General features: G+C 43.0%; 3 protein-coding genes across 6 annotated transcripts; 2 read left to right on the top strand and 1 right to left on the bottom strand.

Moving 5' to 3' along the window:
• Window positions 1–2,490: 2,490 nt before the first annotated feature.
• Window positions 2,491–13,085, bottom strand: LOC311490097 (uncharacterized protein). Its single transcript, XM_084547455.1, has 5 exons — window positions 12,219–13,085; window positions 10,837–10,932; window positions 10,635–10,740; window positions 6,972–7,073; window positions 2,491–5,198 (listed from the first exon to the last, which is right to left on the bottom strand). Exons 1-4 carry the CDS (start codon window positions 12,787–12,789, stop codon window positions 7,016–7,018), a joined length of 831 nt encoding a protein of 276 aa, XP_084403581.1. The 5' UTR covers window positions 12,790–13,085; the 3' UTR covers window positions 2,491–5,198; window positions 6,972–7,015.
• Window positions 13,086–13,337: 252 nt separating this feature from the next.
• tep1 (telomerase-associated protein 1) lies at window positions 13,338–42,649 on the top strand. 3 transcript variants are annotated; one of them, XM_084546835.1, is made up of 56 exons: window positions 13,338–13,476; window positions 14,071–14,591; window positions 14,704–14,907; window positions 15,068–15,217; window positions 16,863–17,027; window positions 17,120–17,257; window positions 17,445–17,516; window positions 17,830–17,954; window positions 19,049–19,206; window positions 19,523–19,632; window positions 19,736–19,814; window positions 20,010–20,202; window positions 21,613–21,892; window positions 21,989–22,141; window positions 22,265–22,333; window positions 22,783–22,904; window positions 22,988–23,062; window positions 23,191–23,334; window positions 23,468–23,759; window positions 24,739–24,860; window positions 25,069–25,182; window positions 26,588–26,705; window positions 26,788–26,976; window positions 27,380–27,567; window positions 27,639–27,780; window positions 27,928–28,107; window positions 28,211–28,303; window positions 28,388–28,523; window positions 29,404–29,563; window positions 29,954–30,087; window positions 30,172–30,260; window positions 30,512–30,626; window positions 30,728–30,754; window positions 30,845–31,055; window positions 31,455–31,575; window positions 31,814–31,938; window positions 32,025–32,124; window positions 32,834–32,989; window positions 33,341–33,553; window positions 33,691–33,747; window positions 34,236–34,371; window positions 34,970–35,221; window positions 35,309–35,460; window positions 35,620–35,727; window positions 36,072–36,176; window positions 36,592–36,721; window positions 36,809–36,894; window positions 37,013–37,139; window positions 37,758–37,888; window positions 37,983–38,107; window positions 38,611–38,751; window positions 39,396–39,495; window positions 40,855–40,963; window positions 41,166–41,248; window positions 41,893–41,997; window positions 42,303–42,649. In XM_084546835.1, the coding sequence occupies exons 2-56, from the start codon at window positions 14,073–14,075 to the stop codon at window positions 42,420–42,422; spliced, it is 7,848 nt and encodes a 2,615-aa protein (XP_084402961.1). In that variant the 5' UTR covers window positions 13,338–13,476; window positions 14,071–14,072; the 3' UTR covers window positions 42,423–42,649. The 3 variants fall into 3 exon arrangements, with proteins under 3 accessions (XP_084402961.1, XP_084402960.1, XP_084402959.1); XM_084546834.1 differs by having other exon boundaries at window positions 13,354–13,495; XM_084546833.1 differs by lacking the exon at window positions 13,338–13,476 and having other exon boundaries at window positions 13,765–14,591.
• Window positions 42,650–44,370: 1,721 nt separating this feature from the next.
• On the top strand, window positions 44,371–60,418 carry apol1 (apolipoprotein L, 1). 2 transcript variants are annotated; one of them, XM_084546188.1, is made up of 33 exons: window positions 44,371–44,649; window positions 44,817–44,864; window positions 46,002–46,073; window positions 46,261–46,329; window positions 46,447–46,515; window positions 47,076–47,147; window positions 47,223–47,294; window positions 47,384–47,428; window positions 48,219–48,287; window positions 48,375–48,443; window positions 48,590–48,661; window positions 48,745–48,801; window positions 48,909–48,968; window positions 49,928–49,993; window positions 50,094–50,144; window positions 50,613–50,687; window positions 50,793–50,840; window positions 50,983–51,051; window positions 51,139–51,192; window positions 51,307–51,378; window positions 52,036–52,089; window positions 52,334–52,399; window positions 52,673–52,750; window positions 52,835–52,894; window positions 53,341–53,412; window positions 54,182–54,238; window positions 54,338–54,427; window positions 54,588–54,638; window positions 55,992–56,027; window positions 56,791–56,868; window positions 56,955–56,994; window positions 57,607–57,658; window positions 58,053–60,418. In XM_084546188.1, the coding sequence occupies exons 1-33, from the start codon at window positions 44,647–44,649 to the stop codon at window positions 59,008–59,010; spliced, it is 2,904 nt and encodes a 967-aa protein (XP_084402314.1). In that variant the 5' UTR covers window positions 44,371–44,646; the 3' UTR covers window positions 59,011–60,418. The 2 variants fall into 2 exon arrangements, with proteins under 2 accessions (XP_084402314.1, XP_084402315.1); XM_084546189.1 differs by lacking the exon at window positions 52,036–52,089.
• The last annotated feature ends 323 nt before the right edge of the window (window positions 60,419–60,741 follow it).

The following is a 60,741-nucleotide window of genomic DNA, read 5'->3' as shown; positions in this document are numbered from 1 at the left end:
TTACCCATACCCATGTTGGCTTCCTCTGAGTATTTTCCGTGTTTAAAAGAACTGGGGCACCAACAATCGTCATTAACAGTTGTCTTTCTGAATTCTTGTCTAAAGACTAAGATATCCACTTTAATGTTGAACACTGTGGAGTTAAAGGGGGACTACTGTTTTTCACAACCTGGACCTTATTTCTAGCATAAAATACGATCGTTTACTCACCCATATAACTTTTGTGTCATTTGCACTTGTTCAGGAGATATTTAGATCTGTGTATATCCACATAGTGGGAGTGATTGGGGCACGAGACACAGCCTCTAAATAATGCATTATCTGCCCCGAAACTTGTTCATTTCGCCAATATTTTGTTATGATATGCAAGTGTTATTTCACGTTGAGTCCAGAGTTACCTGTTATCATCATTCGGGGTCTGTAGGTCAATCTACACCGGATCTGGACGATGTCATCTCTGAGCGCCACACGCACCCTCGACGGTCGCCTTGTTTACCTGTAATCTGCTACAGCTAGTTTTTTGCAACATGGCTGAATATTTTTTCCGATTTTGAGGCTGTGGACGAACCACAGCATATTAAGGTGATGACACAAAAGTTATATTGGTGAGTAAACAATCATATTTTATGCTAGAAATAAGGTCCAGGTTGTAAAAAACAGTAGTTCCCCTTTAATGGCTGACGGAGATCATGATATATCTTCAGTACAGTTTACAGCTACTGAGAGGACGTTGAATGAACGTTTAGAATAAATAACATCATGACCACCTGTCTGATATTGTAGCTCCCCCTTTGGCCGCCAAAACAGCCCTGACCCGTCCTCTAGACCTCTGAAGGTGTGCTGTCATATCTGGCAACAGGAGTTCAAAGGCCAAGTCAACACCTTGAACCCCTTGTTGTGATTCTCAGACCATTGCCGGACTGCTTTTGCTTTGTGGCAGGGAGCATTATCCTGCTAAAAGAGGCCACAGCTGTCAGGGAATACCTTTTAGTTGTGAGGGTGTACAAGGTCTGCAGCAACGTTTAGGTTTAGGTAGGTGGTATGTGACAGGGATTTCATGATTCGTCAGAGCAGACCACCTTCTTCCATTGCTCTCCAGGGTCCAGTTGTGACGCTCTTGTGTCCGGTCTGCAGCTACATAGCCACATACAAAACAAACTGTGATCTACTCTGTGTTCTGACACCTTTCGACCAGAACAACCTGGACCTTATTTTTGGTATAAAATATGATCGTTTGCTCATTTGGAGTCATTCGGATGATACTTAGAGCCGCGTATATCCATATAGTGGCAGTGAATGGGGCATCGAAAGGCAGCCTCTAAATAACACATTATCTGCTGAGAAACTTGTTCATTTCACCAATATTTTTGTTATGATACACTAGTGCTACTCCCCGTTGAGTCCGGAGTTACCTGTTATCTATTCGCAGACGTGCAGCGGCTTGTTGTTCTTTGGCCAGCTGTTCCTCTCTCTGCCTCCACATCCTCCTTTCAACAAGTTCCTCATCCGTATACTCTGGCTCAAAAAGGGTAAGGACGTCCATCATAAACAAAGTTGTTGTCCACAACCTCAGAATCAGAAAAATATTCAGCCATGTTGCAAAAAACTAGCAGTAGCGAATTACAGGTAAACAAGCTCAGAGATGACATCATCCAGTAGGTCGATCTACAGACCCCGGATGATGATAACAGGTAACTCTGGACTCAACGGGGAATAGCACTAGCGTATCATAACAAAATATTGGTGAAATGAAGGAGTTTCGTGGCAGATAATGCGTTATTTAGAGGCTATGTTTCGGTGCCCCAGTCACTCCCACTATATGGAGATACGTGGCGTTCTGCTGGATCTAAATATCTTACGACGACTCCAAATGACACCAAAGTTATATGGGTGAGTAAAAGATTGTATTTTATGCCAGAAATAATGTCCAGGTTGTAAAAAAAACGGTAGTTTCCCTTTAATTTTTCCAGCTATTTGAGCTACGCTAACACGTCCGTTCAATTAGACCACAGTAAACCCAGGCCATCCATGACCCTGTACCCAGTTTACCGCTTTTCCTTCCTTGGACCACTTTTTGACAGAAACACCCTGCAAGATCTGCAGTTTTGTTGATGCACTGACCCATCACAATTTGTCCTCGACCTTATTGGGGTCACTCAAGCTCATCCACTCGTGCATTTGCCCAACATATCCCACCTACTGGCAGGTACCGAGATAATTTAGATAATCGGTGTTATCTGCTTCAACTGTCAGTGGTCATGTTGTTATGGCTGATCAGTTTAGATGGCTGTATATCAACTTTTTAATTAAATTTAAGAACTATGTATATTTTGGGTAAACAAATGCAAATGAGCAACTTGTTGCTATAAAAGAAAGAAGCAAATCCTCTCATTGGAGAAGCTGAAATCTCATTGCCCATCGTTCAACTCGTTTCTTGTTATCAGAACTTATTCAGAGTTAATCGCACACAAACAGGACACCGACAAAACATCTGTCACACATATTTATTGTAAAAAATACATATAAAAACAATTTCTGAGACATACAAAAGATCGGAGCTTAGAAACAGTATATCGAACAGACAAGGACGAGCCGTCGTTTGTTTTTTTTTCCTCCTGTCTTAAATTGCATTACATATTTACAATTTAATAATAAATAAAATTCAATTTCGTCTTTATACCAGAGTAAAAGGCAGATTGTCCGTTTCTTGTGGATGCAGATACCGCTGTGGTGACTCTTTGAAAAACATTCTTGTCTAAACGGCCTCGAATTGGCGGTTGGGGTGGGGGGCGCGCGGACGCAGCGGCGATTCGAGGCCCGAGGATTTGGGGGCATTTATACAAAACGCCGTCCTTTTGTTTGGGGAGGAGCTAGTTTATACACACACACACACACACACACACACACACACACACACACACACACACAGAGCGTTTAGCTAGCATTGGTAGAAATTGAGGTATTGCACCGCACAGCTTAGAGAGGGGGGGTAAGAAAGTAAAAGAGAGTAATGTGGGGTTTTAGATTGTCTTGTCATCTTTAGCGACAACCCAACCTCCACCGCCTCCCCTCGGAAACACACAAAACACCCCCACCCCTCCCAGCCAAAGTATACAACATCATAACTTATCACCACAGCAAATGTAACACCTAGTGATCGATGCACCCCCTAATCCCACCCTGCCCCGGCCCGATGCACAGGCAAGACTTGAGGCGCCTTTTTTTTTTGTCCTATTCTCCAAATACAAAATATGAGGAAACATGCACAGGGCTGCCCTCTAGTGGCGGGGCAAGGCGTAGCACCTCAGGCTGCAGAACACCATAGGACCAGAGGAGTAAAGAGACCCAGAGGCTGGGGGCAGAGGGGGGGGAAAGGGAGCCTGCATGTGCAACGGGCTCACCTCGCGGCCCGACCTCTAAACCGATCCACGCCGAGTTAAATCGCACGGAACAGATTGACCTTTTTTGAGGCAGGCGGCAAAAGCAATCATTTCATGTTTTTGTTCTTTCCACTGGAGTTTTCCACTGGCCTGTGTGCAACCTGTTTTTCAGACAGCATCTGTCGAGCAGCCTTGTTGGGCCGCCACCACCACCGCCACCACCACCACCTCGAGCTCAGCCCTAAAAAAAAACAAAAAAAACAACCACAACCCCCGTCACCAGGCAAAGGCAATCGTTACACGCAAAAGAAAGGCAAAAGAAAGCCGCTTAACACATTTAGCGATAATCATGAGCAACGTCGTAATATAATAGCAGAAATCCTATTTTGTTTTTTTGTTTTTAAAAAAAAAAGTGGGAGAACGAGGAGAGGAAGATGGGTCGGGGGCTACTTATGTAATAATTAACCATCAGCTGTCCATAGCCTCCAGTGTTGTGGAGAGAGGCGGGCGCCACATGGTGTAAACATGCCCCCCAAAAATACATCCCTCCATCCGTTCGTCCCTTTATCCCCTCCCATGATCCGGCATTAACGGAGCCAGATGGCGAAACTGTCGCTCGGGAGCTGGTCCAAAGAATCCGGACTGCACCCCCTGAGAGAGTTTGGGAATGAGGAGGGAGGAGGGAGGAAGGAGGAGGGGGACAAAAAAATAATAATTAAAAAAAAAACTGGACCATGTCGAGTACCAAAATGCCACGTGTGACTGGACGTCAGCCAGCGACAAACGTAGTTTAAAAAAAAAACAAAAAAACCAAGCAGACCTCTGGGCAATTTACAGTAAACACACACACACACACACACACACACACACACATTTGAATACACTGTCATGCTCAGGACATATCTTGTCCCTGGTCGTCATCTGAACACACACACACACACATATACAAACACACTCACGCAATCTTATCCCAGACCTTATGGAGAAAAAAATAAAGAAAGAAAAATAATAATCAGCCTCGACGGACAAAAGTGCTCAAATCGGTGCCAACGCCGGCGCTACTACCGCCCAATGAAATACCTTCAACCTTCCTAAATGCTCACCAAGTAGCAGCACAGTAAAACTCAGCGCTAACCTACAAGAAACTGACCTGGGGTGGGGAAAAAATAAAGAAAAAGAAAAAAGAAAAGAAGAAGAATGAGCCCCCCCAACACTTCCTCTGAAATGTTCGCTGGGGACAGAAAACATCTATTAACAGCAGCCTCCTCCCCCTTTCACCAAAAACAAGCCCTCAACCTCCAGCTGCTTCAAAAGTAAAGCAACGTTTGTGTGTTCACGCTTTCGGTGTGAGGTCGGATCATTTGGGGCGAGCCGAGGAAAGAAAACATTCATCCGATGCGTGACATGGAACAATACTCTATTTTTTTTTTTTTTTTTTTCCTTTTTCTTTTTTGCAAAATACTTGATAAAATAAAAAGATCCCGTTGGGGAGGGAGATAAAAATACACAGGAGAGGATCCAGAGTAACAGTTAAGGTGATTTTCTTTTTCTTCCTTCCACGGAATAAACGACCGCCGCTCCCGTTCCCGGCGAGGACGTCGAGCGCGAATCTAAATGGTGCGGCGGCCGTCGCAGAGTTTGGCGCGAAAAGGTCGAATGGGACCGATCCGAGAGGAGAGCGTCGCTGACTGCAGCGCTCCTCTTAGGGCTTGACGGGCTCTCCGCTGAAATACTGACGTCTGGGAGGGATGGCGAGCTTTTGTTTGTTCAATTACACATTTTTTTTATTGGGATTTTATTGGGATTCAGTGTAGTCTCCTGTAAGGGCAGAGAGAGAAAGAGAAAGAGGGAAAGAAAAGAGTGGACGTTAGACGAATGAAAGCATGGTACAGTTTCACTTTTAACCTTTCAAAATAATACACTGCCTGGCCAAGGTAAAAAAGTCGACACCTGGATTTAACTAAGCAAATAGATACGAGCCTCCTATCGGATAATTGCTGCATGGGTGATTATCTTTCAGCTGACAACAAGTTATTTAACCCCAACTGATGCAATGAGTAGCTTCTCATTTTCTAAACAACCATGTCTAAAGACACATCCTGTGGTCGTGGAAAAGATGTTAGTCTGTTTGAGAAGGAAACATCTAAGGAGATTGTAGAAACTACTAAAACTGGGTTAAGAACTGTCCAACGCATTATTAAAAACTGGAAGGATAGTGGGGAACCATGGCATCAGGGTAAGAAGAGAGGCAGTAGAAGTGATGCACCCATCATGCCTAGTGTCTACTGTACAAGCCTGTGGGGGCAGTGCTATGATCTGGGGTTGCTGCAGTTGCTCAGGTCTAGGTTCAGCAACATTATGTTGCCCAAAGAATGAGGTCAGCTGACTACCTGAATATACTGAATGACCAGGTTATTCCATCAATGGATCATATTCCAAGATGACAATGCCAGGATTCATGGGGCTCAGATTGTGAAAGAGTGGTTCAGGGAGCATGAGACATCATTGTCACACATGGATTGGCCACCACAGAGTCCAGACCTTAACCCCATTGAGAATCTTTGGGATGTGCTGGAGAAGGCTTTGCTCAGTGGTCAGACTCTCCCATCATCAATACAAGATCTTGGTGAAAAAATGAATGCAACACTGGATGTAAATAAGTCTGGTGACATTGGAGAAGCTTATTGAGACAACGCCACAGAGAATGTGTGCTGTGATCAAAAGTTTTGGCCAGGCAGTGTATGTCTAAAAAACTAAACTAATGTTGAATGGTAGGTCTGACAAAGCAAACACTTAACCTTCACAGAACATTTAAAGTAGATTGATGGATGCTTTTTTAATCCCAAACTGGAAGGTTAACTGTTGTAGCATCAATGTATGTCATAGCAACGACTACAACTGGTTCATGTGTTCTGTGCCGGCATGAAAGGTAATAACTCTCCAATCCAGCAGGTGGCAGTAGCTTGGTACGTCAATAAATTCATTCATGAACCTTTTTTTTTGTCAATTCAGATAGTTGCTGATAAATATACAGAAAATACAGTCAATTGTGATGAGTTGATTATTTTCTTATGTTTATCTGTTGGGTTTCGTTTGACTATAACAAAGTATTTGGAGATATTTGAAGTGCCAATTTTGCCCCAATTTAAAAGACAAAAGGATGAATTAATCACTTAATCAACCACCTCATCAGTCAATAATGGGATTAATTACAAGTTGCCACTCTTGCTTCTTACGTGGACACACCCCCACATGGGTGTTGAGCCTCAACATTTCTTTGGGAGTGTGTAATCACCGTTGAAACAATAACATTTCACGCTTTAACAGTCAGATATTCTGTTCAGAAGAACCTAATTTAACATCTGGGCTCAATGCAGTTCACGTCTGAGGGTTTACACTGCATGTACAAGGGTGTTCCAGTTAAAGACCCACGCTCGTCTATGAAATCCCCCAAAATTATTAAATAGATAATAAATATAGTTAAATTTGTTTACACTTTTATTATGCTGTGGACGTTAGTGGCCACAATAAACTCCAACCACTCATTCATCACGACACATCCTGGCCATTCGCTCGGGTCCAAACACGTACCTGAGTCGGGTTGGTCACTGTGCAGAATACGTGTGTCCCGTGAGTCAATCGAAGGGGTGTTCGGGGCAGCAGGGCTTCACCTTGGACCAGGAGTCGATGCAGCTGCGGGGAGACAGCGAGACGTTCTGATCAGCTCATGTTAATGCGGCAGAGCGTTTAAAGCGCAGAGCCTCCCACGGGTCCCTAATCCACTCACCGGGAGCGTTAAACCAGATTAAATGTAATCACTTTCACCGCGGCCGGGCTGTGAGTACCTTTAAAAAGTTTCGCCGGCTTGTTTGAGGGAGCAGAGATGAGACGTCTGAAGCGACTACTTACATTCATTTACTTTAATCACTGAAGCTGAAACAACGAGCTGACGCTTGATTGACACTGAGCAGATTTAGAGTGACGCCCTGTTTTCACTCTTCTTTTTATTTTTTAATAAATGGAGCAAACGTCAATTTAACCAATTAATCAATACGACAAACGACAAGTTAATCCATAGTTACAAGGATAATTAATCTTTGTCCCACACCCGCTTGCCAGTTCATCGGGTACATTAGGAAAACAAATGCCTCCAAAGCACAGCCTCCAGTTTATTTAACTGGAGGCTGTGCTTTGTGACACAAGTTTCTATTATTTTGACAGCTAAATAACAAAAACACTTCAGAGTTTAACTGAATCCAGTTTAACAGCACCACAAACTACATTAATCCAGTTGAATCACCACCTTTCTGACGCCGTTTCAGCGTAAACTGAACATTGTAACCTTCATGAAGCTCAGATTTAGAGCAGGACCGCTGCATTGGAACGAATTTGCTTTCTCAATAGTACACTCAACGTTTTGGCAAGTGAGTGTCTTTTAATTATTTTTATCCCTTGTCACAGCTCGCAGTGGTTTCTCAAATCTCTCCACAGGGTGGATTAGTGTCAATTACACAGCCACACCTTCAAACTGCCGTGCAGAACCGAAAGTCAAAGCGCTCTGTGAGAAGAATCTGAGACGGACAGGTTGTGCGCTTCATTGGAAATAAACCAACGCCGCAGGTTACGTTGCCGTCGCGTTGGACATGAAAGGCGGGTTCCTAAATCCGTCTGCACTTAACATCTACTTTTAACACGCATTCATGTCCCAGCTCCGACTTATAAATAAAGCGAGCGAACGAGCGGGAGCTTCAAGGCGATACATGGCCTAAACTTGCCGTCTCCTATACTGGAGCTGAAGTGAGAGGAAACTAAAGGCTCCCTGGAAGTTGGTGTGGAAAAAAACAAAACAAAACAAAACAAAAAAAAATAACAAGCATGCTTTGAAACTGAGATTTAGCAAATGAGCTGAAACATGCAAAAACACTGGTGGCCCTTCCACAGCTTCACGGCAATTTATTTTTCCGAGAAGTTTCGAAACGCTCACAAAACTCTTGGCGAACAGATTTAAAATGTAATGAGTCGATTTAACCGGGGGTAAGAGTTGTTAGACTGCACAAACACTCGTTTCGCTCAGTGATGGGAACTTGTCCCATTTTAAAATGTAATGATTCTGAATGACGGCGCCTGCCAGGATAACTTTAGAGCGTCATATCGTGGGAAAGGACACTGGGTTCCCGTCTGTGCAGTAGGAGTAGTAGAGCGCAACTTTTGATTCCTTGTTTTTTTTAAAAGCCTGGCTACCACACTTTCTCAGTTGCAGAAACAACAAAAACAAAAAGGGACCAGAGAGAAGATCTGAGATGTGATTCGTCAGGAACAGGCCGATCAAACCGGCTGCAGGTGCCGACCGTGTCCGGACCAAAAAGTTGCACGTGAACACACCACAAAGCTAAAGGCAGTTACATACTACGGAGTTTGGGAGTTCTCGCAGCTTGTTCTCGACGCATCAACCGGGAAGAACTAACTATTCTGTGATTGGCCTAGAAATTGGAAGTGGGCGTGGTTAATGCGGAAAAGCAGAAATGTGAGCTTCCATCTCTCCTGGGCAGAGATCGGCTATGATTCATCCACAACCTCAGAATCGGAAAAATATTCAGCCATGTTGCAAAAAAAAAACTAGCAGTAGAAAATTACAGGTAAACAAGACGACTCAGAGATGACATCATCCAGGTCAGAGGTTTGTAGGTCAATCTACAGACCCAGGATGATGATAACAGGTAAATCCGGACTCAACGGGGGAATAACACTAGTGTATCATAACAAAATATTGGTGAAATATAAAACAAGTTTCACGGCAGATAATGCGTTATTTAGAGGCTGTGTCTCGGTGCCCCATTCACTCCCACTATATGGATACACGCTGATCTAATTATCTCCTGAACGAGTGCAAATGACACAAAAGTTATATGGGTGAGTAAACGATCGTATTTTATGCTAGAAATAAGGTCCAGGATGTTTAAAAAAAAAAAAAAAAAAAAAAAAAACGGTAGTTCCCCTTTAACAGAAAGCTGGCACATATGTTCTGTATTCTTCACTGACATTGGGGAAATAAAAAGAGCTGATATTAAACGGGAAGCTAGGAAGAGACACAATATGCATTCTTGTGAAAAGTGAAAAGTCAAGACCAAGTACGGTTCAAATACACAGATGTGTTCTTGCCCAGCCTGTTTCATCAGGGACGCTTCCATAGGTAACTTGCGCAGACTTGGAACAGAACGCATTTCGCAGATATCAAGTACACAGCTGCATGAGATTTCGAGTCGAACTTGTCAGCCAGTGCCGATAAATGTCCCTGGCCTCTCCTGAATCACGCCGATCACTTTGTCATGTTTTTATCTATGTTTGTACTGTCTGTCTATATGTTTTTATGTAACATGTTGTGAACCATGATCTACAGTTTGTTTTATTTGTTTTATACTGTATGTTTCATGGTTTGTGTGATGTATGTCATGTGGTGGTCTATAAGTGTAAAGGATGTCCTGCCTCTTAGACTGTAAACCTAGTTTACCTATGGGTACCAATAAAGTAACCTAACCTAACCTAACCTAACCTTGTCTGCAGTTTATTCTTTCTAGATGTTTGTGCTGTCGTTAAAAATATCCGAATGTTCAGATGGGATAAGGGCGAAAAAACAGAAGGGCATTTTGTGTTTTGCCCTTTGTTATTTTGTTTGCTTCCCTTTCTCTCTGTAAGCCAAAGCAGCCAATCACAGCGATCTCTACGACGGACTTGATCCAACGCCAATTAAAGATGCTGAGTTGGTTGAAAGAAAAAAAAAAAATAATAAAAATAACCCAGACAGAAGTGTGACTAGTGCCAACGGTAGGGCTCGGTTTTAAAATAAGTCTATTTTTCAAGTGAACTCATAAAATCCTCAGATCGTTTATATTTATCTTACATACACAACATTTCCTACTTCCCTTTGTTTGAAATCTTGCTCAACAAATCTCGCAACGCCGCGCAGCGAGAAGGAGATTCAAAACACAACAGCCCTGATAGCAACATCGATCCCAAGAGCTGATTGGATTTAAAAAAAAAGTATGACGACAAGCCACATGTGAAACCAGGGGCAAAGAATTGTGGAAACTCCCCAAATCTCTGGAACCAGTGACAAAACTAGTTTTAGTTTTAAAGTAACTGACAGGTTTCTAAATGAACCGAAATACCCGGCATGAGCCAACCGCCTTTCACCGATGGTCAGATGACGGCAAATGGCCGATTAGCAGATGATTTGTAAACACTGAGCTTGGTTACCTCTTATGGTAGACGCAGAGGCAGGCCAGTCTGGCGATGGTCTCCCCCTGAACCAGATCCTCCAAACAGATGGAGCACTCTCCGCTGTCTTTACTGAGCACATCCGCTGTAAATAAACACACACAAAGCAACAATAAGATGCCTTTAAAAAGACACACACACACACACAGCTGCTGGGGCGATTCTGTGACGGGACACTTACTGTTGTACGGTAGGGGAGGTGACGTGAGGCAGCTCAACAGGTGATCCTCAATCCGACCCCCGGGGAAAGGCTTCGAGCAGAAAGGACATCGGATATCTGCAGAGGGCAGAGACACGACAGAGCTGAGATTAACACGCCGTGTCGTGGCGAGATATAAAAGATAGATGATGTGCGCATGAATAACAGCGACATGTCTGTTTGGATACCGCAAAACCATAGAGAGGAGTGGGCCTGTAAATGCTGTGTGCTCTCCTTTTAGAGATGGTGCGAATGATGTTACCGTGAATATAACCGGCCTCTAATGGCTTTATTTGACTGCATGTGCCATTTGAAAACAGTGACTCAGGCCTGAGGGATCCAGAGCCATGCGTGGACGGGGCTGGCATTCGGAAACGGGTGCCTTGCTGCCCTACATCCCCCCCCCCCCCCCCCCTCTCCTCCTCCTCCTCCATCCAAGAGAGCGGGGGCATGCGAAGTTGTGACCCATTTCCCTACACTTGCTAGAGGGCCGGCCCCGGGAGAGCCGCCACGCCGCTGTGTTTTGGCTCAAAATGTCACTTTCGCCGCCACATCGCCACCATCTCTTCTAAACTAATGCAAGGAGAGAGAGTGTGTGTGTGTGTGTATACGTGTGTGTGTGTGTGTGCTTCCTCTGCAAACTCATGTTCTCATTTTAATGCAGCGTTACGACCAAGCGCAGTCGGGCTTGCAGGATATTTCGCACCGACAGCCACTGTCAACAGGCCTTGTGACATGAAAGAGCTCGCATGTCACCACACACACACACACACAAGTTTTTTTTACGCCACAGCTCTGCCTCGCACAATGGGTTCTCTGAAGATTTTTAGTCAGCATGCGAGCACGGGAAAGGAGATTATCTGCGAAGGAATGTAAATGCCTGATATAAGCCATTTTGATTTCAGGCTGGGTTGACTCAGGGTCACACTTGGAGACATTTTAATGCAGCAACATGCCTACCTACCTTCCTTCGCCTTAAAAGGATGATCTTATCCTTTTCTAACTGATATATTTAAGTCATCCATGAATACATATTTCCCCTCAAGGGGTCTGTATTACTATCACTTCCCTCCTACCTCCAGTTTAATATCATTTCTTGTGAAAGCCTCAACAGTCATAACTTAAATGTCGTCATACTGTTTGATCCGATAGTGAGTCATTTCCTAAACTATCAAGCCCCAACACATCCATGACCAGCTTCTAAGGAAAATGACTTCTTGTATGTGAGCTGTCCTGACATTTTCAAACACGTTGCACCACAATTGCTGATGAATATGAGCCAATTTTGGGGGGAAAAATGCACAAATAATGAAAAATATATAGTTATTCAGTACTGATTTACAGTTTAATATGTGTGAACTTACTGCCGTGGCGGTTGTTGACACGGTAAAGGCCGATCCAAGCCTCCGAGACCGGCCGCTGGTGAGTGCCCCGGACCCGGACGGATCGTGCGCCGACGCTGCGGGAGGAAGAGTGGCGGTTCCCGGGCAGCCGCTCGGAAAAAGTGCGGTGGGGCGTGGGGCCTGTCTCCGCTCCGGGCTGGTGCTCAGCCTCGGCCGGAGCCCCCGGGCTTATGGTGCCGTCCTCCTCGGGCCTCCCCTCGCTGGTGTTGTCATCCGCGGGCGACGCCTGGCCGATGCTGGAGGGGATGCTGCCGCTGCTGCTGCTGCTGCTGTGGTGATGGTGGTGGTGGTGGTGGTGGTGGTCGGCGGGGCTGCCGTCGGCGCTCGCCCCGTGCTGCCCCAAGTCCGAGTCGCTGCCTTCCTCCGACCGGCTCCGGTTGGCCTCGGTCTCCTCGAAGCTCACGGAGAAATCGACGACGAGGCTGGTGGGCCTGGTGCAGCGGGTCCGCCGATACGAATCTCTCTTCGTGCCATCTTTTCCGAAAGGAGAGGGAAGCGGGTCTTCCTGTATGCGACTGGCTCTCGTCCCCATCTCTAGCGGGCTAGCTAATTCCGCTGGCTAGCTTCCTCAAAGCCGAAGATCGAGCGGACGGGTTCACCTCGAAACGACCCCTTTAACCGTCAAAAGTGTTCGCCCGGGAGCTTTGAACGACAACCGCTGCCTGGCAACCGAGCTCGGCGAAGAGGGTGGCTGTGGTTCGGCGTTGTCCTTCTCCGGCCTCAGTTTGTCCTCACTGTCCACATTTTCCCTTTCTTTTTTGACGTGCCCGTTTCTCGTTGCTGCTGCAGCGGAAATAAAGCATTCTCGCTTCCTCTTTGAGCCGCGCACAAGTGATTACGGTAACGTCACCGCGTTTATTAAACGAGTGTGTGGTTTTAACATTAAACACATAAAAAGTGTTTATAATATTGTTTTTATTTATCTACTATTATATATTTTCTACCAAACAAATATTGGCTTTTATTTTACTTGATAGATGATTATTTTCTGGTAGGCCCCATTATATGTGGTATTACGGTAAAAACGTACACAGTAAAACTGACCAATCAGCGCTCTGTAAGCCTCTGTAGCCTCTGTAGCCCGGAAGTCTGCAGCAGCACTTAAACGGTTAGCTTTTCCAGGCAACGCACACACGTAATGACACCGGGTTAAACTCAAACTAAACCCTGAAGACGCTGCTGTTCGTTGTCAGCGGGTTTCCTGTGGAGTTTAAACTGTGTGGGTTGTTTTTTTTGCGGTGAGTTTTCTGCGTCTTACGTGGGTACCCGCAGCTAACCACCATCACCACCACGCCTATGCAAACTTGAGTCATTCTGAAGAAATAGTCTGCTTGGAAACGTCGTCCTAATGTCAATTTATAGGATTTTACTTCCGTTGCTAATGTATGTTTTTAGTTTAAAAGTCTTGTTTACTTCCCCCATAACTGTATTTTAAATATAAGCTTTACCAAAGCTGTAAAACTTCTTTATTTATTACTTTCTTTCCAGTTTAAATCGTTTTATTTTGGTGTCTAGCTGAGTTTGTAATGCACAGAAATCTCACCTTTTCTACATTTTATTAAATTATAATGTCCCAATAAGACCGTCTTCTCTGTTTTAAATTTTTGCTGACCAGGTTCAGACTTTGCGCCCCATGATATGACTTCCCTGAGCAATACACCCTTAAGTACAATAGTACAATGGTTGTTTAAACAGTCGGAGGAATGCTGCTGAGCTGCTTATCTCCACTCTTGATGCTCTCTGGGATTATAAACCTTGGGAGGAGCAGCTTGTGTTGGCCGTTGACTTTCTGGATTGATGTGTTTTTCTGCAGAAATGAAGGCGCTGACTTTGCAGCAAGCAAATGTGGCCCCAGGCGAGCAGCAGCGGCAGGTCACATACGGGAGAAGCTTGACTTCCAACTACTCTCCTGTCAGCCTGGAGAATAAGTTCTTAGCTCAGACCTCCACGGTGATGCCTCAGCAAACCTGCTCTCCGCTCATAAACCTGGCAGCTTCCTCTTCCCCCTCTCTCCAGCCCTCCAGGCTGTCTTCCACGTCGTCCTCCCTTCTCTCCGCCTCTTCCTTAGCTGCATCCCTCTCCTCACCCCTCCTCAGCACCCAGAACAAGCTCCTAACTACTGAGTCACCTCGCCTCTCCTTTTCCCTGACCTCCACTGTCCTTACTGACTCCTTGCTCCCCGCGTCCAGCGCTCCTCTGCTGAGTCACTTTTCCCAACCGTCTTCATTCGTCCATCGTGCTCTGGGCGGAGAACAGGAAAGAGGTGGTGGAGGAGATGTTGACCAAGATGAAATATCTGAAGAGATGGAAGCCTGTTTTGAAGAAACAAGTGGGGTATGAAGTAGTCCTCATTTATCTAAACTAAAAATGCGTTGTTATTTAAACAGCTTGAAGCACCCAGCGTGTCTGTATTACTGTTTTAATGTGGCTAATTTATCATTTGCAGTGTTCAGATGAAGACGATGATGTGTTGTCTGAAAGGGAGGAGGAAGTGGAGGGGGCAGATGCAGGGAGAAGCATGGAGTTGCCTGTGGTTGAAACTGAGCTGGGGAACCAGGAACTTGAAGAAACTATTGTTGTCAAACAGGAGGAATTTGCAGAGTTGGAAAGTGGAAATGAAGAAGCAGAAGAGGAGCTGACAGATAAAAAGGTACAAGAAGATATTTCACACTGCGTATACATAGACTGTCCTCAGAATGACACGTCAAGTTTAGCATTTAAGTGTATTTGTGCTACCAGATTATACCCCTGAGTGCTGATTTAATAAAACTCTAACCTCCTGTCTGTCTGTCTTTCTGTCTTCCCTTCAGTATCACCTGTTGAACATTGTGTGTTGCTCACTGGTTAACAAGAGCACACCTCCAGGTCAGAAGGACTGGGACTCAGAGACCAGCGTTTGGACCAAGATTATAAATCTAGCGAAAGACATTTCTGTCCATGACCCACAGTTTCTTCTCAAGGTGTGTTTTCATGTTTACTTTAACTTTAAACTAAATAATGCTCCAACTCTTTATCATCAACTAATCTCTTTATTTGTGGGAAATTCGGTGTCCACTAGCTTCATCTCATAGAAACAGATACAGAGATATTTAAGGTATATAATATATACAGTATTGGCAGCAGTGACCAAAGTCCAGTTGTTTCCTCACAGGGAGGCGTTGCGTAGTCTTATTGCCTATAGGGACCAGTTGCTGAAATCAATATCAATAGATTTTAAAAAGCTTTATATTAGCCAGCTGTACTCACATACAAGGAATTAGCTCTCTGCATTTGTAACCCATCCCGCTGCAAATGCTAAGTAGTCTGCACTTATGTAGCGGTTGTCAAAGCTCTTTATAGTGTTTCTCATTCACGCACTCACACACACTCACAGACCGGTGATGGAGGCTGCCATGCAAGCTGCTTGCCCGTGATTGGGAGCCACTTTGGGCTCACCTTCAAACTGTCAGCCCCGCGTTCTGGTGGACAACCTGCTCTACCACACTAACCAAAGTTTCTTGTCTAAAACATGTCCTTTAACTCTTAAAAAAAAAAATTGGATCGGCAAATTGTTGCAGTGGTTAAGTCCAGCTTTTTTCACCTTAGGCGGTTGGCAAAAGTTAAGCCCTTCCTCACACATCAGCACTTTGAGACAGTAATCCATGCCTTCCATCACATCCCGGCTGGATTACTGTAACGCACTTTATTTAGGGGTCAGCCAGTCGTCCCTCGCACGTCTCCAGTTGGTCCAGAATGCTGCTGCTCGCCTCTTAACTGGAGGACGCAAGAGGGAGCACATAACTCCCACTCTGGCCTCCCTCCGCTGGCTGCCTGTGCACTTTAGAGTCCATTTTTAAGATTCTTTTATTTGCTTTTAAATCTTTAAATGGTCTCGCTCCTCCTTACCTCTCTGAGCTTCTACACCCTTACACTTCTGCTCGGTGTCTCAGGTCAGCTGATCAGCTGCTCCTAGAGGTACCAAGGTCTAAATGGAAGCTCAGAGGGGACAGAGCTTTCTCTGTTGCTGCTCCCAAATTGTGGAATGACCTACCACTCCACATCAGACAAGCGCCCTCCATTTTTTAAAACTGGTCTTAAAACCCATTTTTATTCCTTGGCCTTTAACCCAGCATGATACTCTGTTTTTCTGCTTTTGTTTAGTGCTTTTATTGTTTTTATTGTTTTATTGTTTTTAATAGTTTTTCTCACCTATGTGCAGCACTTTGTTTCAACTGTGGTTGTTTTTAAAGTGCTTTATAAATAAAGTTGAGTTGAGTTGAGTTAAAAGATTGGTCAACTTTTCCATGAACATTATGAAATCACCACTATTTTCTGGGAGTTCTGTTGCTGGGAACAAGGAAAGGCTTCCTCAGGTATCTTCTTCCTGGATTTTTTATTTTTTTTTTTAAAACATATCGCTGACCTGAACCCAAGCACTCCACCCATGCAGGTTAGGTGCCCTCCTCAAGGGCATTTCACTTATGGATGTAGCCGCCCCAGCTCTGCTTCTCTCACCGCTCTAACCTGTTTATATATTGGCGCATCAGTGAGAATAAGCAAAGCAGACAAACTCCATACATAGCAGCAAGGAGTTAGAATAATTTTCATCATTTTTTTCCCGTCCAGGTGGCACTTTACACTCGTCAGAAGCTAAACATCCGCATCACAGCGAACTTCTTGCTGGCTCTGGCTGCCAATCTGCCCTCAGTCAAGCCCCATGTCCGCAGCTACTTCTGCGCGGCCGTGCAGCTGCCCTCCGACTGGCTGGAAGTCGTCAGGATCTACAGCACAGTAGGTCTCATTGTGCATTTACCGTATGGTGCGGTCACGGCAACGTTTCAGTTCTGCCTAACCACTAGGATTGCCTGTTTCCCTGTTTCCAGTGCTTCAGCCGCTCCCTGCCGATGTGCCTGAAGAAGGCCATGGCCGACAAATTCAAGCAGTTCAGCGAGTATCAGCTGGCTAAATACAACACACGCAAGCACCGCTGCAAACACAACCGCAACAGGCGCAACGCGAAGGTACATGTATATTGTAGCTGATCTCTGCGTCTTGTCTTTTCGTAAACACACCATGCTTCATGTGGTTTCTATATGAGAGCTGCTGACTCATTTCTCTGAATTACCGCTCGCTGCATACATATGACCCACATAGCCTTTCTTGATGTTTGTTGATGTTTGCTCCGAATACTTTGTCTGTCACTTCCAGAAGCCGACTGATGACCAGATCGGTCAGTGGTCGAACATGGTCCTAATGGATAAATTTGCCCTGAGGCTGTTTGTAAGTTTCCATTTTCCAGGTTCCTGTTAATATTCGGTATGGGTCTGCTTTTAATAGCAAGGAGCCTATCCCAGCTGTCACTGGGCGAGAGTAGGGGTACACCCTGGACAGGTCTCCAGTCTATCACAGCTCTAACACAGAGAGACAGACAACCATTCACAGTCAAAAAACTAACAAATATTCATTTAGAACAATTGAAAAACTCTTTTAAATATTGCTTTTATATTTAACATTTTATATTTAATGCAGTGTTTTGTGCGTGGAGCATCACACTGCTGTTTAAATACTGTCTGACACTGGCTTATATGTGCAGTTGAAGACAGAGAGCAACATAGAGGTGGTGGACAAGAAGCAGAGCGAGTTCAGCGTGAAGAAGATGATCGAGAAGCTTCACATTAAAGAGCCGGCTGAACACGTCATGGCCATTCTGGGGAAAAAGTGAGTACGGGTTGACTTTAGAAGCTGAATTTAGTTGTTATCACGGAAAAGACCGGAGGAGAAGCTGGAGCTTGCAGAGCTGGAGGTGTCGAGGTTTTCTCTGGGCGTGACCAGGATGGGTGGGATCAGGAATGAGTACACTGGAGGGACAGCTCATGTGAGATGTTTCGGGTGAGATGGTTTGAACATGTTCAAGGGAGGGATAGTGAGTATATTGGCTGAAGGATTATGAGGTTAGAGCTGCCAGGCAGGAGGTCTAGACGAAGACCAAAGAGGAGGTTTATGGACGTAGTGAAGGAGGTTGGTGTCAGAGAAGAGGATACAGAGGAAAGGGCAAGTTGGAAGCAGGTGATTCGCTGTGGCAACCCCTGAAGGGAACAGCCGTAAAGAAAAGAGGAAGAAAAAGTATTTAGTTATTATCACATAGAACAAGTACAAGAACAAGTACACATATTAATATAACATTCACCTGCAATCTGTCTAATTAAGTTTACTACATTTTGATTTATCATCTTCTCTATATAAACCTACGAGGACACATTATAATGCAGTCATAAGCAAGTGTCTTTAAATCCACTGTATTGTACGGATTTATGTCCTGCATATTTGCACATATGATCTGATTTATCCGAAATAAACTAGTGCTGAACCACAGATAATTATTCTAATAATGTTCTAGACAAACTTGCCTTAAAGATTATGTGTTTCAAGTTGTTTTTTTTTGTCTTTTATTCACTTGTTAGTAGACAAATATACTTGCTTTATTCATTCATTCATTTATTTTCTGTAACCGCTTGTCCTCTGGAGGGCGGTAAGAGGGCTGGAGCCTTATCGAAGCTGTCACATTATACAAATGTATGTTATTATTATTCGAAAAATGCAACACAATGACAAATACTGTGCAGAATATACTAGAATAATCTCAAAGGTACTGCATGCTCAAAAAATATGCTGCGTCTGCCTTTGGCGAGGAGGGCTCTTTGTATCAGCCCATTATTTGTACCTTAAACAAAAAAAGTAGTGATGGAGAAGCAGGACAAATGTGTCTGGTTAGTTTTCCATTTTAAAATGTTTTGTGGTTGTTTTTCCTCCAGGTATCCCGCTGACATCAAGGCCTTCACACGCAGTGGAATAAAGGGCACCTGGGACCGGGAGAGAGCCGGGAAGCGAATGAGGCTCAAAGAGCCGCAGACGTGGGAACGGCTGGTCAGTCTGGAGGGCAACAAGGCCGCCACCTGGGAGAAGCTCATAGGTCTGTAAAGAAAGTGAAAGCTCCAGCTCGTCTTCAAAGTGAGCAACATGAGCGGGGCCTGCTGGTCAGAGCAGCGTAACCACTGCATCAAAGTACATGAAGATGGGGGGGGGGGATTACTGTCAGTTATTCTTGTTTGTTCTGGTTTTCTTCACTGACTCACAATTTTGCATCTGGCTCAGAAACTGGGTCAAACATTTAGTGAAACAGGTGATTCAGATATGGTGCAACAAGCTTTAACTGACACATAAGACACATAACTCTCAAGACATGTCCATGATTACACACTGTGACAGATAAAGTCTCTTCTGTGCAGACGGTAAGTCTCTCCCGTTCATGGCCATGCTGAGGAACCTGAGGAACATGATCACTACGGGCATCAGTGAGGCTCATCACAAGAAGATCCTCAGCAGACTCACCAATGAGGTGAGAGGACACACCTTAACGAAGCAAGCCACGTTAGTTCTTTACCAAATAAATCCTTTCTAAAGCACTTCATTAAATTCCCTGTGACTTTGTGTGTTTACAGAAAGCCGTTATTCAGAGCCGACAGTTTCCTTTCAGATTCCTCGCTGCCTACAAAGTCATCATGGAGCTCCACGCTGTGGGTGAGATACATCGAGGTTTTTTTTCAAGGCGAGATAAAAACAGGAAGTACTCAGATCCAGATAACACAGTGTTAATGAAAATACTCGCGTAAAAGCACTGCACTGAAATGTTATAAGGAATTTATATATCCAGTCTTATATGTAACTATTGACAGAGTATTAAAAGGCCCTTGTAACACCGATCTGGTCCTTCAGCTTCTGCATCCCTGAAGGCAATCCCCAGCGCTAAAGACATCCTGGTGGACATCCTGAAGAAGTTTCCCAAAAGCAAGCGCTACAAGTCTCTGGAGTGGGAGAAGGCTTCAAGGAACAGAACGAGAATGGCGCTCGGCGCGCCGTTTGTCTGCCGGTTGTACCATGCGAGGAAGGCCCAGCTGCTAAAGGCCAAGTAGGAGGACTTCTTTTGAATTTTCTTAATTTTGCAAGTATGCCTGGTGCATTGTTTTTTGTAAAAAATTTTATGTAAGCAATTTTTTTGCACTGCCTGGCAAAAAAAAAAGTCTCCACCTGGATTTAACTAAGCAAATAGGTAGGAGCCTCCTATTGGATAATTACTGCATGGGTGATTATCTTTCAGCTGGCAACAAGTTATTTAACCCCAACTGATGCATTGGCATGCATCAAGCGGAGCAAACATCTAAGGAGATTACAGAAACTACTAAAACTGGGTTAAGAACTGTCCAACGCATTATTAAAAACTGGAAGGAGAGTGGAGAACCATCGTCTTCCAGGAAGAAATGTGGTCAGATTGATTGTGATCGGCGATCACTTAAACGTTTGGGGAAAACAAATCGAAGAAAAACAACAGTAGAACTCAGGGCTATGTTTAATAGTGAAAGTAAGAACATTTCCACACGTACAATGTGAAGGGAACTCAAGGGATTGGGACAGAACAGCTGTGTAGCCTTAAGAAAACCACTAATCAGTGAGGCTAACTGGAAAAAAAAAGGGTCATGTGGTCTGATGAGTCCAGATTTACCCTGTTCCAGAGTGATGGGGGCATCAGGATAAGAAGAGAGGCAGATGAAGTGATGCACCCATCATGCCTAGTGTCTACTGTACAAGCCTGTGGGGGCAGTGCTATGATCTGGGGTTGCTGCAGTTGCTCAGGTCTAGGTTCAGCAACATTATGTTGCCCAAAGAATGAGGTCAGCTGACTACCTGAATATACTGAATGACCAGGTTATTCTATCAATGAATTTTTTTTCTTCCCTGATGTTCACAGGCATATTCTAAGATGACAATGTCAGTATTCATGGGGCTCAGATTGTGAAAGAGTGGTTCAGGGAGCATGAGACATCATTATCACACATGGATTGGCCACCACAGAGTCCAGACCTTAACCCCATTGAGAATCTTTGGGATGTGCTGGAGAAGGCTTTGTGCAGTGGTCAGACTCTACCATCATCAATACTAGATCTTGGTGAAAGATTAATGCAACACTGGATGGAAATAAGTCTGGAGATGTTGAAGAAGCTTATTGAAACAATGCCACAGAGAATGTGTGCTGTAGTCAAAGTTAAAGGAGGTCCAACGTAATATTAGAGTGTGTGACCTTTATTTCTTGGTGGCGACTGTTTATTTTTGGCCAAGCAGTGTATTAGGCAACAGACGGTTAATTGATGGTCACCATGATTGAACATCAACACCAAAGATGGTCTCAAAACAAACTTCTGAATGATTATATTATATTTTTAAAAAGACGGACGTTTTTTTTTTTTTTTAGCTCAGATGGAGCTTTTATGTGGTCAGTTAAGGTGTCATAACGGTGTAATAATTCAGCTCTTATCACATCCAGTCAGAGGCTGTACACCGTCGCCCTGTTGGACCGTTACCGCAAAGCTCTGGAGACGGCGGTTCAGATCTCCTGCCGCTACAACGTGCCCCCGCTGCCTGGACGGACCATCGTCGTGCTCCCCATTCACGCGTACTATGACGACGCGTGGAAGCAGAAGTTTGACTTTTGCCTCCCTCCAGACCCGGAGCAAAAAACGAACGAGACGACAGAGGAGGAAGAAGAAGAGGGAAGGAGAAGAAACAGGAAGAATAAGGGCGAGGATGACAAACTCACTCCTACTGTGAGTTTTCTGATTATGAGTACCTCAGAGGAAAGGCTTGCATGTGGCAAAAACAGAATAAACAAACCTCTGTTCCCTTTTTATTTAACATCGCAGAAGAACGAGGTGGCTGCTCTGCTCTCTCTGATGATCAGCAGCAGTGCAGAGGACTGTCGGCTCTACTTAACCAACGGCGATCACTGTGAAGAAGCCGTGCTGAAGTCTGACGTCCTTTTGGAGAATGTCAGAAGTGTGGTCAAGCAGATGAAGGTCGGGAAGTTTCTCTGACGTGTACATACGATGCTAGTCCTTAAAGAAAATAAGGCTGGACACAACTGCAGCTGTGGTCACAGATGACGTATGTCCTTGTTAATGAGCCCTTCTCTTTCACAGGCATGTCGGGAGCGTTCTGGTGAGGATGACTGCAATTACCTTTCCAAAACGTTGACCAAGAAAAATAAGGTTAGTCTTTTAGACGTACGGTCAGTGTTATTTACTTCTCCTGTCAGTGATCGTAATGTTGTGGCTGATCGGTGTATGTCTCGGCTGTAGTCTTTTGCGGTGTCTTCAAATGCAGAAGTTTGGTTCAGACACAAGGGACATGAGGCGAATGTCACAGTCAGACTTCGACACCTTGAAATGAGTTGAAATTCATTTTAATGTTGCTCTATATTTGCTGGATGTGTAAATAAGCAACTGTTTGCAAACACATTGGAGAAATCAGCTTCAAATATGATGGAGAGTCTTAAAAAAAGTAGTTAAGACTTGTGCCACCGTTAGAAACACGCTCTATAGCTCTACTTATGAGTTTTCTTGCCTGCAGACGCCTCTGTGGTTCCCCTTGACTTCCTGGTTCACTCTGAGACTTTAAATCACAGTATAAATTGAGTTTATATACTTCTGTTTCTCAGGTAAACAACATCATCACCGTGTGTGACGCCTGGTTACCTTCTGATGTAGACTGGATCATCAAGAGCTACAGGAACAAAATAAACACCAAAGCTCTGGAGGTTCAAATCCTCTTGCCAGCGGGGTAATATTTTATTTTTCTCTCTGGTTTCGGTGTGCCTACCTATTTCAAACTGATCCAAAAAACCTGTACTGTTATGTTTACAGCAGTTATTACGACTCTGACAACAACCGTGACAGGAACTGTGTGCAGCTGACGGGCTTCAGCGAGCAAATGTTGAGGTAAGATAAAAAAATGTTGCAGGCGAAAATAGTTAGCTTAGCTCGACGAGAGCAGCTGCATATTATCCTACAGATGTGACCATAATCTAGAAAGCTGATAAATGTATATCTTGAACTATGTGAACCAGGTTTGTGGCAGAACGAGGATCTTCCAGGCTGCTGGAACACGTGGAGAATTTGGGAAAGCTGTACAACATCCCACCACCACAAGGAGCTAAAGGCTCTCAGAGCACAAACAAGGTTGTGTCAATCCCTGCCAGTCCAAAGTTAAGGTAATTTGTACTTTACAGGATCGGTTCTGAGCAGTTTTCTAACTTGACCCTTTGTTTTTGGCTGTATTTGCTGTGTAATTTATTTATTTTTTGTCCTGTCTCTTTTCTTGTCCCATCGTTCCTCTGACCTCAGGTGGCGAGGCGTGCGAGTCTTCATCTCCTCAACCTTCCGAGACATGCACTCCGAGCGGGACGTCCTGGTGCGAAGCGTCTTCCCGGAGCTCCGCCGTCGCGCCGCGGCACACTGCCTCTACCCGCAGGAGGTGGAGCTGCGCTGGGGCGTGACGGAGGAGGAGTCGAGGCGGGCCGCCGAGCTGTGCCTGTCGGAGGTGTGTCGCAGCCAGATGCTGGTGGGGATCCTCGGGGAGAGGTACGGCCTGGTGCCCCCCAGACCCGCCCTGCCTGACCTGCCGCAGTACAGCTGGGTAAGACTTTAGATAAAAGATAAAAGATTAATAAGTATGAGTGACCTTTAAATACATAAACGATGCATTTGGGGTTAAAATTCTCATCATAATGCTCTTAAACTACATTCTTCATGTTTTAAATTACAATAAAATAAAGTGTTCATTATTAACAATGCCCCTCTGCTCTTGTTGATCTCTTTAACAGCAACTTTATGAGCACTCTGTGTACCCACTAAGCATTTTTGCATACAACACAAATTGAACTCAGGCTGGCCAGGTCAGAGACAACTCCAGATGTTTCCCTTTGTTTTAGTGCAAAGATTATAGAAATGTTTATATTTAATGAGCTATATTTTTACAAAAACACTTTATGAACAACTTGGAATCTCTTCAGGGAAAAAAAGGTGCAATTTCAGCCCATTGCTCTCATCTGCTGTTTAGTTTCTGGTCTCAGTGTTGTGTTATGTCTGCATCTCTAAACAGCACCGCCCCCTAGTGGAACCATTCAGAATAGCAGTTACTTTATTGAAAAATTGCAGTTCATGTCTTCAGTATAAAGTTCACACTTTGCAAATTCATCCCGCCTATAGTCAGATGTATGAGTCATCTTGTTCCTCCTCTTCTCGAACCTTTTTTGTCTCCAAATGGCCGGACTCAAGCAGAGAGGTGGACCTAAATGAGCTTAAGATCTGCACAAAGCTTCTTCCGTGTTAAAGTTTTCCTTCGTGTTTGCTCTGAGGGTTTCAGGCTCAGGGTTCTGCAAATCGTCTTGAGTCAGTTTGTATTGTTATAGGTGCTTTACACTGATCAGCCACAACATTATGACAGGAGAGCCTCCAAATTCACTAGATCCCAAACTGATCAAGTATCTGTGGGACGATCCACAGAGGTCCCTCTCGTCCTCAACCATTCAGCTTTGGTTTCATTATACCGTGACCTGGTCGGCTGAGCATAGGAGTTTATAGGTGAAATAAGTTATTTTGTTCTCTGTGTGCAGCTGGCCTCGGCCCCGGACGGCCTGTCCATCACGGAGATGGAGATCCGTCAGTTCCAGGCTCTTTATCCCGACACGGCAGACCAGCGAATGTTCTGCTACTTTAGAGATCCAAACATCACCAGGTACGCGGTTTAAACTCATCTTTGTAATCCCACCAAGTTTGTTTTAGTGCTCTAATGCTGTAACCTGCTATAGCCACCCCAGCCTCACTCTCTCATTTGTTATGTTTTATTTATAGCCTGACTTCCAGGCTAGTAATACCTCACTGGTTGACAGAAATCCATTACATAACTTGATCCTGTATTTCCATTCTCTCCTGGTGTTCTGCAGATCAGTTCCTGTGGCTTGGAAATCAGATTTTGCTTCTGAATCAAAGGACGCCGAGGATAAAATGAACTCTCTGAAGAGGAGGCTTCTGGCCAGCGACGTGAAGGTCACTGAAAAGTGAGTCATCTCAGTCGCACGCTTTAAGCACCGAAGTGTTATAAGAGTCTCTAAAGAGTGTCTCTTTAAATCTGTGTTTTTCACTCCTGGCTGACAAAAAAAGGGATATAGGAAGATGTAGAAGGAAATGAAACATCGTATGTGAAAGAGAAGTGGGAGAGAGAGGCTAATATTAGTAAGAGATTATTGAGCAGCAGTGGAAACAAACTGGCTCCCTGTCACAGAGAGAATATGGATAGAAAAACATTATAACAGACACTAGAGAGAAAAGGAGAAAAGGTGGAGCAGCTAAAGAAGGAGAAACGTTTGAGGGTGCGTTTCTCAATTTAGGTTTTATTATTTTGGGAAAAGAACATTTATAGGGCGGCTTTCTGTGTGGAGTTTGCATGTTCTCCCTGTGTCTGCGTGGGTTCTCTCCAGGTACTCTGGCTTCCTCCCACCGTCCAAAGACATGCTGGTTAGGTTAACTGGTGATTCTAACTTGGCCGTAGGTGTGAGTGTTAATGGTTGTCTGTCTCTCTGTGTTAGCCCTGTGATAGACTGGAGACCTGTCCAGGGTGTACCTCCGCCTCTCGCCCGATGACAGCTGGGATAGACTCCAGCAGATCTTAACATGAATAAGCAGTTACAGGAGACGATGAATGAATGAATGAATGAACATTATTCTTAAAAGATCCAGAGACAAATACATGTTTAGGAAGCTATCACCAGAAGACGGCTGAAGACAGCGGTACCTAAGGTGGAGGATTAAATGCACTTTATATATAAGACAGAGAGTTTCTTCTTCCTCAGACTGGAAAACAAATTCAATAGAGTCTTGAAAACTTGGATAACATATACAGTCACTTGTCTGAATGCATTTCAAAATGCACTAAATCTTCTCCTTTGATTTGTTTAAAACAACTTAGAGAGAGTTGATTCAACTGTGTTTTGATTTTGGATCATATGTTTTGTAGCACTATTGAATTGTGTTGTGCCGGCGCGTTTCTATTATTTTGACAACCCTATTTTAGTCAGTGGGCTGGGCTAAAAAGTTCAATAACACCACACACTGCATCCTAACCAATGATCCTGCAGTTAAATTACCAGCTTTCTGACGCTGTTTCAACATAAACTGAACTTTATAAAAGTTATCTTGGAGGATTTAGTGCAGGACTGTTATATTAGAGTGTGTTTTTACTAGTGTACCTAATGAAATAGATTGATTTATGTTATAATCTTGTTTGAGTAATGCTGATCTGCAGGCATCTGTGCTTCAAACAAACAGAAAAGGAAAGTGACAGAAAATTAATGTACTGAAGTGTGAAACTTTTTAAATCATCGTATTAAAATCACTACATAAACAATGCTCGGTGTCCCATGAGGTGAACTGAGCTTTCTTTGTCTTTGACTGACTCTGTCGTAGTTACTCCTGTGAGTGGGGAGGCGTCGTGGAAGGGAAGCCACATCTGAAAAACCTGGAGGACTTTGGCAAAGCCGTGCTGGAGGACCTCTGGATGGCCGTCGTGAAGCTGTTCGTGGAAGTGAGAAGCTCAAGATGATAAAAACAAATACCGACGTATAGTCTGTGTCGTCAACAACTTCATTATTTTCTCCGTGTTTCAGGAGGACGACGAGGCCGAGCCCGCGTCGGAGGTGTTCGAGCAGGAGGTTCACCAGGAGGCGCTGCAGAGGCAGTTCTTCGGCCGGTCGAAGCTGCTGTCTGGTGCCGTGGAGATAGTGGAGCAGACCCAGATCAAAGGAGGGATGATGGTGGTGGAGGGAGGACCTGGAGAGGGCAAGACTGTCTTCATGGTAAATGTCTTTTTACCTTTTGGACCTGGCATTCATTCATGTGGATGTTACTTAGACATGTAGCACCCACCTAGACCAGACCAGGCACCCCCACCCCATAGCAATGACAGTCCTTGATGGCAGCAGCCATCTCCAGGAGGATGCAGCCTGACACAGGCACACACACAAAAACACTTTAGGAACAACTGAAAAAAACATGAAGAACAGCACAAGGTGTTGACCTGGCCTCCAAATTCACTAGATCCCAAACTGATCAAGTATCTGTGGGATGATCTACAGAGTTTTTTTTCCTCCTTTAAAAGAATGAATCATGATTTTTTGGTATGAAGTTGACTTGATTTGTCAAGTTACATCTAGCCCCAAAGAAGGTGAACACCGTCCGTATTTCCCTCTCTAATCACAGGCCGCTCTGGCAGACGCCCTCAGGACTGGAGATAAGACCAAAAAGAACTTAACCTGCGACGTCCTCTCCTACTCTACGTCCGCCAGCCTATCGGCTCGCTCCGGGGAAAACCTTCTTCGATGCCTCGTTCACTGGCTGAGAAAGATGAAGGACACGGAGGAGGAATCGCCTCTTCCCCACTCCTACAAGTGAGTGACTCTCATGTCATTTCATCCATGGGCTGACTTTGCAGCTTATAGCGTATTCTTTCTTAAATCAGAGATTTGCTGTCGGAGTTTCACTCCACGCTGAGCGGCGTGAAGAAGAGCAAACCTCTGGTGCTGCTTGTCGATGGGGCGGATCTTGTTTGGGACGGCAGAGGTCAGCTGTGCTCTGATTGGATCCCGCAGCCGCTTCCACAGGTCAGTCCCAAAGAAAGGGGGTCTCAAATGAGGAGGGAAGAGCTGCATGTTCGTAACTTGGATGCATTTATTTCAAAGCATCCTCATAAAGGAAAGACTTATGTTTATAGGATTAATGTTGGCTCTGATCTGTCTTTTTCTTGACAGGGTGTGTGTTTGGTGGTTAGTCTCGTGTCCAAAGCCGCTCTCTTACAAACACTGACCAAGAAGAAAGGGGCTGTCCCGTTCGCCCTGGGACAGCTCACCGTACCCGACCGGAAGGAGATAGTCCAGAAGGAGCTTGACGCCTTCGGGAAGAAACTCAGCGACTCTGCGTTCAACAACCAGGTTAACACTCGTACACCGTGGACGTCTCATTTTTCTTTGGCCTCTTTTCTGTTTTTCTCTTTAAAAACAAGCGCTGTCTGTGTGTGTGTGTGTTCTCCTCCAGCTTCAAACTCTGATAACGAAGCACGGAGCAGTGAGTCCGCTCTACCTGCACCTGGCCTGTGAAGACCTGAGGAACTTCGCCTCCTTTGACAAGGTCTGAGCTCAGATTTTCTCTGATTTTCATGTCGCAGTAAAGTTGATAACAGTAATAGCAGTATGCTCTGACTTTGCATCTCAGCTGAAGGAGAACCTGCAGGGTTTGCCTCAGACCCTCAGCCAGCTGGTGCAGTACAGCCTGGAGAGACTCTGCTCGCAGTATGAAAACATGCTGGGACTCCGCTGGGCCCTGGCAGCGCTCACTGTCAGCACCACCGGTAAGATTGATCCAGGAGATTTTTGAGTTCAAAATGTAACCTGTGTCTTAGCAGCTACAGTTTTTATTTCTATCATTTTTGTCTGATAACGAAAGTAACACATCTAGGTTTACTGCAGAGGTGTAAGAACCTGATTATACACCAGTCAGCCACAACATTAAAACCAACGACAGGAGAAGTAAATCACATTGACCATCTTGTGACAATTCAGTGTTCTGCTGGGAAACTTTTGGACCTGACATTCATGTGGATGTTGCTTAGACATGTGCCACCTACCTAGACCAGACCAGGCACCCCCACCCCATAGCAATGACACTCCTTGATGGCAGCAGCCATCCCCAGCAGGATGCAGCCTGACACAGGCACACACACAAAAACAGTTTAGAAACAACTAAAAACAAAAACATGAAGAACAGCACAAGGTGTTGACCTGGCCTCCAAATTCACTAGATCCCAAACTGATCAAGTGTCTGTGGGATGATCCACAGAGGTCCCTCCCCTCAAAGGCCCCCCACTAACAACATTCTGTTGCCAGACACCACAGGACACCCTCAGAAGACCCATGTCCATTCTCTGATGAGTCACAGCTGTTGGGAGACCTATACAATATTAGGAAGGTGGTCATAATGTTATGCCTGATCAATGTGAGTCATGTTACTGAGTGAATGAAGAGCAGCAACAGCAACACTACCAGTGCAAAAACTGATATACTTCTGGGGCTAGTGGTTAATATCATATAGAGTGGTGGGCCGGTTCTCTGCTCCTCAGAATAAAGCGGACATGTGAAGACCTGTAATACATTTATGTTTTTGTACATTTGTCCTTTGGTTTAATGTAGATGTTTAACCTGAGCTATGTATTTCCTCCTGTTTATCCACAGGTCTGAAGGAGAGAGACTTGTACTCTCTGCTGAACATATGCAACGATCTGTCCTCGGGTGGAGGACCGCCCACATGGCAGGAAGTGCTGCACCTGTCCAGGAAGCCTAAGGGACGCGCTCCCATGGCAACTTTCACCCGTGTAGTTCAGAGTGTACACAGGTATGAATCCCATGTTGTTAAAAGCATCATATTGATCAATGAGGTTTAGTTTGTTCACTAAACGTATTATTATCTTTACTGTCCCATAGTTTTGATTTTAGTTTTTCACTTTTATATGATTGAGTTATATCTAAATACTAATAATCCCTAATTCTAGACACTTGTTAGAGTCTGTTTAGATCACAGGTGTCAAACATATGGCTCGCGGGCCAAAAGCGGCCCACCAGAGGATCTAATCTGGCCTGCACCACGAATTTGCATATTCAGATTTTTCAGTGGTTAAGGAACAAATTTGGCTGTATGTGGCCTCCGAACTAACTCTGGTTTAGATGTATTATACTGACACGTGTCCACATAAACTGGGTCTTTTTTTTTTGTCCTTTCCTGCAGCCTCATCAGTCCGTCTCATTGCCACGATACTGACGACTTGCTGGCTCTAACCAACCCCGAGGTGAGGCGAGCCTTCGAGGACTTTCTTCTCCCAACAGAGGGCGACAGAACCAGAGCTCACCTGGTACTGGCAGGTAAAAAAAAAACAACAACACATGCTTCTAATACACCAAATAATCACCACTTCTGTATTTTTAAATTATTATCTTTTTCCACAGCTCATCTGTGGACGCTGGCTGATCCTCAGGGACGAGACACCTTCCTTCACTGTGAGGCCAACTCTGTCCTACACCTGCCGTCCAGCCTGGTTAGGACTCTTCCATCTTCCACCACACTTTTTATGTATTTGCTTATAAACCTGATAAATTGATATTTATAAAAAACTGAGAAGGAACCCTACTGTATATCCTGCACACTTTTGTATGTTTTATTTGTTTACATGGAGTCTCTGAGCTAGTAGATCCTAGTTCTTGCTATTTATTGGTTCACAGACACAGAGTCTATCATTAAGTCTTTAAAATGAATTACTCCTGATTGTCTTCATTTGCTTTTGGTCAGATTCAAAGTGGACAACTGGAGGCGCTGCATTCCCTGCTCTCCAGCTATTATTTCCTTTATGCTAACGTGAGACACGGCCTCCTGCATCAGCTCTTGGAGACGTACAGATTGTACGGTGAGTTCATCCTGTGTGAACTTTAAATAGTTGTAAGGGAAGGTTTAGTTATCCTGGTCAAACAAAAAAAAATCCTAATCTTTGTTTCCATTTTTTTGCAGATAACGCGCATACCTCAGCGCCCTCGTGTAAGAGCTTAAACTACTTGACAAACAAATCCTTCTTGTGTCCGCGTTTTTATTTCTCATTTGCATTTTTTTCTCTCTTTCTCGTCTCAGTTGGCTCCCAGGATCGTCTGGAGGACTGTCGTAGCTTCCTGCAGCGCCACGCCCCCACGCTCTCCTCCTGGCCGGCTCTTTTCATCCAGCAGGCCCTCGGCGAGCCCCCGGAGGCCGCGGCTCACGCCTGGGCACGAGGCCTGGTGGGAAAAGGAGGAGTCCGGGTAGTTGAATGTCTGAACAACAGGAATGGACCTCATCAAGAGACCGGGTTGGTGGCTTCAGTCTTAAAGCTTGTTTTCAGTGAGCAGATACTGGGGTGGGAACATTTTTGCATTCCAGCGTTGATAGTTGTCCTGGGGTAAACCTATATATACTATTGAATAGTCTGTAGCCATTTCTGTGACCTGTTTGTGTAACTAAAATCTTAATCTTCAAATTGCCTAGTAACCCCAGCTGTCAGATGAAAGGTGTTGAGTCCAAAGTTCAGTATTCACCTCTGGAAAGTATCAGAAAATACTTAAATACCTGCAAACTATAGTCCTCCTCTGATTGTAGTGTTCCTTAAATCCACAAGTTGTGTTACTGAAAACCAAATATGGTGACTTGAATATATTTTTGACCCTTTTAACGTCTGGTAATTGAACCTGTGTTGTTGTTTACCCCTCAGCGAGCTGGTGTCGACCTTCCCCTCTGAGCCGACTTGTTTGGTCGTGAGCTCGGATGACGACCTGATGGTGGTTGGTACCGGACATGGAACTCTACATTTTATCAACACGCACACTGGACAGGTATGGACACGTTTTTGGCTTTTAGAAAGAAGAAATGTTTTTGTATTTCATCTCTCTGCTCCAAGGCCAGTGAGGGTGCAGAAGTCCGTAACATCATGGCTTTTATTTTGCAAGTAATCTAGCTAGTTTCTCTCATCCCCCACTGCAATAACAGAAACCAGGATCCATGCATTAAATATAATACAGTCACGTTTGATGAGAATAATGATAATTTCCACGTTCAAATGACCGTGAACAGGAGGTGCGGTCGGTGGTGAGCATGAGCGACGGCATCTCGAGCTGCGTCTTGTTGAAAGACAGACGTCTTGCTACCACCTCGTTCAACGGACGAATAGAGATGTGGGACACGGAGACTGGATGCAGGTGAGTGGAAAAGGTGAATTTTCAAAATACCTCAGGTTGTAATAGTCCCATAATAAGTGGCACTACTGTGTTTCTCGTGCCTGCAGGTCTGCTCACGTTGATGCCCACACTAACTCGATAACAGCAAGTGACACCGCCACGGACAAGAAGCACTTCGCAACTGTGTCCCTTGACTTCATGCTGAAAGTGAGTCTCACATAAAACTTTTGATCTTTATGTCTTTTTCTATATTTTGTCTTTTTAAATAGGTAGTAGGTAATTGTTTTTATTTTCTCTGGACCCTTGTGAAGACTAGCAGTCACTTCCAAAGGCATGACAGTCAACATCAATGACAACACAACACGTCACATATACATCATTATTTTTAACTTCAGGTTAATTCAGCTCAAGTAACGTGAGGTGGAACAACTAGCTTCAATCCTAGAGCAAGGGAGCAACATGACCACCGTGTTAGCTGGCTGCTAGCAACATAGAATAGCACTTAGCCTAGCTTGGCGGCCTTCGCTACCATGGTAGCATCTAGTTCATTCGCCCTGCCCTAACCCCACCCACATCTCGCCATCATGCCCATTTTTTGGATTGTCCTAGAGGGGGCGGAGTCAATTGCTGTCCACTTTGAGCTTCAAATCCAGTGGGTGATGTTATGGAGGGACTGTCTGTCTTTTATATAAAATCAATGGGCATACAACATTAAAAACATTTAAATAGACTATATTAAACATGATTACATAAGTGAAGATGGGATTCAACAGGGCTGGCATGTCTGTTAATGATGTATATCCAGCGTCATGGCGATAACAGGAGTAGTTTATAGTGCGCCAACTTTGATAATGAACCAGGACTCGACCATTTTCCTTCCTGAATTATATTAATCAAACGTGTTTCTGCTTCTCAGGTGTGGTCTTCCACTAAAGGAAAAGAAGTGGCCTCCCTGCACAGCACGAGCCCGATGAACTGCGTGACCTTTGACCCCGAGGGTCAGCTACTGGCTGCTGGGTGCTGGAATGGAAATGTGATTTTGTGGAACTGGCTTCAGAATAAAACGCAAACGGTGAGTCGTCACGAGGAGGGGATTAAATAAATGGGAGCTCGTGTCGCCTCGGTGCTCACACTTTTAAAGTCATCATTTTAAAACGGCAATGCATCTGTGGAACAATGTGAGATTCAGGGAAAGCTGCACAAAACCTGATTGACTGCTTCTACTGATGTTGCTTAAGTCAACCATGTTGGGTCTAAACAGTAAAAAGTTGATTTACTAGAGACTTGATGCTACATCAGTCGCTAATGGGCAGTGCAGTGGTGGGGGACAACCATAGAAGTCTATCAAATACATGCAACATTTTCTTCTTGGTGGTAAAAAATAAATTTCTTCTTCTGTTTCTGTCCTGTCCTGTTTTCTCAGTTCCTGCGTGGTCACCAGCGATCAGTGCGCAGTCTCGCCTACTCCCCCTCTTCCTCCATGCTCTGCTCCGGCTCTGTGTCGGGAGAGGTGAGGGTGTGGTCGGTGCCCACCTCCACCTGCGTGGGGTGTTTCCAGGCTCACTGTGGAGCCACCGAGGCCCTCGCCTTCCTGGAGGACGGAGCCATGCTTCTGAGCGGTGGCTCCGACCACACGGTGAGGCACCCGTGTCTCTACTCTGTTCTATGTGCCTACTGAGCGCGTAACTTACTTCTTTTGATATTTATTTTTTTTTTTTTGTTTAAATGCTTCTCCTTCTGTTCTTTTTGTGTTCTCGGGTTCGTGTGAAACAGCTCCAGCTCTGGTCTGGAGGACTTGGACGTTCGGTCGCTGCATTAAAAAGTGATGAAGTAAGCTTTTTCATTCATTCATTTTCTGTAACCGCTATGTCCTCTGGCGGGTCGCGGGGGAGCCTGTCCCAGCTGTCATTGGGCGAGAGGCGGGGTACACCCTGGACAGTTCTCCAGTCTATCACAGGGCTAGCACAGAGAGACAGACAGCCATTAACACTCACACTTGGGGCCAATTTAGAATCCAATTAACCTAACAAGCATGTCTTTGGACTGAAGTAAGCTCTTATTTATTCTTATAGACAAGTCTCACTTTTTGCAGCTACCTTTGATCTTATAAATCTGTGTGTACGTACATCCACAGTAGAGGTGCGGTTGGGGCAAAAAGAATCTAGATCTAAATCTGTATCAATCTAACCTTAAATCTTTACAGAGATTAAAGGAAGGTTGATATAATAAAAGGTATTGTATAATGAATGTTTAATGCTTTGAGACTTGTCTCTCCAGACTGCCCCCACTCAATTATTTGTTTTTTTTGTTTTGTTTAGTGTGAACAGGAGCCTCCTCAGAAGAAACCGAAGTCTGTAACGTCTGAGCCTGCTGCTCTGTGCGTGGCTGTGACCGGAGACTATGCTGCTGTAGGATACCACGGTGAAGGAATGAAGCTCTTCAGTCTCGGCTCAGGTGTGTTTACGTGCTGTGAAAGTGGGAACAAAAAGCCATGAATCAGTGTAAGACACCAGTCAGTCATCAGAGACACAGATGAGTGGATGACATGCTTTTATTTGTCATTTTATCTTCAATTATTTTAATTTGTGGCATCTTTTCCAGGCTTTAGAAATAAACCGACTAACTAAAAGAGGAAAGGTGTATATACAGGCGCTTGCCACCTTATTTTGCATTCCTGAGCGTTGATATATAGGAAATACAACATGTTTAAATAGCAACAACTTGAAAAGAATGTGTATTATTGTTATTTCTATATAAAAAATGAAGATAATATTACATAAAACGTTTATTTTATTAGCGTATATGTTGATTAAAAACTGATTTAATGCCTTCCTAATCAGAAAGGCTTAATGCAAATAATCGCTTTGAATGAGCACTTTATTTCTGAAGAGTTTGCAGCCTTCAAACTGCATGGTTTAATTCCCGTCTTAAAGTTAATTTTTATTTTTTTAACTAAGTCTGAATTTAACTCCTTTTTTTTATATTGTATTAAAACACAAATGACTTGGTGACCCATGAAACACATCTTGCAAACTAACAAAAATAATCGCAGGTGAGACGATCTGGTCCTCCGCGTCCCTCGACGTCTCCGTGCCGTGCCTGCTGTGGATCTTTTCGGACGCCGAGCAGACGGAGCCCGAGCTGCTGGTGTCCGCCGGCAGCGACAAACGTCTGAGGGTGTGGAAGAGGAAAGAGGAAGAGGAGGGAGTAATGGGAGGCCTGATCAGCGTGGGAATGTTTGGTGTACAAACGGGCGTCATCCTGGCACTGGCACAAAACTCCACTTACCTGGCTACAGCTTCAGGTAAATGATAATAGTGGTAGTGTCCTCTCGAGGTGATTCATTTATTTATTTATTTTTTATAATGTGATCCTTCGTGTTCTTAATCAGATGACTTCACCGTTGTGCTGTGGATGCTGAGCGATCTGAGGCTTGAGTCTGCGATTGACCCACATGTGGTGCTGAGAGGCCACAAAGGAGGAGTCAGCTGCTTGGCTTTCAGTCCGGATGGTGCACGGCTACTGTCTGGTGGAAAAGATCAGGTACCTGTGGTCGTATAGTGGATCTCAGTCATCTCAGTCATCGTGGTAGATCTAAAAACGGAGATAAAACAAAAGCAACAGGACTTGCAACAGAGAAGTATATAGACTACAGGTTTATTAATCAGTTATCATCATCATCATGTTATTTGTCTGTTTCAGGCGTTGATGGTGTGGAATGTGAGTTCGTCTCAAGCTGTTCTTTCTAAATCGCTCCTTCACTCTCACCGGGACTGGATCACAGGCTGCGTTTGGACTCCAGACTGTGTGGTGAGACTTGGTTATAATCTGCTAGATATATAGATATACACCGATCAGCCATAACATTATGACAGGAGAAGTAAATAACATTAACCATCTTGACCCCACTAACAACATCCTGTTGCCAGACACCACAGGACACCCTCATAAGGCCCATGTCCATTCTCTGATGAACTGTTTTGGAGGCACAAGAGACCTACACAATATTAGGAAGATGGTTATAATGTTATGGTTGATTGGTGTATACAGATAATGTATAGATACATACAGTTCATCTCGAGTTATTATCGTAAAGAATCGTTTATTTATTAGCTAAGTTCAATGTCATGTCTCTGCCCCTCTTTCTGTTCCAGATAAGCTCCTCAAATGATGGTAGACTCTGTTTGTGGGACCTTGAAGCTGGTCAGTGTCTCAAAGAGATCTCCTGGAGGAGTCCGCTTACCTCCGTCTGCTGTCTGGTGAGCTAATTATTCATCTGTCTGACAGAGAGACTATAGCATTTCAATCAGAAGGGAAGAGAAATGTCAGAGTCGTTGTCGATCGATCGTGACGTCTTCGAATTTATGTGCAGTGGACGGGGTAAAGCTGTTCTTAAATAAATGAACCCTCCCCCATGAGCAGTGGACTCAACTCGGACTGAAATGACAGCAGAGGAGAAACATATATAAAGTTTAACAGCTGTAACGTGATTGGTTGTTTGAGATTGTGGCTAAATCTGAATGATAAAACTTGTCTTCCTGACTGAGCATTATCTGTGGTTAACTTATGCATTCATAGAGTCAACATGACAGTGTTGGGGTATAACCGTCGTTCTGAGTCGACTTTATTCTTGTTATTGAGGATCTTCTGACTTTTTTGTTTTATCGTGTGCAGGGACAGCATGTGATGGCGGGCTGTGCAGAGGGGGCGCTTCATGTCTGGAACTGGGAAACAAACGTTGAAATCTGCCACATCGCCGCCCACAAGCAACGCATACACCACTGCTCCCTCCTCCCGAACACAGGTACCGCTCCCTGCAAACAACACGGCATGGTATCACGAGTAACCACGTCATAATTTGATAGTAATATTGTAGATTTGTTTTTTTTAGACAAGGAGAAAGAAGTCAAGCCGGAAGAAATGACCGTTGTCACGGCGTCTGGTGACGGCACTGTTCAGCTCTGGAAGCCCTTACAGGTCAGTCGGTCATAATAAAACCTTCCTAGTTTGAAACATTCCCCGTTAGTCCTTTCACGTGTTGTGACATTTTTTCTTCAGCTTTCTCTTCTCACTCAGTGTCTTGTGCATTGTCCAGGTGGAGCACTTCAGCACCTTCCACGGTCACAGCGGTGCGATTCACGGAGTGTTTCGCAAGGAAGGAGTCTCCGAGTTTCTGACTGTTTCTGAAGACCGCTCTATGAGAAACTGGACGTGGACGACAGGTAAAATGATCCCAGGTTGCTTGGCTGATATTCTGCTGTATGTGCTCTGACGTAGATCATCAAGGCATGTCACGGTTTGATTGACAGCTCCGTCATTTCCACAATAAAGCGGAAGTAAATATGTTTGGGGCAGTCGATAGAGGGTGATTCAAAGGGGAAATAATACAGAAATGTTTAAAATAAATTAAGTGAGCTCTAGTCCATCTATCCAAGGGGTAGCTCCTCTTTTACAGTCGTGCAGTGGGCGTCGAGAAAGCGTTTCTGGTAGATGTTGCGAAAGAAAATTTAACAGGAAAGCAAACAAGTTGACACAAGATCAACTGGTCTTGAACAGTTTCTTGAAGACGTCTTTCCACTCATCCAATCTGGTTCTTCAGAATATGGACAGCCATTCATTTGAGGAAGGATCAAGGGTCAAAACTGATTCTTTTCCCGTGCAGGTAAATAGCGGTTATAGGGAGAGATACTTAGAGGAGACGTCTGACAAGTCCAGCTGCTCTCGTTTCAGCTTACATTTTGGGATACACCGTGACCTGGATGACTGAGAAACTTCACAAACAAAACATATTCATATCTCTTTTTTTATTTGACTGATTACATTCTGTCCTTTCTGCACAGGGAGTCCTCCAAACCAGAAAGGCACCATCACATCGCTGTGCTTCTCTCAGAGTAACGATGTTCTTCTGGCCGGTTACGACTCCGGTTTGCTGGAGCTGTGGCTGCACAGCGCCGTGGTCGGCCGCAAGCAGGTGGAGAAATCCTCTAGAGCAGTGATTTTAAACTGATCATGTGCGGTTTCCGTGTTTGTGTTGACGCCGCTGTGTTTGCATGTCTGTTTGCAAGGCGTCCGACGGCGCCATCACAGCGGTCTGCTCCATGCCTGACGACCAGTTCGCCGTCGCCTACGAGAAGCATGCGGTTGTTGACGTGTGGAAGCTGGTGTGGAAACGACAGCATGGCACAGCGAGGTAAATAACGGCTGCCTCCATCTTTGTTATCCTGGAGCAGCAAGAAACCCATGTTTGTTTTTTGATCTCATTTTATTTTGTCAGATTCTCACCAACCCACATCACCAGTAAAACAAAACATAAAACACCAGACTTCAATAGTGCATGAACAGCTTGAAGCTCCAAGACAGACACAAGGGAAACTGCTTGGCCACGGTAGCTCAGTTGCAAATAAAACACTCTTTAGAACCACAAGTAAATAACATTGACCATCTTGTGACAATACAATGGTCTGCTGGGAAACTTTTGGACCTTAGACATGTAGCACCCACCTAGACCAGACCAGGCACCGCCACCCCATAGCAATGACACTCCTTGATGGCAGCAGCCGCTTTAGGAACAACTGAAAAAAACAAGGATATGAAGCATCACGTCAGAGGTGGAGAACGTGGAGGGAACAAACCAATATTTAATGCGTGATTATTCGTGAGTCCTTCTTTACTCTGTGTCTCTGTCGCTTCCAGTCTGGTGAAAGTAACCACGCACACCGTGAAACACCTGGTGGAACAGCTCATCTACTGCACCACCCTCGTCGCTCTGTCCGACACGGGAACGATATTTGGCGTAGCCTGCGAAGGAGAGGAGTGGCTCTACACTGTCACTAAGTACCTCAACCTTTTATAGCTTTTGTTTTAATCAGTCGTTGTACGTGTTAATTTTGCATGACTGTTGTGAAGAAATTAGTTTTGTTTTTTTTGTTTTTTCCCTGCATTGGAATTTAAGTTAAGCAGACGCAGGGGATTTTCAATGCCGACAACAATAACGTCCTCGCTCTGCACCCGTGTGTGCTGTAAACAGACAATGTATGATTATTTACTCTCACTTGCCAGTTCATTAGGTACACCAGTGAAAACTAATGGTTCCTAATGTAACAGGCCTGCACTAAAACTTACATTCAAGAAGGTTATAGTATTCTGCTTTTTTTTTTTTTGTAGAATAACCGAGAGAGCTTCTGATGAAACTGTTTGCATTTTAGAGGCTTTGCTTTCACTAGTGTTCCTAATGAACTGGCAAGTGAGAGTATTATGTTAATGATTATAAACTATAAAAATGCTTAGGACATTGTGAATTTATAGTCTGTTATCGTAATTATAAAGCTATGAAGGATGTTTTCAATAAAACACGCAGAGATAATTCATCAGTCTCGTGTGATAAACTGATTCATGGTACTGATATCCTGTAGCGATGTCGCTGTTTGGGTTTTATTTCTATTTATTTAATTAACCCCGCGTTTGTCTCTTGCTTGCAGCTGGGACAGACACATTTATATTCAGGACGTGATCCGCAATGACGAGAAAAGCATGTGGCTGGTGGGCGAGAAGGACGGAGAAGTTCACATCGCCTTCTTTGTGAGTTTTTACTCGTCTCTCGTCTCCTCAGTGTCATCATTTAAGCGTGCGGCTTTCACCGTCATCATTTGGACGGTGAAAGCCCAAAAGGAGGTCGGATTCATGCATCAAAGTCAATAATTTATTAGATTTGACTGAATTGTCCTTAACATTATTTCGATAAGGAGAGATAAAGTAGGAGCAGAATGAACATTTACTGAGGAAACATGAGCAGGTGAGGTAAGTATTTAGCATTTAGACTCAGGGATTCAGCTCTAGGACACCGTTGCTCTTCTAAGGATGGAGGTAGATGTGGTTAGGACACTGGCGTTGGTGGAGAAGTAGATGACGTCGGCAGGTGGCTGAAGAATGAAGAGGAGAAACCATAGTTCATTGGATGAAAGTAGTGATTAAGGGTTAGGGTTACTAGTAACTTGTCCTGATTTTGAACTGTATCCGATTTAGTTAAACAAATTCAAAGTTCCTCCAACACAGACTTTCTTTTTTCTTTGTATTTTTACGTTTTTTAAACGTATAAGGAGTTCAAAACATATTCCCTTCATCCCTTCATCTAACAGATGTACTTTGTAAAAAGAAATCAGATCTTGTTTAGACGTTAGTGTAGATCAGAGGTGTCAAACTAATTTTAGTTCGGGGGCCACATACAGTCCAATTTGATCTAAAGAGGGCCGGACCAGTAAGATTATAGCATAATAACCTATGAGTCCATTTGTTTTAGTGCAAAGAAGATAAAGTAAATTAGGAGAATGTTTACATTTAATGAACTACCCTTCAAAGTGCAGTTTGAGCACATTGCAGTCTGCTGTTTAGTCTTCGGTCTCGTGTTGTGTTCTGTCCACTTCTCTTACTAAAACAGTGGACAAATTGGGGATAAAAGTTATTTTCATTAAAAAATTGCAGTCTTCCATTCAATCTCACTTTGCAAATTCACGCTGCGGGCCACATTAGACTCTCTGGCGGGCCGCTTTTGGCCCATGGGCCGTATGTTTGACATCTGTGGTGTAGATGATTCATCACCTCATTCATTACGTTTGATTATCTTGGTTTCCATCCAGATAATACTGTATTCTAGGAGTCTGCCATCAGAGGATCTAAATCAATGGGCTTATACAAAATGTTGATAAAGTCAGAATAAATATTTCTTGAATAATCTGACATCCTCTGAGAGCTGTGACCTAACGATGCCGGTGCAAGCTCACAACTTTCACATGAAGGATCTAGATCTGGAGACATTTTTGCTGGGCTCCTGTTTATTAAGTCAAACCAGAAGATTAACTACATCAGACTGTCAGAGAAAGGCTTTGTTTTTTTCTTGAGAATCTAAACCGCAGTTGACAGCGTCATCCTCTCTCCTTGCAGTTTACCATGGGACACAACACTAGTTTCAACTCGGCTTTCAGCTCGGTACAAATGAAGTATGACGAGGAGAAGAAGGGAAGCCTGGTAACGGCTGCAACTGTGGACAAAGGTACAAATTTGAGGAGCAGTTCATCTGTAGACTATTTTGATCATTATGATTAATTATGTGGCCTCAGAGACACAAAAGAAAACTGTTAAATATCACAGAAGAAAATCCCACAAATGGCGTACGGCTGCTGCGCTGCAGACCTCTGTCTTTATTCCATCGCCTTTTATTTCACTGATTATGTGACGTCTTGTGTCTCTTTCAGAGTTCGTTGTCTGTGGAGACGTGAATGGCAACATGTGGTTCAATGAGCCTCCAGAAGTTTCCTCATGGAGCAACAGAAAACCAGTGAGAGATGAGACTTTTTTATAAAGAACAAAACTTTATTACAGTTGTCAAAGGCTTTTCTGTCTTACCAGGGCTCATTTCTGTGTTTAATCTCTTGAGATTGAAAACTGTCTAACTCAATGACTCATGTAGAAATCAGTCAATCATCGCTTTTATCCAAGGCCGCTAGCAGAATACCAAAATATGTTTTGCAAGACAAATAGAGGCAGTTTAAGATAGTCCTTTAAGTTATGTACACCTCAAACATTGTGCAGCAGCTAAATAAATATCAATATGAATCAGTAAAAAAATGAAACATCCACACATTTAGAAAGGTAGAATAAGCATATTGGGCATTTAGCTATATACACAAATCAGCTCACGTTCTATTAAAACCCTTGAGGGGGAAAAAAGCAGCTGTATCTGGACGAGACATTATTTCCTCCATCAAGAATGATTTTACAGTAAAGGATAACTGTTGTGTTTCCTGTTAATGTGGCTGTCGTGGCTCTGTGCGTCATGTTTCCCCAGTGGTGTTGGCAAACAAATATTTAAATCTTTTATTTGTTTTAAAGCTTCCTCATTAGTTTCAGACAGGAAATAAAAACAAACATCCTAAATATGTGGCCGTGGTTTGACCGACGATGCTGATGTTTTGTCGTCAGGCTCACGCGGACAGGATCAGCGTGCTGAGACTCACCGACAGCACCATCATCTCCGCCTCCTACGACCGGACAGTGAAGCTGTGGGACAGAAACACCAAGAGACAGGTGCGGTACAGACACACTTCTAGTCTAGTCTGATAAAGCCTCTCCTTAGAGCTCTGTTGTTTGATTCTTGCGACACACAGCAGCAACTAATGTGTGTCAATCCGCAGCAGAAATTAGTCCCCAACAAATACTGTACTTATTTACAGTGACCTCTGTTACAGGAAGTTATTGGGAAACAACCAGTTTTAATGTTTAAGTTCTGTACAGGAGTAAATGTGACTCGTGTTTTTGTAATAAGGAGAGAAAAAAAATATTAGTAATTTTAATCTATTTATAAATGATTGCTACCTTCTTCCTTCCCTCAGGTGGGTATGTTTGTTTGTGGAGGGCCTGTCCTGATTTTGGAGGTGAACCCAGGAAAACCCACTGAGCTGGTGTGCGGCGACGGACAGGGAAAGCTCTACTTCCTCTCCTGGAAAGAATAATCCTCTCGATATTACTCTCCGAATTCAGAATAATGAAATTATATTTAATCGCTGGAATGTGCAATATATGAATTAAAAAAAATAAATAAAACACTAAAATATATTCCGGGAAGAGCATATATATATATATAATGATGCTCTGCTTTATGTTGAAGTGTGTTTAAAATTATTTAATATTAGCTATAATCGAATGGGAATATGTGTTTTGTTTTGCAATAAATTCTGTTCAAAGCATGACTTGGTGAGTGTATTTTATTTTATTTATGATATCTTATATTTCCACATATTTAAGCAGCATCTGCCATCACAGTTCTATTAAAATAAGCTGATTTTATTTTTTATTTTTTTGTGAATTATTACAGTTTATCAAGTAGTTTCAATCAGAAGAAGGAGCAAATCTGTTTTAATCACTACATAATGGACCGTTTAGCAGTCAAACACTGTAAACACCTCATCGAATGCTTTTACTGCTCTGTTATCTGCACTAAAATAATTTTACTGTTTACTTGTAGCCACATTGAAGGACAATAAAACATGTTAAGTAAATTAAACTGCAGCAAGTACTTCCCCACTGATTTTCAATTATCCATACATAAAAGACACATAAACCTTTTATGAGATCGTTATAATTAGTATATTTAGAAGCATCTCGTTCTCGAAAGAACACATAAAGGCTTGTAGATATTGTGTGTTATGACAGGAAATTATATTTGTGCTGTGTAAAAAGATATTCTAGCATAACTACTTATTATCTTATTACAAATGTCTTGTCCACCCTGCGATAGACTGGCGACCTGTCCAGGGTGTACTACCCCGCCTCTCGCCCGATGACAGCTGGGATAGGCTCCAGCAGACCCCGCGACCCTTAACAGGAATAAGTGGTTACAGGAGATGAATGAATGAATGAAATGTCTTGTCCAAGATCGACGGAACACACATGATTGAAGAAAACATGTAAATAAAAGTGTTTTTTAATGTATTTTTGCACATTATATGAGATGCTATGTTATGATATGATATACCATACCATCTGAGTGGTTGTCAGGCTAAATGACTCCACTTTCTGCTGTAATTATGCTTTTAATTCTAGCTTTTATTTACAAGTATGTTGCTGTAAAGGTTAAAAACACAAGATGATCATTTAAGACAAGACAAGTCGAGCCAAGATAAGACAAGATCATTTAAGACAAGTCAAGTCGAGCCAAGATAAGATCGTTTTAATTAAGACAAGCTGAGTCAAATCAACTCAAGGAAAGACAACACAAGATCATTTAGGACAAGACAAACTCATTCTTGCTAAGAGACACAGGACATATAATTAAGGCTTAAGCTGCTTCTGGTGATTACCGCACACAAAACCGCTTTCGGCTTTTGTCCTTTTTAAGTATTTTAAATTTAACAGGCCAGAGATAAATCAAGTCGAGTGTCCAGTATCACAGTATGATACTCAAGATAAAACAACATTAGATGTACTTTTATTAACCCCCGTAGCAGGGGTGTAGATCCGATGTCAGGATTGGGGGGGACACAAAAGTGATTTTTGTTTTTTTGTCGGTATGCAACTCATACCATGGCACCATACCAATCATTTCTTTTTAGATGTGAATCTAAAATGTGAAGAATGTGAAGTCTGAAAATACATTTGTTCAATTTTGAATAATTTTTATTGGGGGGGACAATTCATGTTTTTCACAAATTGTGGGGGACATGTCCCCCCCATCCCCCCCGGGATCTGCACCCATGCCCCGTAGGATTATATATTGTTCTAAAGTGGGTCATCGTGCTTGAAGTGTATTACAAATATACCAAAGGCAAATAAAACATTCCCAGCAGCTCTTGAACGCAGCACTTGACTGATCTCAAGCTCCCAGGTGAGTCGGCCACGCCCTCTCCCCCGACCACGGCGTACAGGTAACAGAGACAGAACTGGATCCGCCAGTTTCTATACAGCAGGGACACGGTGTCAGCTTTAAGAAAAACCCCAAGATCTGTGGGAAGTCTCCAAACTCGTTTTTTTATTTTTTTTCCTCTCTCTCCAAACAGAGGAGGAGGTAGGAGCTTGAACTGCACACAGCTCTAGTGAGTGAAAACAACCGAGAGTATCAACACAGGGAGGACTGAAACTCTCACCGGAGACTGGAACATTTACATTTATATTTATATTTATTTACCTGCTGACGTCGGAATTATTTAACACTAAACTAGCTACGGAGCGGCTAGCGCAATGGTGAGTTAACCGTTAAAATTCAAAATAACGGCTAACGTTCGAAGGAGAGACGTTAGCCGTTAAAATAAAAAAAAGCCGGCTGTAATGGAGAATGTGTTTTTTTTTTATATAAATAGCCGTGAGTAAGACATGAATTAACACACGTATATTAATTTATCTCTTGACAGGATCGGTACGACAACCTGGATTTGGAATGCGAGGAAGGAGGTGTCTCTGTGAGTAACTTTACTAACTTTACTGCCTTGAGGTTTGTTTTGAACCGGACTTCGTGTCATGCTGTTGCGGCTGAAACTGCTGTAATTTAGTTAAATATACAGTTTAGTGCGGACAAGTTTCACCTTTCTTGTTGTTGCAGCCCTGTAGAGTTTGACTTTAAACAAAGACTTGAGGTGAAGTGGCTGACATTCAGCTTTAGCTTGAGTGAACATGGCCGGGTTAACCTGCTAGGTTGCTCCGGGGCTAAAATTTGCCAGAGGGCCCCCTTAACCCCCCCACAGCTCCAAACCCGGAAAAAAATGACATTTCTGTAATTAAATTATAAAACTTGCATTTCATTTTACAAAGCCTATGGAATTACAGTAGCGCACATATTCTGTACACACACATTTAACGCGGTGCTAAAAAAATTTTATGTGCAAGAATTTGTTTGTTTTTGTTGCAATGCTGCCTTTAAAAGGAACTCGTGGTTTCGCAATTGGTCTCGTACACCACTCATAAACTCTTATCGAAAATTTCCACATGCAAGGTTGTTAAATGTTGCCGTGTTTACGTTATTCACCTGTAAAATCCACGCGAGCGGCGCCATCGTCTGACGGTATTATCAACCTTGTAACTGGAAATTTTCAGTCGAGTTCGTGAGTTGTGATGTGTTTTCTGACGTTTTCAGAAATAGCATAGGTGAGTGGTAAGTTGAGTACAAAATGGTCTTCTGGACTAAACAAGGGTTCCCAAGATATATATGAGAGGTCACAAGATGCGATGTTGAAAATTAACTACTGTTTGTTTTATTTATGATACCCTTTGTGTAAAAAAATTTATTATTAACTCATTTTGTGTAATATTTTATCATGAAAATAAATAGTTTGACCAATTTTCCCAGAGCTATAAATAACCACTCTGACTTGAAACCAGTTTCAGGTCTAGACTTGAAATGCCAACACAAAGCCGGACTTTGAATCCTGAGTAATTTGTCAAATAATGGTGGAGCATATTTTTTCCCTCTTCGGTCCAGACAGCTGATTTGTGATCAGTGAGGCAGATGTAGGCTGCTTCATGGCAGACAGTATGTGTTTGAGATGCATGTTGGTTCAAATAAAACGTCCTTTAAGTGTTTGTCTTTGTTCCTCAAACAGCAAAAAGCAGCGTTATTCGGTGGGATGTTCAAGAAATCATCCAAGGCTACAGAACCGTCCGCCCAAGCACAGGTGAAGCTGTAGTTTTAATGGGAGAACTTTATTTTGAAACTAAACATGACTCGAGTTAATAGAAGCTCATCAGCTGTCCTCTGCTTCTTTTGTTTACAATACAAGCATGTGCCATTCAGTGGCAACAGATTTACAGTTTTGGTTTCTGCATTGATTCACAGAGGTGTTTTTTATGTTTACTTCACAGGCCAGTTTAGCAGTCAGCAGTGAACTTTCAAAGAGCAACGACAGTCTGTCTGACAACAACAACACCAAGGTGAGACATCATTTCTGAGGGTTATTTTTTTTAACAATTCCTGATAAATTTGGGAAAATATCATCACATAAATCGGTGTTTTCAGCATCTTGACTGTTACATTTCTTAATATTTCAGGACATAGGAGGAGTCTTCAAAGGGATGTTTAAGAAGACGACCAAACCTGCCAAAGAGGGTCAGACACAGGTCCGTAGTGATGTCTTAAGTTTACAGTTGTGTACATCTTGTTTTTTATCTTTAAAACTGTAACTCATATTTAACTGAACTGGAAAAGTTAGTTGATTAATTAATACGTTTATTTGATTTGCTGGTATTATTTAATTATATGTAGTTTTCTAAGCCTGCGTATTTATCTTTGGTTGTTGACTGGGTAAGTTACTTAAAAGTGTCAGCATTTGAACTATTTTCTCATGATGTAGGAACAATTAATGGAAACAGATTAATCAGTTATGACATTAATCACTATTTAACATTGACCTGTGTACATTACGAACCACATGTGCACCCATAGATTATTTGAGGCCAAAGACAAAGACAGACCTGCATTAGGTTGCGTTTATTTTTCTCTAGAGGAAAGCTTTCCTCATTTTATTTATATGTTTTTTAAGTTTATTTTGATATTATCTTTCTGTAATTATCCTAAAATCACTAACCTGTGTTGTACTGCAATAAAAACCCAAATCTCTGTGTTTCCATCCCTGATTCAAAACAACTGGTGTTAAACATTTTTTTGTGTGTGTTAACAGGCCAGCCTCTCAATACAAAATCCTGAACTATCTGCCAGTAATGACAGCTTAACAGACAACAAGTCATCAAAGGTGAGCTCGCTTTCCTTCTCTCTGATATATTTGGTTTTCCTACATGAGTTAATCACTAAAGCCTTTTCTCTTCAGGACAAATCAGGTATGTTTGGTGGGATACTGAAACGATCTCCGAGACCAGGACACGTCCGGAGGCCGTCACAGGTGAAACTAAATCTTCCTCCACCCAAAGAGTGAAACAGCTAACGAAATACGTTCAGTGAAAGGCTGACAGGTAATGTTGTGTTCTTCAGGATCTTCTGGAGATGTCGGACACTAACGAGAGTGTAAACACTACGGTGAGTCTCTTCATTAAACGGTCATTTAAGAAAACTTACATTTACTCTATGTTTCCCAAACTGAGCTACGCCATGCCAAGCAAAACAAAAAAACAAAGAAATAATGCAGCAATGGTCAAAACTAAACAATACGCATGAGACTTGAAGTGACATTTGACATAGTTTCCTTCTTTATACACTATAAAATAATCAGTTTATCACATTTTGTTTTGTTATTCAGTACAATAAATAATTATTGTTTCATACTTGTTATACTTTTAGTTTATCTGCAGATAATTGTTGTGATTAGCTCACAAGTGGTTTAGTCTAACACACTTTACAAAATTTAAATGGCTAAAATTAAATTTATTTTGCTATGTGCATTTAATGCTTTAACTGAAAACCAATCTCTACCTGAGCAACATCGTGTTAAAATGTTGTTTGCTTACACTATGTTTGCATTCGATCAGATTAGCGTTTATATATATATATATATATATATATATATACAAATGTTAAAATGTCAGGGCTTCCATAGTGTCAGTCAGCGGCCTACAATGTGTTGTTGATTTTGACCTGCAGTAGCTGTGTGGAGCTTGGCTCTCTCAATGGGCAGTTTTTGTTTTTTTGTGTGTGTGTTTTGGACAAGTGAAAACATGCATCAGCTGTTTGGAATGAGGGCTGGCAAACGTGTGAAGCACCAAATCCCTGTCCGTGCATCTGGCAGCTGCATCAGTTCAAAAGACAAAGGACATGTTTGGTATTTTATTTTACTCGATAGTCATTTTTATGTGACCTTTCTGACCTCCAGGAGTCAGGCGGCGGGATGTTCAGTGGGATGTTTAAAAAGTCTCCAAAGCCCTCTGCAGCTCAGTCTAAGGTATTTGTGGTGCTTGTCACTGTTCACACTTTTACACGTATTTGTTTGTAAACCAGCTCATAAAAGGTTTTCGTTTCTCCCCTTCAGGAGGATTTGTCCGCATCCAGCGAGCTCTCAGGCAGCAGCGACAGTCTTTCTGTGAACAGCAACACTAAGGTGAGGTTTATAAAAGCTGTCACATGCATCTGTATTGACCACATAGTCATATTTTAAATTATATGCACCCAGAAATATCTGCAGTAATCCTCCACTTTGGAGAATTGTTGTCTAACTGTAGTTTTAATGTGACCCATTCTCTCCAGGAGTCAGGAGGAGTGTTCAGTGGGATGTTTAAAAAGTCCCCAAAGCTCTCTGGAGCCAAGACGCAATCTCAGGTGAGAGATTTATAGTCTTTGTAGTTGCTGCTTGTTAAAATATCAGCACGTGGATTAATATAATTTGCGGACAATCGTTTCAGGATGACTTATCTGCACCAAGCGAGCTGTCTGGCAGCAGCGACAACCTGTCTGAGAAGGTGAGTTTCATTTGATACTGCCACATCCATCCTCAGCTGACAGAACGAAATAAACCCTCACTGATAAAAACATCATCGTGAATGCTGATTCCGTATTATTTTCTCAGGAGAAAGGAGGAATCTTCAGTGGTGTCTTCAAAAAGAAAGTTGCCAAATCTCAGTCTCGGGTAAGAAACTTGTGGTCGTCAATAACCGTTGATTGTTTCGGTTTAAGACAAGAACACGGTGAGTGACGGCAACAGAAGTTACCAGGCAAGAAATCATATTGTGCACATAGCAACTTCACTTCTTCTAAACATTAGTTTGACACAAGCAGACATAGTGGTGCTTTGTTTTTTTTTTATGTTCTATTTTAGTGTCGGGGACATTGTCAAGGCATCTTGGATCTGTTACAACGCATTAAGTTTCTTTCTGACGTCAACTATGAGTAATGTGTCGCTGTACAGCAGAAGCAGCTGTTGTCTCAGGGCAGATAAATATAACCTTTGTGTACAAAATATCACCTGCTGCTGCTAGATCCCGGCCAGACACAAACACCTGTTCATTGTTTTTACACGGGAAGATGATTTAGGTTCCCCTTCGTTCTGGCGTTTTGAGATAATACAGTATTTCCCTTTACATTTCATTATTTCCACGAACCGTCTCCTCAGTTGGCATTTCAAAGAGATACTGAGCAGGAAGAAGAAGTATATTAATATGATGTTAATTCAGATTTACAACAAAACACGTACTGTATGTAAAAATGAGCCTTTACTCTGCTCGGAATCAGATGGGTTTTAAAATTCCTTGTTATGGTTCCTTCCTACAGTAGATGAGCTTTTTTTTTTTCTTGTATCCCGACCCTGGCTAGGTGCTGGGTTTGTTTCTGGTTATAAATTGCTCCGTTTTTTGTTTTTGTCAGCGAGGATGAAAAGCAATAACAGCTTATGTTTCACCCCAAACAGACCACTATGTAATTTATAGGTGAATCTATGCACATAGGTCTTTAATTCTGAACATGCTCACTGATACAAACACGTATTTAGGAGAATGGCGATTAGTTAATATCAAAATAAAACACTTGAGTCTTTTTTTTTTATTATTATTTTAGTTGGTTCTGATCATATGCTGTCTCCCTGTGTGTTAGGACGATCTGTCTATGGACGGTGAACTCTCCACCAGCAGTGACAGTCTCGCAGAAAAGTCTTCCAAGGTAAATTTTTAATCCCGCCTCTTGTCTTTTTTTACTTTCACTACACCAACTCTCAGTACATCTCTATCAGTCTGTAACTTTACCCGCGTTGAATTCTCAGGGTGGAGTTGCAGCGAAGATCCTGAAGAATCCTTTCGCCCCCTCGTCTCAGGTTACTTTCTCTATCACTGAATGCTGCGTCTTATCAGATTCCTCAGATACTATATTAAACAGGCCAGCTGACAGTCTTGCCTGGGCCCGGGACAAGATAGTTTTAGATGAACTTCAAATCAAACGGCAACATCAAATTTTGATCAGTGGCCAAACCATTTTTGTGTTGGGGGTGGGGGGGTTCTTGACCACTATTTCAAGGACAATTAGGAAGAAAACAAATAAAAAGCTTTTATGTAACTCAAATATTACACTTTTTTCCACAAATAGGCCTATTTTAATTAATTAATTTATTTTAATTATTCCATAATTTAATGAGGGCCCAGTTCTGGGCCCCCCCACTACCCTGGGCCCGGGACAGCAGACCCGTTTGTCCCCCCCTGTCGGCAGGCGTGATATTAGATACTAATTAATCTGCTCGTCTGTAGATTACACTTGTGTTCATGTTTTCTGCTTTTTATTCTGTCAGGAGAAGGGAAAGACTGAAAACTCTGGAGACTCAAATGAGAATATCTCCACAGCAGAGAAGCCCAAATCCAAACAGGTCGGTTGTAAAGTAAAAATGAAAATGTATTTAAATATATTATCTGTCTGGAATTAGTAACTTACAAAAACTATTTGGCAAAACCATTTTTTTGTCTTATTTCAGAACGGTTTCAGTGCAATGATGAAGAGCACATTCTACACTGACAAACAGGTGAGAGGTGACATCTGTCACGTTGCATTTCTTGTCACCATAGCCTGACATTAGTAGTGCATGGAGAGGAAAAACATCAAGTTTACAGTTGCTTATTCTACTACTGTAATTTATTTTTCACTAAAATGGGCTTCATGTGCAGGAGAAGAGCTCCAACACCGATGATGAGGAGACATTACACAACGGAGACAGTCAGCCTGGTCACAAACAGGTGTGTAAGGTGTTTTATTGTGAGTTTTAACATCTGTCGGTCGTTATGATTTCTGATTCTCTTGTTCTTTTTTTGTCACATAATCAGAATAAACTAACCGGAGCAATGACAAAGCTGAACCCGTTTCGGGGCGCAAACAAAGTAAGGATGATTTAGATTTAAGTAATAAGAAAAAATAAAAAAATATATATTTACTAAATCAATCAATCAATCTTGTACATAACATAATGATTTCTGTCTCCTCCTCCTGTTCAGTATGAGAAGCAGACCAGCTCAGATGACGAGGAGCCATCTGTGGGCAGCGAGAAGTCATCAGGTCACAAACAGGTGCTTTCATATTTACTTCTTCTTTCTTCCCCCCGTTTGACGCAAATGTTCTTCACATTTAACTGGTTATTTTTATTCAGGAGTCACGTATTCACCAGCTGCAGCAGCTAAGATGCAGTGACCAATCAGGTGTGCGGACGCTTGGCGCTGGTCGGGCCAACGTTAAACACGTCTGTGAATGAGTTTTTGTGAAACGATTTGCCGACCGTATTTAGAAAAGGGAAAATCATGAGGCGATGGTTCAAGTTTTTGACTGGCAGCATTCTTCACAGGCTACACTCCAGCTTAACTTGTCCTGCCTGGTCTTGTTGAGATTGCCATGTCTATATTTATGTTATGTAACCTCACAAGAAACGGCAGAATTTCAAATATGTGTCATCAGCTTCTCTTGCAGACTTAGAGAGAGAGAGAGAGGCCAAGTCTAAATACTAAAACCATTCATCAAACTGAATTACTGAAGTAGGAAAACTTGAAGCAAAAAGAAATGACCACTTTCACCTTTGAGCATCTGACATTAGTTTAATCTGCATGGAAATGAAACAGCCTTGGTGTGGTATGCTCGTAATATTAGCAGTGCCTGGTTAGGAGTGGTTAATTACGTGTTCCCGCTGATCTAAACGTGGCTGTTGGCTTAACTTTAACGTTCCTCCCTCTCAGAACGCCATGTCTGGAGCCATGGCCAAACTGAATCCATTCCGCTCCGCAAATAAAGTAACTACACCGTTCAAAATGTTTGGTGGTGGAGGTTGCGGTGAAGTCAGATAGTGGTGATGGGACCGTGATAATGGTGGTGGTGGTGGTGATGTTCAGTTTCAACAACGACGACTTAATGTCATGTTATTTTTGCTCAACTCAGATCTGAAAAATCGAAAAGGAGATTTAGAAAAGTACCGGTTCAGTCCTTTATACACTGCACAAGTTGTCTTCTTAATTGTATTTATTGTCGTTTGTCCAGAAAGACACTGACGACACAGAGACGAACAAGGAGAATGAGAAACAAGTGGAAGAGAAGCCAAAACTGGTCAGTCTATTTATTGCATTGCTCATGAGTCATCAGTGACCACACACACACACACACACACACACACACACACACACACACACACACACATATATAGAGCTGATCAACTTCTGTCAAAAATACCCTCTCCTCTCACGCTCCTCCTCTTCCTTACATCCACCACATCCTCCTGCCTGCTCGTTCTAAAACCTCCCCGTCCTCCTGCTCCGGCACACTGAGCGTCTTACTGTGTGTGTGTGTGTGTGTGTGTGTGTGTGTGTGTGTCCTTGTCAGGTCAAAAGTAACATGATCCAGCCAGAAAGGAAGGAAAGAAGTGAAACGCCACCGGTTCCGCGCAGACCAGCCGAAGAGGTTCGCAAGCAAACGCGACTGCTGCTCAGTGTCATGCGGTCCTCGCGAGTCTGTTCTGATTCTGTTCTGTTTGTTCCACTGCAGGAGATGAAGGTGACGTCCACGTACAACAAAGTCAAATCAAGAGGAACTGAGGGCAGTAAGGTACGGTTCGCAGGTTTCTGCCTGTGTATTCCTGCTGTCCAGTTTCACGTTTGAAGAGACCTGTTATTATTACATTACATCTGATAAACTTTGAAAAGAATCGTAAATTGTTCGATGCACATGTTTTAGATATGATTGACACATGTCCTGATATCAAGGGCAAATATTAGAGTTTGAAAATCAGCCATTGGCAATGATGAAGTTTCTTTCTGGCTATTGTAACTTCTCCTCCAGTAAAAATCTGTTTAACTTGTCTCTGTGTAAAATGTCTCTGTCCTTAACATATGAACTAACATAGATCAGAGACAGAGACTATCATTGTCCAACATGAACCTTATTCAGATGTGAAGAGGACAGGTGAAGCATCTCTGTGTTAATGGTTTTAGGCGCTTGGCTACTCTGATTCAAACACTTTCCAGTAGAAATAATAATTGAATTTTCTGCAGATCCAGTCAGATGATGAAGGTCTCAAAGAAGAGGAATCTGCTGTAACCAAAGACGGTGATGAGAACAAAACAGTAAGTGTCTCTTGTCCTGATTATGGGTCAAACAGGATTCACTATTAACTCTAAGGTTTAGTTTGAACTGTAGAATCTGTTCTCTTTTGTAAAACCAAAATGTCGACTATCTGCACGTTGATTTGTGAAACCAAACGTTATATAAAGGTTGGTTGATTTTTATCAGTGTTAAGTTTCAGTGTGTGGTGTACAGAAGTATTTCTGGCAGCTGTTCAGCCAGGATCTAACTTTTATAGTTCCTGCTTCCTCCTTATCAGATATTTCATGCAACAGCAATGCAAAAGACATGTGCAACCTCCAGGTCAGCATGAGCATGCGTTTTTAACAGAGCTCGTGTTTATTCTGAGTCACATGGAAATGTTTTAAGCCCTTAATGCTCCACATTCCTGTTCTGCTTTCTGTCATGTAGCCGTGTGGGCTGGTGAAACCATCGCGCTGTGTGACACGCTACGTAAATATGTCTGACAGACAATCAGCTGGGTTGAGATCTCATGACCATGAAGATCATAACATATGATTTACATCTTCATACTCGTCAGATCATTCAGCGGCTCTTGTCCCGTATAAAAGCAACGGCATAATTGAATGTCGTCACTCACCTGTTTGTATCTTTCATGCTGCTGACTGAAAACATGTGATCTCACCATGCTACTGCAGGAGGACATTCACTATCTGTTTATCAATTTGAATATAAATCACCAACAACTAGAGTGATATGTAGTTGTTTTTACTTATCTTCTAAAAGTCTGTCTCTGTGCCGTTTTTACAGACCAATATGAAAAAACCACAGCGCCATAACCCATTTATGCCACGTACTGCAGTCAAGGTAAACGCCAGCCTCCTGGGCCTGTGGTTGTTTTATACAGATGTAATTACTAAGCCAAGGCTCAAGATAATAATTTATTTCATCGTGACGTTTTGTCAGGATGAGTCTGATGATGAAGGGCTGAACGAAGAGTCTTCACTAACAGACGAGAAGAAAGAGGAAGAGGAGGGAACAAAACAAACGGAGGAGGTACTTAGTCTAAATTCACCTCCTGTTGCTTTTGTTCTTGTCGAGTCAAAGTTTTTGTTTGGATTATTATTTATCGGTAATTAATACGTAAGGAAAATTCACTATTTGCCCTTTTCACTGTAACACTGATACCCTGCTTTTTTTTTTTTTTCTTTTTTAGACGAAAGTCAAGAAACCCAAGAAACACAATCCCTTCATGCCTCGGGTCAAGGTAACATTCAGACATGTGACGTGCACAGACTTGTTCCGACCGCGTGGACAAGCGCTAACCGAGTCACCCACCCATTTCAGACATTCAGTGGTTGTCGTCCTGGTGCTAATTAAGCTCAATAACGCACGAATGCTGAATATAAAAAAAATCTAGATCGGTGGAATGACATGCAGGACAAAACGGACTTTTATTTAATTTATTCATTCCACTTTATTTCACTTAAACGGTAACATCAGCTTAATAAAACTCTGCTGCATGTCCACTATACGTATACTGCTGCTGAAAAAAACACTTTGTCTATATGTTAATATAATATATTACTGGTCAGATAAATTAATTGATAACATTTTCTCATTGTTGCTGTTGTATAATAAAATTTCTAGCTTGTAGCTGCAAAAGCATAATACAAACTATCACAGGATGTTTTTGTCAGCTACTTGACGACGAAGGCAACACTCAGCGCAGCACAAGTCACATGAGACACCGTGTTGTAGTTGGTTTATTTATGAAAAGCTGTGTGCAAGGTGACTACCGTTAGACTGTAACACAAAAGTCTGCAGCTAATCATTCCCACTGTCGACTGAAACACTCTCAAGATAAGCTTTTGCAGCATGTACTGTGTGCTACCTTAAAAAAATCACAATGCAGAATTTCTCTTTTTGATTGATATGAATGTCGATATGATACGAAATTCCAAAACTGTGGAAATTTGTGAGTGTCCCGTAGCTCCTCAGGCTTATTTCACTGTAGTCTGCCACTGACGGCGATAACCTGTAGCATGCACGCGTGGGAGTATAAACTGCTGCGATGTAGAGTACCGTCTGTACGCCATCATAGGCACTACCAGACTCCAGAAACCAGAGTTAACTTCTGCACAGATCAGATTTGTATATGTGCAAAACATTGTCAGTGACCGAAGCGAAAGATGAGCAGCAACGGGAATATGAAGTAACTAGTATCCACCTCCACAGAGCTCATAGATTCCTGTCTCATTACTTCAGAATTCCCCTTAGTCGGATGGGTTGAGCTCTCGTGACTGTGAAGATGATAACACGTGATTTACATCTTCATACTCAGTGGCTCTTGGTGGCCTGTAGGAAAAGCTACAGCATCTGTAGTATGTCGTTACGCTTTGTTTCTTCCGTGCTGCTAACTGAAAACATGTGATCTTGTTGTGTTATTTTGGCACGGTTAGTGAGTCTCCTACGTCACTGACCAGCCACACAGCTGCAGAAGACCAAACATTTTGGCTGAATTATTTTGTTTGTCTAATGAAATTTCATTATTCATCTATCTGACAGAATTTATATTGACACCATGTTTTAATCGTGTGTTTGTGTTCTTTGATTTCAGGCCAAAGTTGTACAGAAGCAAGCCGAAGATGAAGAGGTAAAAAATAAAAAATAAAATGCTCACAGTTGTTTGTGTCTCTAAATAATCAAGGAAATTCTTTCTTTGTACGTTCTTTCATTCTTTTCTCCCTCTGGTTTTAGTCCGTGTATTTCTCCACCACCACAGTGATGTGTTCTAATCTTACTCATTGTGTTTCAGGACGAACAAAAGGCCTGTTTTAGTTACCTGCCCCCCCTCCTCCCTTCCTCCACCCAGAAAACAACCTCCCTCCTCCAGTCGTTTATAGAATTAGTCTCCAGGGTGTTCCCTCCAGCTCCCAGCAGACTACTCCAGTCAATGCGTTTTGTTTTTTCCCCCCTCTCCGCTGTTGACATGCAACCCACCCCCGCCTTGACACAGTGTTTGTGCATGTTCATAGCATGGGCGATGAGACTGAGATTAGGCTGCAATGTGCCCAGACTTGTTTCTCTGCTTCCTTTTTTTTTTTTTTTCAACACGGCCGTGAAAGAGTTTGCGTCGTTTTACTTCTGCAAAAAAAAAACAGCAGAAATGGGTACACACACCCAGAATCCCTCATACAGTCACTTCCCTTTATCTGAGCAGAAGCTGCATAAAAAGTGAAACCAAGGAAATGTGATCCTCAATAAAGCTGATTCATGAACTTTCTGTATTTTCCTCTCTCTCTCTCTCTCTCTCAGTGTCTCTTCAGCTACACTACACACCCAGTCTACACAGGAATAAGAAATAAACATTGATATTGACATAGTAACATTAACCTTTATTTCTTCTGTCGTCTCAGAATGAAGGAGCAAAGAAGACTCTGTTTGACCAGCTGGATGAATTACGTCTTGAACCCTCTCAGCCTGAAGGCAGTCAGGTTGGTGAAAATGTTTTAATTTTTAATACAGTCTGCGTCTTTATAATTTCAGTAACAGCCGTTAACATGACAGTGGTGTCTTTCAGGATGTGGAGGATCTCATGGACTGGTGGAACACAGTGGAGCGTAAGTTTTAGACTAAATGTTTATCACTTTTGAGGACTGATCAGATGATTTATATCAGGGGTGTCAAACTGATCCGTGAAAGGGCCGCTGTGGCTGCAGGTTTTCATTCCCACCATGCAGCACCCGTGCAGCGGGTGTGGCCGGCAAGTTTTTGTTCCAATCGAGCAAGAGGACACCTGAAGTGACTGCGTGAAGGCAGTTCAGTTGATTGATTGAGCCAAGTCAGGTGTGCTGCTGCATGGTTGGAAGGAAAACCTGCAGCCACAGCGGCCCTTTCACGGATCAGTTTGACGCCTGTGATTTATATGATCAGAAGTATATGGACACCCCTATTTTGGTACCAATGGTCCACTGCACAAAGCCAGCCAAATTATGAAATAGTTTGATAAGCTTGGTTTGGAAGGACCTGACTGTTCTGCACAGAGCCCATCAAACACCTCTGAATGATAAACTGAAGGCTATAAAACACACCTTATGAATGTTGGCTGCTGCTAGGTTGAAAGCCTTCCCAGAAGATTGGAGGCAGCATATGGGTGTCCTGGTGACCACATACTTTTGGGCCTATAGTGCATGTAACATGATAAAAAAAATCATTCTTTATTACTTTGTCAGAATGGGAAGACACGCCTCAAGATGATGACATGACAGAAAAAGAAGAGGCCAAGTAAGTAAACTTCTTTTGGATCTGTTCACGTGACCTTTTCATCTTCAGTTTTGGGTGCTTAAGTTTTGAATTATCTGCGTCTGACGTGTTCTCCCCGGCCCCGATAGATTGGAGATAAACACAGATTCATGTGTGCTGCTCAAAATAGTGAATAACAACATTTAGAAAAGGAGTTTCCCACAAGCGCCTCTAATTCCTCAGAGCACGATGCAGATTGATTATCCAGAATAATCTCGAGCTTGTTTTTGTCAATACCGTGGGCAGCGTATGATATCTCAAAATTTGGGTAAATAAAGCCACGGCTGTCTGCGCCCTTTACTAGTAGTAAAAGAGATAAAATGACCTTTCTACTCAGACTTTGCTGTGTACTCTAACCTTTCTCTTTTTTTCTCAGGGCGTTTGCTGTAACCGCAGACAAAGTGCAGAAGGGCATCCGTGTCTTCAACAAACTGTTCACGGAGCGCGCTGAGAGCCTCTGGCAGCACGTCATCGACCTCAACGGCATCGCAGACGGCCTGGACAAGTTCAACAAGAAGACGAAGATCGCTCAGATCACCGGTGGCTCCACCAGCGCCATCGGGGGCGTCTGCACTATCACCGGCTTCGCCCTGGCTCCAGTCACCATGGGAGCCTCCCTGATTGTGACGGCGGTGGGACTGGGTATCACCGCGGCGGGTGGTATGACGTCGGCGGGCGCCGGCATCTCCAACCAGGTCAACAACTCCATGGACCGCAAGAAGGTGGAGAAGATCGTGGAGGACTACCAGGAGAAGATGCTCGACCTCAACAAGTGCATGAAGTTCATCAAGCAGGGGATCGAGAACCTGCGCAAGTTCGACCTGATGAAGATGAAGAAAAACGCCTACAACCAGGACTTCCCAGTGCTCAGTAGCAGTTTCTACGAAGACGGCGCCATGGCAGGAAAGGCGATCCTCATCAACGCCAATGAGATCATGCGCGTGGTGCAGATTGCCAGCGTGGCCGGCAGCACAGCGGCCAGAGCGGTCCAGATCGCCAGCATGGCCACCGGCGTGCTCACCGGACTCTTTGTAGGGATGGACATCTACTTTGTGGCCAAAGACTCCAAAGAGCTCAAGAAAGGGGCAAAGTCGGAGTTTGCCGCTAAAATCAGGGAGGTGGCCACGCAGCTGCACGACGGCCTGGTGGAGCTGAACACGATACGGGAGGAGCTGCAGTGCACCCAACCCGAAAACAGCGGAGGCAACGAGTCAGGAGCTGGGGGCGCCGGGGAGAAGGCGAAAGATGACAAGTATGAGAGTTCAGATGAAGATGAAATCGATCGCATCAAAAAGGCCATCAAGAAGGACATAGAGAACCGGGAATATGTTTGACACGTGACGTCCCGTTGTTATTAAGTTCTGTTTTTTTAAAGAAACATTCAAACATTCAGGTTCCCATTCACACAAGTTCTGAGTGTTCAAACCAACCATCGGGCATGTCTTAACTCTCTGACGAGGAAACTTCACTCCTCATGAAATAGAAACTGAAATATCATGAAACATTTACGGTTCTCTGGTGGGAAGTGAGGGATCACGTCTCAGGTAGCTGTGCCATGTTGTGAAACTGCCACGGTGTCTTCAGAAAAATGGGATTCAGAGATTGAGATCTTAACATTTTTTAGACGGCAACGATTAAATTAATTAAAGGAATGGGAGCGGTAGTCACACTATTTCCAAACATCCTCTACTCGAGGGAAGACGAACGCGTTCTCAGCCATTTTAAAGTCTGTTACGGTGATTAGATTTATAAGCTTTGTATCAGGTAGATTGTTCTTCACAAAAAATGGGCTTAAATACTTTCTTTAAGTCTGTAGCTTGTTTCAAATTTGTGATTCTCTACAGTAACTTGGGGCGGCCGCAATCATCCGTCTAAACAGGAAAGTCCTAATCTGCAACGTAACTTAGCGGTGTGAGTGCTACTTCACTGCCACTCCTTTGTAAACGTACTGCAGCCTTCATTCTTGTTTGAGGAGAAACGTGTTTGTTTAAGAGTTGGTAGTGTTCGTGTAGTTTAGGGTGAGTAGGAAATATCTGGTTAAGCTGTTAACACTGTCATATGGTTGTTTAGTCTAATGTTTTAGACTCTTTAGTAGTGTATCGCGTTAATTGCCAGTTTACGTGATGTTTTCCGAACTAACTCTAAAACTTCTCAGTCTGACCTCTGACCTCCCCTGACCGGTCACATGTTAGCAAGCTAGCGTTAGCTCTGTTGGCTGGTTCCACTAGCTAAGCCACTGTTAAATCTGGTTACTGACTGTAAATGTACTTGTAGCAACTAATATCGATATGATAAATCGTTTCTGTGGAACTGCTTGTGTTACACCAATTATGGGTTTATTATTATTATTATTATTATGAACAGCAGTTTTTTGTTTTTTTTTAACAGTTAGCCTTTGGTTTTCAGTCACTTTTCCTCTCTGATGAGGTGTTTAATGGTTCCCATGATGTAGAACAGTCACATTATTTGATAACTGGAATGACAGGATGGTGAAAAACAATCAAATCTGAGTCCCGTTGCCAATTTTCTTCTCTTTTTTTAAAGCCTGTAACTTGAGAGTCAAGAATTGTTAAGGTCTCTGTACTGTAAGCTTTGATAGTGCCAACGCTAAAGTCTGTGTAATGACATTCATATTTATTTTTCTTTTTTTGTCCTGGTTGATCATTCGATGATACCCTTCAATGTGCAATATATTGTCTTTGTGTAATAAATGTAAATATTAAATTAAAGGCCTGAGAAACATTTTCTGTCAATGTCGTAACTTTTTGTAAAGTCTTCATACAAGTGGACAAACACTTAATTTCCTTTTACCTACAACACAAACCACTGTACAGTTGGTTAGTTGCTATTTACCCAATGAATACCAAGATAAGCTTGTTTAAAATGTCCTGCTCTGTTTGCTTCTCTTGACAGATTTCCATGATGAATGTAGTGTAGGTGAAGTTTTGTAGGTGCATGTGTCTCGCTGTTAAAGGACGAATCTTGTCCTACAGGGAGGCTCAGTGGTAATAATAAATAAAACATACAATCATAAATAAGATAAGCACAGTTAGTCTTTAATTTAA

The sequence above is a fragment of the Chelon labrosus genome (genome assembly GCF_963514085.1).
Source record: "Chelon labrosus genome assembly, chromosome: 6".
Classification (NCBI taxonomy): domain Eukaryota; kingdom Metazoa; phylum Chordata; class Actinopteri; order Mugiliformes; family Mugilidae; genus Chelon; species Chelon labrosus.
The sequence above is the reverse complement of the archived record's forward strand: the minus strand, read 5'-3'. Positions and strand labels throughout refer to the sequence as shown.

What these genes read in the sequence shown, in the direction of transcription:
- LOC311490097 (XM_084547455.1), bottom strand. Translation starts at nt 12,789, where the DNA reads ATGGGGACGAGAGCCAGTCGCATACAGGAAGACCCGCTTCCCTCTCCT. An exon ending in ACCTCCCCTACCGTACAACA is followed by an intron (nt 10,741 to 10,836) that starts GTAAGTGTCCCG and finishes GTTTATTTACAG; the next exon opens with CGGATGTGCTCAGTAAAGAC. An exon ending in CTCTGCGTCTACCATAAGAG is followed by an intron (nt 7,074 to 10,634) that starts GTAACCAAGCTC and finishes GTCTCCCCGCAG; the next exon opens with CTGCATCGACTCCTGGTCCA.
- tep1 (XM_084546833.1), top strand. Translation starts at nt 14,055, where the DNA reads ATGTGTTTTTCTGCAGAAATGAAGGCGCTGACTTTGCAGCAAGCAAAT. An exon ending in AATTTGCCCTGAGGCTGTTT is followed by an intron (nt 17,517 to 17,829) that starts GTAAGTTTCCAT and finishes TTATATGTGCAG; the next exon opens with TTGAAGACAGAGAGCAACAT. An exon ending in CGTTGACCAAGAAAAATAAG is followed by an intron (nt 22,334 to 22,782) that starts GTTAGTCTTTTA and finishes TCTGTTTCTCAG; the next exon opens with GTAAACAACATCATCACCGT.
- apol1 (XM_084546188.1), top strand. An exon ending in CATTCTACACTGACAAACAG is followed by an intron (nt 50,841 to 50,982) that starts GTGAGAGGTGAC and finishes CTTCATGTGCAG; the next exon opens with GAGAAGAGCTCCAACACCGA. An exon ending in ACGGTGATGAGAACAAAACA is followed by an intron (nt 53,413 to 54,181) that starts GTAAGTGTCTCT and finishes CCGTTTTTACAG; the next exon opens with ACCAATATGAAAAAACCACA.